The sequence below is a fragment of the Haplochromis burtoni genome, unplaced genomic scaffold (genome assembly GCF_018398535.1).
Source record: "Haplochromis burtoni strain Fernald_Lab_line unplaced genomic scaffold, NCSU_Asbu1 Contig_129, whole genome shotgun sequence".
In the NCBI taxonomy this organism is placed as follows: domain Eukaryota; kingdom Metazoa; phylum Chordata; class Actinopteri; order Cichliformes; family Cichlidae; genus Haplochromis; species Haplochromis burtoni.
Window position 1 is genome coordinate 166,986 of NW_024582490.1, and position 72,089 is coordinate 239,074.

A 72,089-nucleotide genomic window follows, 5' to 3' on the forward strand; every position below is an offset into this window, starting at 1 on the left:
CGCTTATTCTGTCACTTGTTCCTTTGTATTACCTTAGATATCTTTATTTGTCCCATAAGGCTTTGTGTAGGTGTGCAGTCTTAAAAACAGACTGTACACAGTCATTTTACATGGTATGTGTCTTATCTATAACTTTGCGTTTCCGGGTGCATTTGAAATTTCTAGCAGGGTCTGGAGTAGGGGTGGGTATTGATAAGATTCCAATTCCATTTTCGATTCTGTTTAACGATTCGATTCTTTATCGATTCTCTTATCGATTCTTTTTAAAAAAGGAGAACACTAAGGTCGATTAGCTTAGAACTTTGTTTTATATCTTCTCTTTGAACAAGATAGAAATTTAGGAGTAACATGGCCTTACAAACCCAGCAGTGAGATCTTAAGAGATCCAGCCTACGGCTCTTCAATGGGGTGTCACAGGGTCCCCAGGAAAAAAAATTGTAAATGTAAAATAACAAAATAAATATTCTTCTGTAGCAAAAACAAAGTATAACATAAATTAATCTGTAGCAATTACACAAGAAGATCCAGTAATGTCCCTGCCTACAATTAAACACATTCACTTGCCGAAAATCGGGGGCATTTGCTGTGGCAAATGGGTGCAAACCTTTTACCACAAACTTAGTCACTGCTTCGGTGACATTCGTCTATCCTGGCCTGAAAGGAGACGCTACCGGTAGACTGCAGTGACAACTGCCAGCATCTGAGCCAGCCAGACTCTGTCTGTCTCTCTCATGATGGTCACCTAAATGCACAGTAATGGCAGGTTTTGTAATAAGACAGATCGCGCTAACATGATATGCACTGTTAGTTGATTATTTACCTGCCGCATTAACGGGAGAGGACGTGCAAACGTTACCGCTGCTGCTGGGTTGAGATTCACGAGTCCGGAGCGGAATTAAAAACACGACATTCATTTAAGGTCATCGCATGTTTTGTGAGCAAATGCTTTTGCATATTCGTAGTGTTTCCTCCCTTAAATGAAATATCCACTTTGCAAGTATTGCAAGTTGGCCTGTTGTCATCCGTTCTCGTAAAGTATAATCAAACTTTTGAGCGTTTGAGCCGCTTAGGCGCCGTGTTTCCTGCCAGGTAAATGACGCTCCGCAATGTGGTGACGTCATTCGGGGCGACTGGAATCGATAAGGGAATCGTTTGCAAAAATGGCAAACAATTCCAAGGAATTGAAACAGTGGGAACTGGTTCTCAACAAGAACCGGTTTTCGATACCCATCCCTAGTCTGGAGGTATTTTAGCAATCATTCATTAAATTGTTTTAAAGCCAACATAAAAATGAAACTTTTCACGGTAGTCTATGCAAATACATGACACGATTTAGCAGCTTGTAGAACCCCTTTAGCAGAAATAACTTGAAGTAACTTATATCTGTATCACTATCATTCTGCTGTAGATTACCAACACTTCGTGACTGCCATGATTGACAGCCAGTATGAGGTGTTGGTCCTATGTTTGGTTTTCACTAATTATGATGCCATGTTCTATGGACAAACATCTCCCCTCTGTCCGAAGGACAATGATCCAGATGTTTTGAGGTTTGTTTGGGCCCAACATTTCAACCCTAAGCTGTGCTGCTATGTTCTTAGAGAAGAAGAGGTTTTCTCCTGACAACCCTTCAAAACAAATTATCCTTGTTTAGTCTTTTTTCTAATTGTACTGTTATGAACTTTAACATTGAATGTGAATTTGCTGGAACATCCACTCCTGCAAATACAAATCTTGAATATTCCAGACCAGCAAAATGCCAAAAAGTTTTTAAACAAACAGAATTACATTTGCTGATGATCTATTAATCAAGGGCATGAGGTTAGCAGCAACTGGCTGCTGCTTACCTTTTTAATTTCTGTGAAAGCAGCAAGGTTGTATTCAGGTTTTTCCACAGGAACAGTACACAATGCTGTGTACTGTGTATCCTTCAGGAGGTTGGTTACAATAATGAAATCAAAAATGGAGCATACATCATTTTGCTTTCACGATATATTAACATTCATATTAAAAATGAGATTGATGCTTGATGCTTACTTTTTACATTTTGAATTGCCTTTAAGATTATTGGATGGGGTGGAGTGGGGGGGGGGGTCGTAAGTTTGTCTGTTTATAGCTTCTGCCATATGCCTTGTTTAAAAAACAAAACAAAAACATAAATATTATTGTATTTAATGGGTTTCAGCTGAGTATATCTTGCACAAGTATAACTTTTGAGCATCCGCAGCATCACAGAGGATTGGGGTTTTGTGCTGTTTGCATGAGAAATATCAAGTAACTGTACTTATTGTCATCTTTGTCAAAGTGCTTTTGTCCTCCTGATGATGTACTTTGTCAAGGACTGAAAATGAATAAAATTGTGCCTGAACTGAATTCCGGAAACCATGCTGTGTTCTCTCTACTGTATTAAGAAGCCGGTTCATCTCCTTCAATTTTCTTTCCTACAGAGATGTATTAAAAAAACATTAAAGAGCCCGTGCCAGATTGTATTTCTGTGTAGAATTTGATGAGTTTTCTTGGGAAGAAAGTTCTCCATCCTCCAAACTTCTCTCAATCCAACATCGCCTCTCTTCACATATCGCTGCCTGTGTGTTTGTGTGTGTGTTCTCTATACATTTTGTGACCTGTGAATCTGAGCACGACACATCTGTCAAAGCTCCCCACCGCAGCACCTCTGTTTCAGCACAATTTATCTAAACAAAATCGCTTCTGTGTGTGTAGACAGACAAAAATGCTCTGTTTCTTGCTGCAAAAGCCTCTGCAATGCAGCAACAGATGCTTCACAGAAGGGTGAAGGTTACCCACAGCTGAAGTACATTCAGGTATTCAGACTATTCTCTGTGTACGTGTGTGTGTGCGTGTGTACTGGCTGCTCAGAGGGGGAATTAACAAATTGATTAAGTGTCTTCTACTAAATTTTTAAAAGAGGAAGCGCTTTCCCTTTAAATACTTTTCTAAGAAGTCTTTTTAAGAATGGGCCTTCTGTTGTATTTTGTACATTTCTTCTTCATATTTGTTTGTCCTTGATATATGATTTTATAATTTTCTTTACTTATTTTTTGCTTTCTTCTTTTTTCTCCCTTTCTTTTTTCTGTCTGTCATAACAACTACCCGATTGTAAAGACTGATTTACCTCTTTATGAATGCCTTTGCGGTCAAAAAGATGTGACTGCATCCATACTAGCAGCCCAGTAAGGTCATAATTACCCCAGTATGCATTGGACAAAAATTCTATCTAGAATTTTGCATCACCACATTGTATCTTTGGAGCCAGAAGCAACCTTATTAAGACCAGAGGTTGGCCTGCTAGGTTAGCAAGCCTGATTAGATGATGTATCTCACAGACTCAAACATCTGCTAATCAGTGACAGGATGGGCTAAAGTTAACAACAGAACAACATATAATTTGTTTGATTATTATTTTCACAATACATTAAAAGCCACCAACAGCTGCTGAGGAAAAGCCTAGTAAAAGGCAGGGTTCACCTTCGACAGGTCTCCAGTTCTTTGCAATGTTGCACAGAGAGGCAGACAACAACACGCTCTCAGAGCCACGTCTGTTTAGACAGTTTTAGAAACACTAGTTAATGCACAGGGAGAACACACAAGCTCCACACAGAGGCGCAAACAAGGAGGTATGAACTAAGAACGTTCTTTGCAGGAAGCTGATTCTGTTCATCTGGAGCTAGCGTTTTCATTGGGAAAAATGTTTCATCACTCATCCATGTGACTCGTTCAGTTTCAGTTATGTGAAGGTTTCCTATCCTTTTAAACGATACAGTTGCATAGATAGCACCATGCCTAATGAAGAGGCCTGTGATCAGTTTCATGAGTGTTAATATGAAAATTGCGTCTCACCATTGATCAGTGGCCATGAGTACTAATCATAGAAAAGGGCGGAATGACACAGCATTGAAAATTGTGTTAGCACTGTGTCTACTCTTAGGCCCCATGTAGGTTTAGAGAAGGTCATTTCCTTTTTACATAAATGCCCTCCTTCACTACCCACTCAAACTGTTGTTCCTCTCTGTCCAGGATGTGCACCTCCTCATCATTTAAAGAGTGGCCACTGACTGTAAGAGTAAATAAACTGCAGTGTCCTGGCTTGACAAGGTAGTGTTTCTGTGTCGTGCCATCTGCTTAGCTTATGAGTGTTTGCTTTCCCTTCTGTGTAATTCACTGCAGTCCTCTTGGCACTCAACCATGTACATTTTATTGCTCTTTTTATGCTGTGGGATCCAATCCTTGGGATGGACCAATTTTTGGCATTTACGCAACTGTACTGTTTATAAGATTGGGGAAGCCTGGAGTCACCCGAGACTGAAAAAGTCACATAATAATTTATTTTATTCGTAATAAAATAAATTATTCAACTTTATTGAATTCCTACAAACCGCAGTTAAGTTACAGGATCTTTTCTCACTTACCCAACTCTTGAAATAAAGTGCTCTGCTACTAAGAAAGAGGTACAAATAAAATGAGATGCTATTCATCCACCTTTACCTGACTTTTTTTTTTAACCTTACTAAACAAAAGCAAGTGGAATGGATTTATGTAACAGTCCGTAGATGGTGTGTCCCATCTCCGGCCCACTGTCAACCATTATATGCTATAGCTCCTCAACAATCATGGCATGGTTTTTGCATTTTGCTGTTGGCTTTGACTTTATGGCCCAGAGGTTAATACTTGACTAAATAAATTGTATGACCAAATATGATTTTAAAAAATATTTGGGTTTTTTTTTTTTTTATAGTTTTGACATATTTTGGAATGCTACTTAACCCAGGGTGTTTGTTTGTTTGTTTTGGTTGGTTGGTTGGCTGGTTGATTGGTTTTAAGATAACCCAAACACTGGCTAAATTTGTGAGCATTATGGTGGTGAAAAAAATTAGCAATCTCCTAAGTTGTCACATGTTCATCCATTTATTGAAACATTTCATGCCAGAAGTGCAAATGTCAACCTCATGGTGGCACTAGAGGTAAAAGTCAGGAGATCACTCAGTCATATAGATATATTGTCTGAGTGCCTTCAAATGTCTGTAAGAAATTAAGGCTACGTTCACACTGCAGGTGAAAGCACATCAAATCTGACTTTTTTGACCCTATGCGACCCATCATGGTATGACAGTATGAACAGCACAAAGCCTATATTTTCAAATCCGACCTGGGTCACTTTCGTATGTGGTACTGAATCCGATACATATCTGATGTTTTAGAAAGCGACTGCTGTTTGAATGGTCATGTCACATTAAATCCGTCACTGATACAAGACAGACTCCAATTATCAGCGCTGGAGAAGCGGCCGAGAAGACATCGCGAGCGCTTCCTGGCCATCCAGCGTAGATGTTAGTGAAACTGTTGGGAAGACAGCATTGGAGAAACATGAACATTTTATTTGTACTGTATAATCTGCAGATTCTGACAGAAATCTGCAACTATCCTTTGAAGCACTGCTCCTCTCTAAAAAAGCAATAAGGATAATTATTAGGCCATATGTAAATAACAAAATAACTTTATAACTTAAAGCAAAATTGGGAAACGTAAAGTCCGAAACAAGTCTTTATATTAAGGGCCGTCAGTCAAACAATATTGTTTGCTCTGGGTCTAAACACAGCGCGTTGTGTGTGACGTCTTCTTTTGCACATGCGGGCCGCTTTGAGGGTTCACACTAGAGCGCGTTTGCTGTCACATTTTATTTGTAGTGTGAACAAGCAGACAAAAAAAATCAGATTTGATCAAAAAATCTGAATTGAGCATTAAGACCTGTAGTGTGAACATAGCCTTAGTTGCATTCCATGAGGTGTGTGTTACAACAGTTGGACCTGCAGGTAGAAATAGCAGAAAGGTGATTAAAACTGGTCCTGTGGGCACCATGGGTATCTGTTCCACACTTAATGGCAGCTCATCAGGCCCACCACTTTGAACTTTCTGACAGAAAAGCATTGCCCCGCAATGCCGCCAGCATGGGCGAAAACAGTTGCATCCAATGTGCTTTCCACATTTCTCCAGATGTTCATATGTTCCTGTGCATAGAGGGGAGCATTGTGCAGCAATGTGTGAGGCTGCGTCAGAGGTGAGTTGGTCACTCATTCATCATTCCACCGATTGCTGCCTGCTACGATCTATACACAGTATAAGACAAAGCTATCCACCGAGCCATCTGAATCTCTTGCTGCAGTTGGATTTAGATCCTACACTCAACAATATAACACAAAAGTGCCCTGTATATTGCTTAGACATTTGTTTTGACATAATTAATCATTAAAGTGCTTAAATAGTTTACACACCCCCGACCCCCAGCTGCGATTCAAGTTCAACCAGAAATGATTTGCATTTTGGTCGGTGCAGGCTGACATGTTTTTGTTATCGATGTAGAGCTGTGGAAGGAAACAGCTTCACATGGCGCCGATTTCCTCAGGCTTCAGCGCAGACAGATCAGTGATCTGAGAGAGAGGGCCAAACAAAATCGCAGCTAAAGTAAAGGGAGATAGAAGGAGAAAGATAGAAGGAGATAATGAGAAAAGTTGGAGAAGGCCTGTAGATACTGGGAGAGGGGGGGGGGGGGGGATAAACAGAAAGAAGAGAATGAAGCACAGATAACAGTACAGGGGAACAAAGGAGTGATAAAAAAAAAGGAGCAGGAGATAGAATGGGCAAAACAGATAGAAATAAATGGCTTGGTTATTTAGAACTGTTCCGAGAACCATCACTGTTTTGCTTTAATCACATCAGTTTCATTAGAAATGTTTTCATTTCACTTCAGAAGACAGCAAACACTCTGACAAGACTACAAATACAGATCTATAAATATGAAGTATATTCACTAAAGCTCCTGTCAATAATGGATTTTTTGTACTCCACAGAAACTTCACCTTGGATGGTTTGGGTAGATATCAGACATTGCTGGTTAGTTAATATCTGCTACAGAATAAAGTAGTCTACAGCCATGCTAACAGCTGAAATGTGTCATAAATAGTGTGCTCACAAGACAATGTGCACCCATAACTTAAAGTACACCTAAAAAAGCTCAAGTGTAAGCCTTACTAAATATTCAAATGGTAAGGTAAATATTCACTGCTCATACAGCTGTTAGGAAAGTGGAGTTTAGTTTTCTAGCAGTCTGGAATCGAACACTTTATAGCCTTATTTTTGGAGCAAGCCTCAAGTGTCCATTTAAGGAACTGCCCAGTTAAGAAGGTACCGTGGAAACTTGCTATATGTGGCGCATCAATAGAAGTCCCTGCTGACAGAGCAGGGACAAAAGTGGAACAAATGTCATGCAAAAGTTTGGAAACAGTAAGACACAAGACAAACGAGCACAAAGAAGTAGACTCAGTACTGAAGTGGGTTGAGTAATAAAACTGGAGAGCAATTTAGAGCCTGCCAAGGTAAGTCCTTGGACAATAAAACACACAAACGTACATTGCAGGTTGGAAAATGAAATGCTGAAGTCCTTTAAACCTGCATTTTATCTGATGGCCACCAGATGTCAATAGCTGTTGTTGCAAAATGACTATAGAAGTCGATGGTAAAATGGCTTTCTGTTCAGGCCACTGTAAACCCCTGCCCATTGAGTTTATGGGCCCAGTCTCTCATTTTGGGACATACTCAAAAAATAACGTGTATTTTGAAAATCCTGCACATATTATATTTCAAGATGATTATCTGTGAAAGATTATCCTTAGGATGATTCCTCGTGGTTGATTAGGTTTGTTGTTACAAACATTTTTGTAGTGGTTCCCCCACTACAAAAATGTGTCTTCCTCACTCACAGGGAAAAACTTGCTAACACTCTAACAGCGGCAGCTACATGCTAATGATGTGTGGCTGTGAGTGCGCAAGCAACTATTCGCCTGAATTGTGATGCATTAGTTGTGCACACATTAAACAGACGGGCCGGAAATGCGCACGCTGAGCTGAGTTATGCCCCCCTTCCATTCTTTTTAAATATATATTTGTCACACTTACTGTCATGGTCCCGTGCTTGACCGACTGGCCCAGTATGGCTACATGTGTTTTGTTTGTGTTTTCTCTCCCGCCTCCCTCTCACTGCCTGGGCAGAGTTCATTGCAGGCTCCGCCTCTGCCCCTCGCACCTGCAACTGATCATTCTTCATTCAAGCTCACTACTTAAGGCAGCAAGTGGATGCACCTCATTGCTGGATTACTGTGTAACCGTCAGTGTCAGTGTTACTTCAGTTTTACACCCCTCTTCAAGTTTCTCCTGACATTGATTCTCCTGTCCTTGTGCTAGATTCTGCATGCCAGCCAAAGGATTTGTTGCTGTGGCCCTGTTGTGAGTGTGGTGACTCGGTGCGGCATCAGCATGGAAAACAATCCTTGGGAGGACAAGGTTAGCTGTGTGAAGTTCCCCTGTGTTTTCCAGACCCCTTCGTGAACCCTGGTGACCTCGGACCGCTCTTCCCTCACTTATGTATATCACACAGAGTAGAATGGAGAGTAAAATAAAGGAACTAATCTTTGTGACTTCAGTCTGAGTCCTTCGTGCAGCTCATGACATTTACATGTTACTCTTGTTTGCAGAATTGTTGGAATTCAGCCATATTTCAAGTTTTTCAGCATGAATGGCCTGTTTAAGAACACGCCAAAGCATCTCAAGCTGTTCCAAAACCTTTATTTTTTTTTTTAGCCATTCAGAGGGGAACAGATCGATTTCTGATCAGTGTCCTGTTGCATAACCTGAGTGTGACATTCCTGGTTTGATTCCTGATTCCCAGTTATGACAAGTCATCTAGTTTCTGAAGCAGCCTCATACTACCACCACCATGCTTCACTGATGGTATGACATTCTTTTTTTTAAATGCTGTGTTAGTTTTATGCCAGACGCAATGAGACGCAGACCTTGACTCACTGAAAACGGACCTTAACTGAGACAAGTCAGGCCTGCAATTCTGCAGATGTTGTTTTTTGTGGTCTTATCTGACCTCCCGGATGGGTTCTCGGTGTACTCTCGGAGTGATTTTTGGTAGGTAAGTCAATCCTGTCAAACCATTGTTCGAATTTTTCGCCAGTAAGAAAACTCTGTACTGTTTATGGAAAAGACTGCAACCAGAGAAGCCAACTTTGGATACCTTTACAAATCAGATGGCTGAAAAGGTGATTTTTGAGGTAAGACAGCTCCCTAGACACAGCTACTGGACAGTTGGGGAATAACATAAATGGAAATGACAGAAATAAAATAGAAGCTGAAGTCAGGAAGAAGGATTTTGACTTGCACATTTCTATGTGCACTCCTGACTGCTGTTTTGATGTTGTCAGATTTAAAGAGGCTGTTTTTGCTGTAGGATATTGACACTCAAAACAACCTCCAGTGGTTTTATTTCTAAACAAACTTTGGACAGTTTCATTTTTCAAGAAAGGCAACATTTTATGGCTGAATAGGCAACAAAAGACGTTAAAGAGAGACATGTGTAGTCAACATTTGCAGGCAAAAAAATAAAGCAGTCCCTTGAATGCTAGGATCTGTTTGGATATGGTTGAAATGGTTTTCACTGTTTTGTCTGCAAGTCTCATGAGGCAACACCTCCTCCATATCTCAAACTGCCAAAAGTGCATAAAATCATTCTGGAGAGACATTGACAGGTTAGAGCTGTGTTTGTGAGTCGACAGCCTGCCGCAAGCATTTTGTATGAGGTAAATAATTGGGCTTCGTCTCTGGGAATTTGAATGTCATTATATCTTTTGAATTCTTTAAATGTGTATGTGTCTGTTTAAAAGCATGCCTTTGTTACTGTTGTTGCTCTTTGGCAATCTGTGTCTGTGTGTGTGCATTTGTGCTTTTGGGCTGTGTATATCCACCCGTCATCTTAAAATACAGCCAATGCTTGTACATATAATCTCCTCCCTGTCGTGAACATGATGACACTTTTACTTCTTTGTTCACCCATCACTTACTTTTCCTTACACAGACGTGTATGTATGCATTGGCATACTTTTGTATAGTGTGAGAATTTGTAGCCTTGTTTGTGCATCATTGTGAGTCCGTGTCCTTGTTTAAAAGATGTTCTATGCTTTGGTGCAGTTTCGATTTTTCATTTGCCCAATTCCTGTGTTTGCGTGTGTCTTTCAATTCAATTCAATTTTATTTATATAGCGCCAAATCACAACAAAAGTCGCCTCAAGGCGCTTCATAGATACAGAGAAAAACCCAACAATCATATGACCCCCTATGAGCAAGCACTTTGGCGACAGTGGGAAGGAAAAACTCCCTTTTAACAGGAAGAAACCTCCAGCAGAACCAGGCTCAGGGAGGGGCGGGGCCATCTGCTGCGACCGGTTGGGGTGAGAGAAGGAAGACAGGATAAAGACATGCTGTGGAAGAGAGACAGAGGTTAATAACAGATATGATTCAATGCAGAGAGGTCTATTAACACATAGTGAGTGAGAAAGGTGACTGGAAAGGAAAAACTCAATGCATCATGGGAATCCCCGGCAGCCTACGTCTATTGCAGCATAACTAAGGGAGGATTCAGGGTCACCTGGTCCAGCCCTAACTATATGCTTTAGCAAAAAGGAAAGTTTCAAGAATAATCTTGAAAGTAGAGATAGTGTCTGTCTCCCGAATCCAAACTGGAAGCTGGTTCCACAGAAGAGGGGCCTGAAAACTGAAGGCTCTGCCTCCCATTCTACTTTTAAATACTCTAGGAACAACAAGTAGGCCTGCAGTGCAAGAGCGAAGTGCTCTAATAGGGTGATCTGGTACTACAAGGTCATTAAGATAAGATGGGGCCTGATTATTTAAGACCTTGTATGTGAGGAGCAGGATTTTGAATTCAAATCTGGATTTAACAGGAATTAAACAGTCTTGACTCCTACAGTGCTTCTTGCCCTGTGCGCTTTGTCTGTTTTGTGTCAAATAGATGTGGTGATTGGTGTCTTTCATGTAACTTTTTTTTTCTCTCATTCTCCCCCCATCATTACATTCAACTACGGTGACAAATTCGTCACATTCTTTCGAGCCATGCGCTGACGTGTTTGGCGCTGGCAAAAAATGCTTTCTTACAGTTTTGCCGAGAAGGGTTCTGTTATGACAATTCTGACAGTCTGACTGAGCATGTGAGTGGTTTGCCAACTATTTGTCTGTCATTTGATTGGGTGAGTGACTGATTTGTGGACAGCTGAATCACTGGCTAGTTTTCAGACTTGGTGACTGAATGATTGACTCTGTTTCTTGACAGGATGATTGACTGGACGCAATCTGACTGCGTGGCTGTGTAAGTGTTTGTGTAGTAGAGCCTTGTTAGAAAGAGTTCTACTTTTCTGGCCAGCTGGAAGTGTGACCCAACTGGTTTGGGGATTATTACTGCCTGTAGCTGTCCTTTGCACTTGATTCGGATGCATAAAGCTCTTGACCACAAAACCAAAGGGTAGCTACTGCACACTTTCATATATCACTTTTACATGCCAAACTGCTTTCCAGCATTCTCATTCAACTTGGGGTTAGCATCTTTGCCACAGATACTTCATGATGTAGACTGGAAGACTCAGGGATCAGTCCACACAGCTTCTAATTGGCAGGCAACAGCTCCACCATCTGAGCCACAGGTTTCTGCCAACAAAGCTTAACTTTACTGTTGTTTATGTGGGAAACAAAGTTAAGTTTAATGATCCCAGGTGATGGCTCAGCTTTTTATACACTGAATCATAAAATCTCATATTTAAGCTCCTATTTAAGCTCCTTTAGCCTGCTCTCAGTTGCTGAATATCTGTAAGCTTCTTTGCAACCCATCTTCTCCCCAGCTTCTTCTTCCATAACATATATAAATGAATCAATGTCATGTCTGGTGTCCTTGAAGCCTACTCTGTTTTGATAATACAGGGACAGTTCTGTTTCACGTTTCACTAGCAGAAGTGGTGGCCTTTTTTCTAGTACAATCTAGCCACATGAAAACTGTGAGAAGAAGACAGTAAAAACCAGTAATGCGCTGTCAAGCAAACATATATTTTCTTTCTTCATGGTAACATCTTTACTGACTGATGAGGTACAAAAACAGCATAAAATTAGATCAAATTTCAGAGAGGAATCACCATCATCATCTCTTCACAACTGTACTATCAAAGCCAAAGTGCTATGCTCCCTGTGCTCCCTTTATCCTTCCTTCCCTTTCTATCTTCATGTGCTTTTATTCTCTTGAGCTTGTTTATTTTTTTACATTCTCTTTTTTTTAAAATCCAGTTCAATCTTTTATTCATGGATCAGTCACTCCCATTGTCTATTTTTATCTTCCTACTCTCTCCAGTTTACAGACTTATTTTTCAGCAAAATTCTGTATGCTGTCTTTTTCTCACATGCAGACTGTTGCTTTTAATGGAGGAGTAGGAGAGGCAGAGAAGGTCACTGTCGAGATAAGTGGAGCTTGTATCAGTCTGGCATCTTATTTCCTTCGGATTGGTTTCCTCCATGCCCTCCATTCACACCAATACATAATTCATCTCTACCTCCATCCCTCTCTTTAATTGTTGTTGGGTTTTTTGGGGTGTTTTTTGAGTAGTGTATTCACTTTCTTTCACTAACCACCTTCAATCGCATGTAAGGAGTACATACAGGTTGCCAGTTCATAAGTAGATAACAGTGATACAATAATTTCTGATCATTTTCGATCTAGAAATTTTCTCCACTCATGGCACCCAGAGGTACACATTTAATGTGTTGAATATTTTAAACAAAATAAAAATCATGATATTTGTAAATAGTAACAGACAGAACATTTATATTCTCTTCCACTAGAGGGCAGTACAACTACCTGCTCTAATTAAATGGGTTGCCAACTGCCAGTAAAACAGAAGAAGTCTGCAGTCATGCTGTGAGTGAGAAAACATAGTGCGTAATAGCAATAGATAAACATTTGAAAAGAAAAAGTAGTCAATCTGACCCAGATGAAGACCCTAGCATGTGTAAGGATGGGCGGACATGTCTCAGCCTCCACCACTCTCAGCACTGGAGCCCCCCAGGGGTGTGTTCTGAGCCCCCTGCTGTACTCTTTGTACACATATGACTGTGTGGCCACTACCAGCTCCACCACCATCATCAAGTTTGCTGACGACACCGTCGTGGTGGGCCTGATCTCTGATAACAACGAGACGGCCTACCTGAAGGAGATTAGGAATCTGGAGAACTGGTGCCAGAGGAACAACCTCCTTCTAAACGTCAGTAAGACAAAGGAGCTGATAGTGGACTTCAGCACTAAGCAGGAGAGGAACTACCAGACCCCTGTCATCAACGAGTGCCCAGTGGAGAGAGTGGACAGCTTCAAATACCTCGGAGTTCACATCACGCAGGACCTGTCATGGTCCTGTCACATCAACACCGTGGTGAAAAAGGCCCGTCAGCGTCTCTACCACCTCAGACGCTTGAGAGACTTCCAACTGCCCTCCAAGGTGCTCAGGAACTTTTACTCCTGCACCATAGAGAGCATCCTGACGGGAAACATCTTAACCTGGTTCGGGAACAGCACCATGCAGGACAGACGAGCTCTACAGAGGGTTGTGCGGTCAGCTGAGCGCACCATCCGCTCCGAGCTCCCTGACCTGCACTCAATCTACAGCAGGCGGTGCTGGACCAAGGCCAGGAAGATCGTGAAGGACCTCAGCCATCCCAACAACAGACTGTTCTCTCTGTTGAGGTCAGGAAAGCGATTCCGCTCCCTGAAGACCAACACAGAGAGACTGAGGAGGAGCTTCTTCCCGCAGGCGATACGGTCTCTCAATCACACCACCACACAGTACTGACCCACACATACAGTTCTTACACACACTGGACATTCTGGACATTGTTTTCACTTCATTACTTAAATCACGCTGCTGTTATTGTGTATATGCTGCTGTTATTGTGTATATATTTATTTATATTTCTTCATACATTCTTATATAGTTCTATATTGTGTATTTTGTTGTACAGTTATTTTATTTTCAACTTTAATTTATATATTTTATCTTATTCTCCCAGTTAAATTTACCCTTCATTCTAATTTGTGTTGTACAGTTATTTCATTTTTAACCTTAATTTATATTTTATTCCTTCCTAGTTAAATTTACCCTTTTTAATTTTTCATATTTATTTCCTATCTTATTCATAGCCTTTTCCTTTTTTGTTTTCTTTAGGTCACGAGCAGTTGTCCAAGCATTTCACTACATATCGTACTGTGTATGACTGTGTACATGACAAATAAAATTTGAATTTGAATTTTTGTAGTGGTCAGAAGAAAGCAAAACTGGTATACTGGGGACAAATCGAACCAATTCCACTATCTGCTGCGCTTTTTAAAAATTATCAATATCCTTTTTGTGAAATTTTTGATTGGTGGTGTGCTAATGTTAAACATGCTTTCAAAAGGTTGGGAAACGCTGTTGTAGCATAACTGGGAAATAGAGAACATTCACGTTCAAAGAAAAAGTTGCAACTTAGTCCTTAAGCCAACATGTTTTACAGGTTTTACTGACGTTTTGCTAGTAGCTAGAAAGTATTTAAGATAAGATAAAATAAGATAACCTTTATTAGTCCCACTCGTGGGAAATTGGTTTTGTTACAGGAGAAAGTGAACAGTGCAAAGTTAGAAAAATGAGAAAAACACTAGAATAGGATAAGAATAACATACTGTACAAAATAGAATAAAATATGCTATATACAATAAAATAGAATATAAATACTATATACAACTGAGTAAAATACAATGTTGTCAGAAAAAGAGTATTGCACTTAGTGTTATTGCTATTGCACATGTGGATGTGTGTGTTTGGTCAGTTGCAAAGTCTTTGTTGTGGAGTCTGACAGCAGTGGGGAGGAAAGAGCTGCAAAATCTCTCCGTCCCACATCGTGGGTGCTGTAGCCTGCCACTGAAGGAGCTGCTCAGGGCTGTCAGAGTCTCCTGCATGGGGTGGGAGACGTTGTCCAACAGGGATGACAGCTTAGCCACCATTCTCCTGTTACTCACGACCTCCACTGGGTCCAGAGGGCATCCTAGAACAGAGCTGGCCCTTCTGATCAGCCTGTTCAGTCTCTTCCTGTCCCCAGCAGAGATGCTGCCACCCAAGCAGATCACACCTTAAAAGATGGCCGAGGCCACCACAGAGTCATAGAAGGTCTTCAGGAGTGGGCTCTTCACTCCAAAAGCAGGTACAGCCTGCTCTGCCCTTTTCTGCAGAGGGTGTCTGAATTATGAGTCCAGTCCAAGGTACCTGTAGCTATCCACAGCCTCAATGTCCACACCTTGGATGTTTATTGGTTGCAGTGGAGGATGTTTGTGCCTGCGGAAGTCTACCACCAGCTCCTGGGTTTTACTAGTGTTGAACTGGAGCTAGTTCTGCTGGCACCAGTCCACAAAGCCTTGGGTCAGTTCTCTGTACTCTCTGTACTGTCGTCCCCATCAGTGATGAGGCCGACTATTGCCGAGTCGTCAGAGAACTTCTGCAGAAAGCACTGGGTGGAGTCGTGGGAGAAGTCTGCAGTGTAGATGGTGAAGAGAATGCCAGAACCACTCCCTGTGGGGGGGCCCGTATACTGCAGACGACCCAGTCCGACACAGAGCCCTGAGTTCTCACATACTGGTCTCAGTCAGTGAGGTAGTCCAATATCCATGAATTAAGGGGGTTGCTGGACTCCTGTGCTCTCCAGCTTGTCCTTGAGGACTGTGGATAGAACAGTGTTGAAGGCACTTGCAGCCAAACCTGAAAAACTGTGGCAATCAAAGAAACCAAAACAATCACTAGGAGGTTTTTGGTGCAGCACCTTCTTTGCAATTCATCAGTTCATTGTAGTCACCACAGTTTCAAACCTTAAGAAAGCATGTTGACATCTTCTGATGGCTGCTTCCAGAAGGGCAAGTCAGTGCACGAGTAGTAGCACTGAGAATTAATTAAATACCACTTGATCAGATTATTATCAAAACAATTAAAATGAAGAAAAAAAAAACCTTTAACACTGAAGAAGTCACTTGGATGAGTGACGAAACGTTTCTCCCACTGAAAACACTACAAAAATCTACCTTTTGGGATTTACTTATCTGGATGAGCTTCACATCATGCAGTAAAAAACATTTTAACCTATAATTCTTTTTAACAAACCCCTGTGTTTGTTTTTAATTTAAAACAATTATTAATAGAAATTTCTTATAGGGCCACAGCACTATATAGATAAATGAGACCTAAAAAATTGAAACTGCATCGCCAAGATGATGTCCTCAGTAAGAAATTGCCAACACTCACATTATTTAATAATATGTGTATGCCCTCCAGGTCCTCCTTGTGCACCTTGTGTAACCATACCTGTCACTACCAATGCGCTCAAAACAGAGGGTGTAAGTATGGAAGTATCCCATTTCAGACACAAGATTGATCTTGTTTTTTTTCGGTTTGTGGTCTGTTTTCAGATTTAGCCTCCATTGCAACACCCTCATAACTCCCAAACACTTAGTAAACTAATTTTGAGCTGTACTCAGTTTATTGCAACCCTAATGTTGGCTCTTGCCATAAAAAATGAGGCAGAGGCACTTTCTCTTTGGCAGAAGCTGTAGTTGTACAGTACACACACATTACACACACTGCGTCTTGAAATATTTCACCTCCTGAATTGCTTCTAACAAATGAGGGTAAATAAGGCTGTTTAGGTGTAAGTGTGGTACTTCGTCATTTTTCCTTCACAATAATTATTAGCCTCCATTTCTTTTTTTTTAACTCATTCACAATCAGTGCAGAACGCCTGGCTGGCTGAATTATGCATGTTTGTTTGTTGGTTTCATTATAGAAACAGATGCCTCAAACAGAATAATAGGGGATTTTCTTTTTTTTTTTTGAGTGTTATTATGTTTTCTCTTTCTCTCTCTTGCTCTTGTGCACTCTGCTTAGAGGGACGATGGGTCCTTCGGGCCTTTAGGTTCAGTATGAATGAAATCTGCAGACACTGCTGCATATGTTGATTACAGATCTCAAATCTAAGAAGTAGTGAAGTAGTCAGGGATTGGTTTGTTGCTGTGCTCGCAATATGAACCCAGCCCTTTTTCTATATCCCCGCTCACTGTTGCTCGGGCATAAAATCTATTAGCTTTCAGCCATAAGGTTATTTAATCCAGACTTTATTATACACACTGTAGTTCACATTTCTCTACCCTAACATGCAATTTTCCAATGTTAAATAGTCAGGGGAAAAAATGGATGAAACACAATTACTGTACATCATACGCATCTAATTCCAACACACCGTTTGATGTCACATAAGAGCTTTGCAAAAGCAAACTCCTATCATACACATAAATAATACATATCTCCGTATTCAGCAGCAGAAATGAACACCAGAACAGTCTTTTTTAGTGAGCAGCTTTGGCAGTTGTAAACTACTATGCTCCAAAAAGGTAATCTACATGATAGTTTACAATCCCTGTGGGCTATTTTGCACTCACTTTCCTCAAACTGATGCAGTAAGGCTTTGGTGACCTTTTAAACCTCACTCTTACTCCAAACAACTGTGTTTTTGCCATTTGGAGACCTGGGGATATTTGTACACTGCAGTACAAATAAATAGCCCCTACTGAGAATGTATAGAATAACTCCAAAATTCAAGTAGATCAAAATATCCTGCCGTAACATGTCTGCTTCTATTATCTCAGTTTGCGCTGTGGTGAGTTCCACCTCATTCTCTAAGTTGCCTCGAGCTTTAAAAGACTTTCTTCTTCTTGAGTCTTCTTCATCAGTCTTCTTCATCATTCCCCTGAGGCTATGTCAATGCCCCAAAATCTGTGAGTTTTGCATCATGCATAAACTTGTAAACATTTTGAAGTTTGCTCCAGTAGATAATAATTTGCTTTAGGCAGCAGCGCTGCAGATACCTGATTGAAGTCAAATATCTGATTTTGAAAGATATCTAAAATAGGTTAGAAGTTGAACATAAGAACAAATGATACTCTTAACTTGAAACCCTTAAGGGATGAGTTACTAAAGAAAAATCTGACATTTGCTTTGCTGCAATTCTCAACACAGCTGCAATCTGCTAGTCTGTAAAACAAAATGATGCATATATTCAATTTAACTCAACATTTGCCTCAAGGCACTTCATACTGCAAGGAAAAAAACATACAGTATTCAGGAGAAAACCCCAACAATCAAGGAACCCCCTATGAGCATGCACTTTGCAACAATGGGAAGGAAAAACACCCTTTTAACAGGAAGAAACCTCCAGCAGAGCCAGGCTCAGGCAGGCATAACTAGCAGCATAATTAAGGGATGGTTCAGGGGTCACCTGATCCAGCCTTTACTGAAATAAATGTGGTGTAATTAAAAAACATTTGCGCTCTTCTTGATTTCATATTTTTTGCATATTTGTCACACTTAAATGTTTCAAATCAAATTCTTATATAATTTAGAGACTTTAGAAAGCTGAGTTCAGTTTCACTAACTACACCCACAACTCATTACTGGCAGATCTGCTGAATCAAGAAATTAATTAAATAGAACCTGTCTGACAAAAGGAAGTAGGCTAAAAGGCCTTAAAAAGCAACACATCAAACTAAATTAACTGAAGTCACTGACATCTGCCAGTCTGGAAAGGGTTACAAAGCCCTTTCTGAGGCTTTGAGACTCCAGTGAACCACAGAGAGAGCCATTATCCACAAATAGAGAAAACCGGGAGCAGTGATAAACCTTCCCAGAATCAGCCACCATACCAAAATTCCATTAAGAGTGCATCGATGACGTATCCAGAAGGCCATAAAGGAAGCCAGAACAACATCTAAAGAACTGCAGGCCTCACTTACCTTGGTTAAAGTCAGATTGCAGTTTTTGCTGCCAAGACTGGCACAGCCAGTTATTGTGATTAAAGAGGTAAACTATTTTTTCACACATGGCCAACCTAATTTGGATAGTTTTGTTCAAACTCCAGAAAGCACAGAGAACTGCTGATCAAGACCACTATAAAAATGAGAAGAAAGTCTGGCTCCTTGGACGTTACAACACAAGCATTTGCTGCTAACTGTTACACACTGAAAACCTATTAATAGCTTTAATTCATTAAACCTTAAATGTAGGCATTATATAACTATCACTTAAAGCCAATTTAAACACAAAGAGTGGCAGAACTGCAGAATCAGCTTTTTAAGGCTGTCAGCAAGTGGACACTGTGCCCAGCGGGACCTGGACAGAGTCAGCCTCGCTATCCCAGAGTCTTCCTTCATGTTTGGGTCACAGAGTTCTCCTTCTCCTCACTAGTTCGAGGCCACAGGACTCCCTGGTGGTCTGTAATGAGCTGTAGAGTCAGCACCTAGTACACACAGAATGACACACAGACGTGTGCATACACAATGACATGCCCATGTCAGAGTATGAACAAACACGTACAGACACATACAGAGATGGTTACCAGCAGCACAGCATGTTGGTGTGCTGTAAACACACGTGCGTGATGAAGAGCAGCCCTTTGGAAGCAAGATTAATGAAGCACCAAACAAGGCTACACTGAGCCGCTGTCTCCTCCAGGTCTTTTCTACTGTCCTTTCTCCTTTCTCTTATTCTGTCTTTTCTTTTCCTTTTTTTGACTCCACGTTTTTTACGTTTTACTGCCACACAATAGTAAGAGATTCTTAAGGACAACTGATATTGCTGTGATGGAATAGCCTTGCAGCTTAGGAGAAACCCCCCCCCCCCCAAAAAAAATATTACTACTGGACCATGGTTGTTTGTACTCTCCTTCCTCAATTATGTGAACCTTAACAATGTCTCAATGTTAAGATTTCTTGCCTGTCCATTAAATTTAGGTAAAATTGTGACCACAGACTTTTTATGGCTGTAATATTCAAATAAATAAAAACATGAATAAAGTACCAAGGTATATCCAGATGCAAAGTCCTGAAAAACAGCAATGATTTCATAACACTGATTAATCAGCTGCAGTGAGGGTCCTGCCACAAAATCAGCAGAGCAGAATCAGATTATCAGATACACCCTGTTGCAGTTTAGAAAGAGGAATTGTATAGGGTTTATTACGCTTCAGCATCTAATATTAGGCTTCTTTTCTTTTTGTTTTTTTACACATGCACACTGAGTGGGACCCCCAACTGTTACCCCATCAAAATTAATTTTTAATTTGCACAGCTAGGCGGCTTGATAACTAACTATAAGGAAACAGTAGATAAGTAGGACAAGATGGATATACAGTACAAGTGGATAAGTCTCCCCCTTTTCCACCATGCACAGTACAGTGTCTCAGAATGAGTATGGTGCTTATTAGCAGATCCCCTAAGGCCAAGCAATATTACGTTTCTTTCCACCAAGCCGAATACTGGTAATGATGAAACTATAGGGAACACACACACACACATACAGAAGCACACACACACACAGACGCCTACATGCATACAGTCATTAGAGTGAGATGATGAAAATGAACACACAGAAAGGAGCCAGATTTGAAATACACACACACAGAGACACTTGTATTCAACAGCCTGTAAAGAGCTGTGGCAAATGTGGAACTTATTTCACTTAATACACCATAACATCATGTAACACCTCACTGATTTTGCCTGCAGTCAGGACTGCACTTTCTGTCCCCAGCAAGGAAGAGCAGTAAAATGGGTTGTTGGCATGACGTGACAGTTTTTCCATCTTGCAAGAAAATGGATTTAGTTGAATGAAAATGTATTTGATTTACATGAACCTGTTGTTACTTTGACTTGACTTCTTTTATTGAAACTAGTGATGGGATTTCTGGCTCTTTTTAGAGAACCGGCTCTTTCAGCTCCGAACCGGCTCCTCAGGTTGTTTTGTTGCTTTAATTAATTTATTATTAACAATAATATAAAATTATGCACAAAAGGAATTACTAATCTAAAAAAAAAGTGGTTTTATTTTTATATGTTTATATATAAATATATGCGGTGGCCCCTAGAGACAAAGCGCGTACAAACTCCAAAAAGCACATACAAACTCCAAAACACATTTCTAGCTTTAACTGAACTTCCAAAACAGAGCTACCTAGATCACTTAAATGACACAGTTGAAAGCATATGTGTATTATTTGTGTATTTATACACAAGCACTCATATATATATTCAAATAATTTTTAAAAAAATGTTCATTTACCTGTTACTACCACACACCAAATCCGGTCTTGATACTTGCTGGCTTGTGTAGCCACTAGGTAACAAAAGCTCAACACTGCCCCTAGCATCCTGGAGCACTTCTGTTGTGTTTTGTACGTGTTTTGAGTTTTTATGTGCTTCTGAGTTTTTACGTGTTTTAGAGTTTGTACGTGAGAGGGTGAGAGAAAGAAAGAAAAAAAAACCACGGCTTGCGATAAGGAGCCGGCTCGCGTCGTTTACGTTTTTGTCTTTGTTTTGTTCCAAAAACATTTTGTTTATGCTTCGTAGTAAAAAAAAAAACTTTATTGAAGTTTCATGAAATACTTCACATACTCCGACTTTAATAATTTAACTACTATTTGTGTCATTTAGTGTGAGTTGTAAAAGAAATAGTGAATTAATTGGCAAAGTTAGGAACCATTATTATTTTCTCAAATGTCAGTTTTCATCTACTTAATGCATGCATCTCTTCCAAAGATGTGTTTTAAGGAAAAGTGTTTTCACTGCATATTTGTCATCTATCTAAATGTAGCAGTAATGTTCTGTTATATTGGGGAAAACAATATTGTATACATTACTGAGCAGAAGTCTTGAGCCACACTACTTTTTTTAAAAATTTTGCCTCCAGGGAGCCAGAGTTTCTTGCTATTTTTCAATTTGTTTTGAGCAATAATTCTCTAAGATTTCTAAAGGCCTTTCCAAAGTTTTTCTTTTGGCTCTGATTGTTTTTTGTCTCATTTTCAATCCAGTCCTTGTCCTTGACCCCATTCAGAGGAAATTTTATTTGTTTGTTAAACATTTTTAACATTGATCTTTGAATCATTCAAGCATTAAAAAGGCACCTCGGGGATGAACCAGTCTTGTTCTTGCACAGACCTGACAAATTAGCAAAAGAACCATTTTTATAATAGATTAATTTTATCTTTAGGCAGTCTGTTTCTATCAGACTGTCACAAAATGGTATCTGAAAGTCATCTCCTTTAGAAATAGGAAAAGAATCCAGCAAAGACCTGAAGCAGGATCTGAGAGGTGCATCTGTAGCTTTAGCAATTCCATCTATTGTTTGTTGAAGCAGGGAGAAAAGAAATGGACTGAAAATCAGTGGTAACAGGTCATATTGAGTGAGGAATCCAAATTTTAACATTGTTCTTCTAGTTATCCATATATATGAAGCAGGTCAGAAGACAAGTACAACACTGAGTGTCTACAGCCATCTATAAAACACGGTGGAGGCTCTATCATGGACTTCATATCAGCCAGTGATATTGCTGATCTCGTCAAAATGGTAGATTTATGAATGGGGAGAAAGACCTATCAGATGTCAGTCCACCAGTACAATCTGGAAAGCATCTGATTGGCAACAGCTTCATTTTTCAGCATAACCATGATTCCAAACACACTGCTACAATAAAAATATAAAGGGATAGAAAAACACATAATGGAATAAAATCAATCATGGATTGGCTTCCCCAGAGTCTGGACCTCAACATTCCTGATGAGGCATACAACTCCAAACAAGTGTCAGGGCTCTGTATGCAGGCAGGTAGAGATGAGGATCCAAACACAGGACTCGTGGAGCCAAAATTACAACTGAAAACCACAGCTTTATTGCTGGCAGTGAACAGAACAATGAACGCTGAGACCGGAAACACACAGGCACAATCTGAGGGTACGATGCAACATTAACACAAAGAAACACGGAGCTTAAATACACTGAGGAAGTCATCAAGGAATTAGAGGCAGAAGGGGAACACCTGGCAGAAATGAGACCTAACGAGACAGAGGAAGTGAAACTAGAAACACTGATGTGAGACATAAACCTTCAAAATAAAGTGAGAACAATTCACAAAGACGCAGACTTGACACTGAACTAAACCTACACCAAACATGAGACTCAAAACCTAAGAACTAATCCCGTAACAAGAATAAACTGAAACATAGATTTATAATAATAATCAACAAAGCACAACATCAGAAAACAATCCATAATGCAAAATTAAACCAAAACATAAGAACTCAAAATGCTGGGTCAAAATGACACAGAACCATGACAACAAGAGTTTTAAATGTACTCCAAGAACCCTGGAGAACAATTCCTGAAGACTACTTAAAGAAATTACAAGAAAGCTTGCCTAGGAGAGTTCAGGGTTTGTTGAAGAATAAAGGTGGTCATACCAAATATGAACTTTGAGGACTCTCAGAACTATACAAAGGTTTTTGACCTGTATACTCTATTTCCATGTATGTTTCAATCGCTGCACCCGTTTCCCATGTAACTAGGTGAATATGCAGAAATGAAGGGTGGCTTAAAGACTTGTCAGTACCTTCATCGTACACAATCTCAGTACACCCATTGTGATTCGTTATAGTTTTGAAACAATTATGCAGAAAACAGATGATCAGTCTTTCACAATCACTCCCTCATCTTCTGTCATTGCTTTTCTTTCTGTAGCACAGTGACATCTGCTGAGCAGGCGTGAAACAACACATTGAGGAAAATATCAAAATTTGCACCTTTCATGTAGCTGGACACATAAAGCAACTTTGCTTTCTTCAGTGCCAGGCGGACCAGCAGGTGACAGAGCAGGAAGGATGGCGAGAGGAAGAAGAGCACCAGGTGTGTGGCATGGTGACCTGAGCCACATGAAAGATCACCTCTGAAAAACATGAATAATGAGAAAAATACAGGAATTCAAAGCATGACTGAACTGTGAAGGAAAAGACACTGGCTGCATGTGCACACACATATTTGCAGGACACAAGGGAATGCACCAGTCTTTCAGTGAAACCTCTCATTTCATACTGCAATTTTGGCTCCAAAAGGGCATTAAGGAGAGGTGGCGATGGGGACACTGATTATGGCTACATTAGATTATATGACATATAAGACAGCAAACTGTACCCAAGTAATAAAGGCAGGGACATGTGAGATGAATAAGAATTTCACTTTCAATTTGGTTTCAATTTGAATTCTAATTTCCGAAGAATCACATTCAGATGCACTCGCGGACAGCAAAAGTGAAGTTTAAACTTAAGACGTGGTTTCTTCATTACCAAAGAAAAGATCAGTTTAGATATTTTTTACATTATTTTAGCATTTATCCCCCAGCAAACTGAATTAAAAACAACAACAACAACAACAAAACAATTGCTCTATCACATCACTGCTAAATCAAAACACAACAAATAGGTTAAGTGTCTGCTTTAAAATGCTGCTGGAAAATGTGGGAATGCATTTAACGCTTTAAAGTCTAAATCATGAAATAACTGCCAAAAAATTCCTTTTTTATAACTGGACTGCTCTTTGAACCTTCTGACACACACACACACACACGTATATGTGTGTGTGTATATGTATATGACATTATCTGTGTGATTTTTTTTTCACCCCATGAGTTGCAAAAAAAAGAAAAAGCCATAAGTAGAAAATATAATGCAAATTAAAATTAATATGCAAATTAAATTAAAATGGTATATATTTGCATATCAATTTTAATTTGCATTATATTTTCTACATATGTCTTTTTCTTTCCTTTTTTTTTTTGCAACTCATGGGGGTGCAAAAGTTTGTATAAATCATATATGAAAGTGAATGAAGTTATATGGCTCATTATATATGGCATGCATGTATGGGAAAAGTGGTTTAAAAAACATGGTCTAATTTTTTCCTTTGTGAAAATATGTCTGTACTTCCCATATGTGTTTGTTTGTTTTTTTTTAAAGATAGAATAGATTATAACTTAATTCTTATAACAAATCATAATTATATGAGTAGTTTGGCTCCAACATCACTGCAAAGCATATGCAGGGATAATACTACTGTGTAAATTTAAAGACATGTACAAAAGAGAGAGGACTGATGAAGATGACTGCAAAACCAACTTATCATCTAATTGATAGCGGTTTTGAGCATAATTCAACCACCTGTCACTAAACTCCCGCAAACCCTCCAGCGTATCCACAGGAGAACAACCAAGACACAAATGATGTAGTGGCTTGCCTTCTGCATTCGCTTATACAACTGTTAGACACTCCTCATAACAAACCACTTATCATTGATTTCTGCTTTGCTTTCAGTGCCATCAGGTGATTAAACTCCTTAAAGCACTTTAAGAATCTCAGAGGTTTTCTTCAGCAAACCTCAAGCACTAAATGTTGATAACATGTTGTCAACCACCAAAGCCGATGTCATTACCTCTTGTGGATTGTGTGCATAGCCCATTTCTTCATGCCCTCTATACAATATCCTCTGACAGTCCATATATCACTGCCTGAAATGTAATAACGCCTGTCAACAGTTGATACCTCACTTCAATAAAGATTTCATTTTCCTTTTCTAGTGTTTCAAGTATATTCTTGTTGAGCCAGGCCGTCTGTACTTGATAACAAAACTTCACCTGGACTCACATCACCAAAAAAGCCTGGCTCTAGCAACCCTGACTCTGACCATAGAGGAACCAGCTCCTAAAGAACACACTCCTTATTAATCCAACTGCAGCTTCAATTTCCATGACATGAAGTGGTGTTACTGCAAGAGTTTTCTACTTGCAAACCAGTCAACGGAGGCATTCTTTGAAAGAAGCATGTTTTAATGGTTCGAGATCAGAGCTGTTTTGCCCCCTCAGCTTTTACATTTTACACTTGTTTTTTGCAACCTGAGAAGTTGCCCCCTGCTGGCTATTAAACAAAATGCATGCACAAGGATTCACTTAACTGAAGTTATTTCGATCCTTTGATTACAGTCTATGGTCTACTATATCTACAAAGCTGCATTTAGTAAATCTTGTTTTACTGTTTATTTAACACACAGCAGCCTTAAGAAACACATTTTGGTTTCATGATCAGTTTTTGAGCAACATGCATAAAAATTGTGAACATGTCATGTGTGTCAATTGTAGGTTGGAAGAATTGATTGCTGGACTTGATAATGATGTGGTAGAGTGAAACCACAAGGGGTCTAAAGTGTCATTATGACACAGTGAAAGCTGAAAATGAAATTCATTTCATCTCTTACTGGAAAAAAACATGCAGCAAGCAACAGGCATTTCTAAAAGACGCGGTTTCTACAACTTCAAATCAAATCATTGACAAAATAAAAAGAAATCTCTCGTATTTAGTGTCTAAAATGATTTCATGAATTTATTATGCAACCCTTCTCTAGAAAGTCATCGTCAATGGGGTGTTAGTTAATTAAATATTAGGTTCAAGAAGTCAATTGCTGCATCTTGCCTCCCTGTGAGGCTCATTCATCTACTTCCAGCGTATTAGGTACAGTACCAGTAAGAAGAGACAATTTACTGTAATTGTATCTCGGTATGGGGTCATTTACTGCAATCATATAGCAGAGTGTTTAGTTAATGTAGCCTGCAAACAATGGATATCCTGCAGCTACTGTGCTGCGAGAGGAACTTTTTGCTTTTTTTGCAGCTTGTGGCCTTATGTTTAAATGTTTGTGTGTAAATGGATGTGAAAGCACACTGGTTTATGTGGATAAAGTCTGAAGTTCTTTTTTTTTGATCCATCTGTTTTATCAAGATGCATTCAAAACTCATCCATATAAAAAAATTTCTCACTCTTTTGCTCTTTTTCCACAATGAAATAATCACTATGAATGCTTTATAAGATCACATTTCCACCTAATGGAGTCATAATGGAGTCAATTGTGTTCTCGGTCAGAAATAGAGGGAGAACGTGAGACTAATCACAAAGGTGAAAGAAAGAATGGAGTGAACTTTAGTCCCAGGTAAAAAGAAAAACATTAAGATGAAATTATGAAAATGACTTGAGATACGCTAGGGTAATTTGTCTGCTCCTGCATTAGAAAGAGCAACTCTTGGATAAAAAGAAGAGGAAGACACGGCAAAAGAAGAAGTAAAAGAGACTCTGTCAAAAAATGAGGACAAAAGAATATTGAAAGAGGGAAATGAGAGAATGAAAGAAAGCAGGCAAAATTAAATATAGCAGGGCAGGGAGAGGAAATGAGATGAACTCTGAACACCAAAAGAAAAGGCACTCACACACACTAAGGCTGTTTTCACACATGAAAATGTAAGGTTGTCCTTTCTCACATGTAGCACACAGCAGGAGTCCCTGTCAGGTGCATTCTCACGACTGGAAAAACCAATTTCTGGCACAGGTGAGGGTGGAATGTGCGTGAGGCAAGATGCAAGATGAAAACAAACAAGAAGAACGAGTTTCAGCTATGAGCTCTCACCCATGCCAGTCATCATAGCTGAAATGTGTTTGTCTCGCCCAGCTCATGAGATTTTACTCACATAACCACCAATCCATTTTATCCCCAGAGCAATGGCCTCACAGAGAAATCTGCACAGGCCGCCACAACACTGATGGAAAAGAAACCCTACCTGAGTCTCAAGCCAGCTTCAGATCACCAACTCAGCTGCTCATAAGTTGTCGATTGCACACAGTCATATCCTGCGCTCACTGGCAACTGAACTGAACTGAGCAGAAAGTGGCCAGTCACAGAGATGTTTACTCTAGGAGCATTTATCAGGTCTCCAAGAGCAAGGCTACTGGAAACCAGCTGAACTCATCAAATAAGCTGAAACTGACCAATCTTACTACATACAACTGCAGAACTGCAAGAATACTGAAGAAACAGAAATCATCTTCCTTTTATTTTAGTCTAAAACAACACAATTTACTTATTTACCTGCTTGGCAGAGAAAAAGGAGTGCCAGAGACGTGCTGATAAAAGTTCTGATGATTACACACAACATCACACTACTCTTCAAAGAAGACAAATAGGTCTCTTTTACCCCTCCTTAAAAGACAAGAGCAAGATGAGATGTTGAGTCTAGAGATATCTTGTAAGACCATGTAAAAAGGTGTAAATAAAAAAATAAATCATCACACTCAAAACATATTCATTCCCAAAATTCTAACATTAAAATAATTTGATTGCGAGTCAAATTTGAATGTTGTTTTTTTCTTTACATAAGTACAATGTAGAGTGTTAAATTTAATATAATAATACTATAACAGTGCTTCCTGCACACAGTGGTGGCATGGTGGTTAGCACTGTTACCTCACAGCAACAGTGTTCTGGGTTGAATCCACCAACTGTCTGGGTTCTTTCCAGGTACTCTGGCTTCCTCCCCGAGTCAAAAGAAACAAGGTTAGTGGGGTTTATATATTCAGACGTATTGCTTCATATTTATGAAGGCGGAGACGTTTTCTTTTGTTTTTTTGGGTTTTTTTTAGTGCATTTCTGGATCTGATTGCAATACTGTCATTTACCTGATGATGGACCTGCCTCTCCATCCCTGCCTGTAAGCAAGCTACACTCCGGCTAAGTGGATAAGAGACTCCACAGAAATAGCACATCAGTATGCTTGGTGGGTTGTTTTTTGTTTTTTTTTAAATATATAGTACAAAACAAGAGAAAAATGATCTAAAGAACGTATTTACCAGTTACCTGTGTTTCTGCAATTCTGTTTAACACCACTAGATGGCAGCATTAAGCTATACATTAACACGTGCTGAGGGCCTCTTAGTTTATCATGATTACAGCCTGGCAGAAATCCTCACTAAGAGCATCCTGATGATGCGATGACACAATGAGAAGCTAATGTTATTCATCAGAATGAGACTAAGCTTAAAGCACAATAATGACTTTAGTGAAAAGCTCTCGAAACAACAGCCTATCGAGTTATGCTCTAATCAGCATGATAAAAGCCTTACCTTGCTCAAGAGCAAATCACGATTCAGAGGAGCAGAAACATAAGTATGCAAAGTCAAATGTTGTTAAAAAGCAATTTCCTTGAATGGCACTCCACCCTCCTACAGCTTGAGTTCATAAAGATAATTTCACAGCAGTGTGGTTTTACATATTAAAGCTAAAGACTTCTAGCCTAATAAAGTCTTCCAACATCTTACTGACTCACTGAGCTGCTCATTTAGAACAATGGCTCTTCCAAAGTGCTCTACACAGAAGTGGAGGTGTAACTTATTCAGATTAGTATGTAAGTATGGAACCTGTTTACACCCTCTGGACCCTCCTTCACTCTAATCAAACCAAATCAAACTAAATGTTTCTATAATTCATTGGAGGTTCAATGCACTGTGGGATTTGTCCATGTGTTCTACTTTTTACATTTGTATGTGAGTGGATTTTGTAATTAACTCCATGAAATCTTCATGGCCCTCGCATGTTCTTCTGACTGACTTCATGCCCTACTAAACTCCAGACTCCCCTCTGTGCATGAGTGCATGGCTCCCGCTGCTAATGTGCGCACTGAAGCCTTCATTTGTATTTCATGTGTGTACAGGCACGCTGTGTGCCCTTTAATGTCCCTCTGCGTCTGAACCATTGATCGTTTCCATGCATGACTACATCTGTGAGAGAACCTCTCGTCTTTATCTCCACCCACACACGGCATCTTGCGGAGTCTCCATGGACCACATGCACAGCAGATATGAAGCGTTGCTTTCCAGCTTATTAAAATAGTTGTGGTGTTCTCAAGGTCGCGCACACTGCTTAATTTGAAGTATTTAACTCGTGAAGCCTGACAGATGCTGAGCATTTACTGTGTTATTAACTTTGTGCACATTTTAACTGAAAACGCTTCAATTAATCCTAATAAACCCATGTGTTAAAAAGCGAATAAGAAATCCTGTCCTCCTCTTCACTGCATGTCTTTGAGCAAACAGCATTACTCCCAGCTGATTTAATACGGTATCATATTTGACTCACTTTTGCTACACGGATTATTAAACAACCAAAACTTTTTTTTTAATAAATCCAACTCAATGTCAAATGAGGACTCTGGCATCAGCAACTCAAGTGATCAATCCTGAGCATTCTACCCCCCGAGTGAAACTTGGACGAGTGTGCGATTATGTGTGCGTGCATGCTCCCCTGGATGGAATTGGCTCCACTCACCTATTTGATGTAGAAGGTCACCTGCTAGAGTCCGCTGTGTTTGCCAATTTGCTTTCCACTCTCTCAGATCCTCTCAAAAACAACATATGTTTTTTGGGGAAAACACAAACAGAGAGTAAGCATGACTGTAGATATGTAAATATTCAGAACCATATGCTTGTTTGGGAACTGGACAACACCGGCTCCGAAAAAAGTTGGGAAGCTGTGTAAAATGTAAATAAAAAACAGGATGCAATGATTTGCAAACCTCATCAATCCATATTTTATTCACAATAGAAAGGAGAAAACATATCGAAGGAAAAAGGGAAAAATAAGGCCAAATTAGTTGGGACTGCAATCACTGTATTGTGTTTTTATTTTAATTTTACACACCATCTTAACTTTTTGGGGGGGATAGTACATTTGCATACACTTTCTTATCTAAAATCTCTAAATGTGCCATTTATTTCCATGCTTACATATGTGCGTGTACTCATATGTGAGCATTCTTAAGTTTGCCCATGTGTTCTGCATCTTTCTCTTTTCCTACAAGGCTGCAATATGCAGTCAGTGTCTGCAGCAGGGTGAGTCCATTAACAGTACTTAGGGTACTTGAGACATAATAGGCTCATTTCATTTAGCTCTAAAGGCTCTTGAATTATTGACTGAGCTACTGGACATGCTTAATGAAAGGTCATGCTTTTGTGCATGTGTTTGTTTATGAGGGTGTATTTACTTGCCATAGCCGCATAACCCTCAATATTCTGTGACAGACATTTTTTTAAATCAGAAATTGTGATCAAACCCTGAATATAAAAGATGGACGTAGCCAGCATGACGTCACACATTGGTTTGTCAGCTCCCCTTCTGAAGCCTTAGATATGAGCCATCAGCATCTTTGAAACAAAAAGCAAGAAAAAAAAGCATGATTCTGAGTGAGAAATTAAGGAAACCATACTGTAGAAGCTAGTCATTTATCTTCTAATTAAATATGGGCGTAATTTACAACATAAACGTTATGCTGCAATAAATAAGATATGTACAGTATGTAGTGACCATGAACTCATTAGGTAAATGATTACTGAAGTAAACTTTTTTGTTTTCATTGATTTTATCCATTTAACTAGTGGAGTCGCCCCCTGTTTGCCATCAGAAAGATTCCTACTTTTGCCTTTTTTGGTTTGGTTTCAATCAACAACACTGTTATATGACCACAAACATTTCAGATTACTATAAAAACAGGTATTTTCTCGTTATCATTTGAAAGGTTTATCCATTAGCCTATTTTTAATTATTTAAACTGGGTTTCCATTACTTGCAACACCTTGCTAATTATTAGAGATGGGTGGGGGGAATTTAATTCAAATATCGTTAGTATCGATACCAGAGTTGGTATCGGTATCACATCGATACTAGTTTGATAGGTTTAATACTTTATTTCAATCCTCAAAGATCAGTATGCAGCTTACTTAACTGTGTTAAATAAACGACTTTTTGGAAATGAAAAAATATACTGCAAACAGATTTATAGCCTTTTAATAGCCATTAATATATTTACATTTATTTATAACCATTGAAACAACAGCACTGGCCCAAAGTGATTTAGAGACAGACACATTCACATTCCAACGCTCCACCAAATCAATTTCAAAATACAGGAAAAGATGAAAGGTGTGTTTTGTTGTATGACTAATTATTGCAGAAATTCAAAAGCGATTTAGTTGTCATTAAAATGTGTTCAGAATTTGCAAACTAATGATGATCCTTTGAAATCATGAGGTATTGGTATAGGACAAGTATACTAAGGGGTTTTCCCTACATTTTCTATGTATTTTCTCCCAAAAATGATGCTGCAGAAGCATACTGCAGCTCATAATACACTGATTTTGGAGTCACTGCTCTTTATACCTGTTATGGTCACAATAGCAGTTTAAGTAGTTAACTCAAAATGAAGAAATTGCTAAAGAAGACAGACATATAAGAACAGTCAAGTCGAAGTGGAATTAGAGTGCATTAACATAGCAAGTGGGCTCAAGAAATGTTCCATTAATTAACACTGCAATCCACAAGGGAAACGTTTCCTCTCGGTTAAGCCACTTCTTACAATATCCGAGTGTTTGGAGTGCTTCTTAAAGCTTCTGAGTAAAGCTTAGGGTCAGAGTCAAATATCATTTTAAAGGTATATTGAATGATTTGTAGTACAGTCGTAAAACAAGTGGCAATCAATGTTTACTGTATATACTGTCCCCAGTGATCCGTTCAGGCTTTAGATGAAAGTGAAATTTGCAGCCCGGTGCACTGAAATTGTGAAGGTTGAATCCGAATGACCCAAGGGCCAAGGTGGAGAGGTGACGATACTGACTGTGAGAGCTGCTTTTAACGGGTAGCAACTTTTACAAGTGAAATTATTTAAAGCATGAATCATTAATCTTCATGAAGTAGTCTGAAAGTGTTTCTTTTTTAACATAACTAAAAAATGCCTCGGGGAGGCTCTTCAGATAAATTGAGCTGGGCGGATCAAATCAAGATATCTTAGATGAAAGAGATTTTTCTCTAAAAGTTGCTTTTCTTCTTGAAATAAGTATAGATATTTTACCCAGCGGCAATTTGCTTCCTATTTGAGTCTAAACAAATTAGACTGGAAGGCATCTACTTAAATGCGCGTTGATATCACAGCGCCGCCTATGCGTAAAAATTAAAAACTGGGAAATATATTTATTAGCACGTCTTGTCGGGCGTGGCAGGCTTCTCTGCCGGGGGGTTGCTGTAACCGTAGCCTGCTCCGGGGCTGCTAGATGCTCCATGATGGATGGAGAGTGACAGATCGGGGTTAGCCGCCAGGGGAGTGCATTTTTCTTCCAGCGCACGGTCCTACCCAAGGAGAAAGCGAAGAAGGAAAGATTCTGGACGCAAAGGAGGAAAGGAAGAGATACAGAGAGAGAAGAGACCGATTTCTACCCCTCCTCTTTCCTTCTCTCTCTCTTCTCTACTCCCGTGCATCACAGCCTGGTGGGCTTTACCCGGACTGCACCGCATTGACGCTGCTGCTGCTGCCGACCCAACCCAATGAATTAACATCATTCACATACTCGCAGAGGATCTGGGTTTTCGCACAGCTAGAAACTGGATGCTGTGCTGATTTGTGCGTGCATATGCAACAATTCCCTCTCTCTGGATCCGGACACTGACTCGCTGTCCTGCTAATGCCAAGACTTTGAAAACGAGGAGGAGGGGGCGTTTTGGAGATTATTGCAGCTGCAGTGCAAATAGTGCAGAAGAAGACAGTGGGATACTTGCAAGTTTGCAGAGCGAATGTAACCCTGTGCTATTTATTGTACGGTTTCCAACATGGGTGTTGACTAAAAAGAAGATTATCCCCCGAGCTCCATAGAGGTGTGATGATCATGCACTCGTGAAGATTTAAACTGCGCTCAGTAATTTCCTGGATCATGCAGATTCTGCCGCCTAGGACGTTATTCGTGTTACTGGCCCATATACATGTATTGCTATCTTTGAGAAATAATGGAGGAGTTCGGATTAAAGATGAGAGCAACAGCAGCGCGTACTCTGGCAAGACTTTCCAGGGGTCTCTCCGGGAGAGTCATCAAAACAAAGCCCGGGACCGTGCGCTCTTGCCCGAGTACGCCACAGGTGCGTCTTCGGCAGAGCTGCAGGCACAGCGGGCAATTATCAGAGGGACCCTTAACTCCACTCACCCCTGGAAGAGGGTAATTGCAGAAGAAATTCGGCGAAATGGACACAGCAAACGCGACTACAATAGGACTCTGACACCCGTGGAGGATCCCAACGCCGTCTCACATTGGGACTCGACGCGCCACCATAATAGGAGGATAAAGTTGAATGGCGGGTTTAGTAGTACGGGGACGCCAGCAGGTGGACACTACAATGCGGCTAAGCCATCTTCAATGGGTTGGGGAGACGGAGGAGGGGGACCCGAGGAGGGCGAGAGGCACAAGAGAGGCACAAAAGATGAACAGAAGAAAGCGTGGAAGAGGGGGAGAAACCGGTTGAACAAAAGCTCTGTAGTTTTGGCTCAACCTCACGCGTCACCGTGGGAACCCATGCCCAAACCGGTGGCCCTCACCTCCACCGAACTGCCCTTTGACCTCTTCACCAGGAGGAGTGAGTTTTTCACTTTCCGAGAGGAGAACCCCTGGGACGCCACGCCGATCACCCCTCCCAGCTCGCAGGATTTCGAGAACGAGATCAAGAACCCCTTTTACCCAGTGACGAGTGAGACTTACGGCGCTTACGCGATCACGTGCGTCTCCGGGGTCATTTTCCTGGTGGGCATAGCGGGAAACATTGCCATCCTGTGCATCGTGTGCCAGAACTACTACATGAAGAGTATCTCCAACTCTCTGCTGGCAAATTTAGCAGTGTGGGATTTTGTGCTCATCTTCTTCTGCCTGCCCATGGTGGTGTTCCACGAACTGACGAAGTCCTGGCTGCTGGGAGAATTTGCCTGCAAAGTGGTGCCCTATGTGGAGGTAATTCTGCCCAGCTTTCATTTGTGTCTTTTTTCTGCTTTAAATTTCTCACATGCGTAGGTGAAATGTTTTGAATTGATCACTTCAGTGATATCAGATGATGAAGGGGCTCAGTCAATGTCATTTAGGTGTCATGCTCTTCGTTGCCTGCCTATATAGAGATTTAATTTAAGAGTTTGGTTTCACTTTCAAAGGACTGACAGACCTGAAAGTACACACAGTCACAGGATGACAGCTCACCCAATAACAAGGCAATCTGTTTGGCACTTGTGCATCTGCTGCAACTGGAGAGGAATCTCACTTAGCCCTGGAGGCATCAAACACACAAACAAGCACAGATACGCACCAGCATGTTTGACAGCCACTTGCTATCTGCCATTTACTTTGGCTCATAAACCACTGCTTTCATCATACATACACCTGAGGAAGGCATTGCACACACACATATACTCAGACAGCCTCTTTCCTTGCCTTTTTTGTACCCTCCCCTTCCCACGCACCAGCATTCATAAGCAGTAGTAGTATGCTGATACCTTTCCTTTGTGTTTTTACTGCAATTACACCAGTGTCAGATTCACCCACAAGCGCAATGTCTTTTGTGTAAAACAGGGGATTCCAGCTCAGGCACAGCTTAAGCTTGCTTTGAATGGCTGTTGGCATGACCCGCCTCAAGTGAACATGAAGGGGGGAGGTTACATATGTGTTTAAAGATGCTTGATTTGAAGACGGAGAAATTGTGGGCAGCCCGTCTGAGTCATGACTATGTAAGAATTATTTTGTTTGCAGCCAAAGGTAGAAAGAAAGATAAGAGTAAATGTCAGATTGTGTAACCAGGCAAGAAGCCAGAGTCAGTGATCAGAATTTAACTTCAACTCCTCCCTCCAGATGCTACAGAGGCTGCAAACAGGAAGAGCTGTTATCTAATAATAGCTTACCAGCCATACAGCAAAAACCTGTTGAGATGTTAAAGATACCTATGCCTGACGTATAATCTACACTAAGGTTTGGTTGAAAGGTCATCTGTTCAGGCCATTGAAACGGTGTCCCTTTATGTCTAAATTTGGTTTAAAAGTGAAGGTCACTCTTTTTCAACAACTCTACAAACTCCTCACATAATTGGCAGATTTAAACCTAGACCTAGTCCCCTTTGCTTCCTAAACTTTCACTTTTAAACAAAAAATAAGCCCTAAGAAGATAAATTTTCACCTTTTACATTTAAACCAAATGTATAGATAGAGGGGTCGCCTTTTTAAAGTGGTCAGATTTAGCCCAGGAAGATATGTTCATGGGCTTGTGGTGCATGTCGGGTATTGGTATTGGTGAATCTTATATTAGCTTTCTGAAGAGTTTCCGTTGCTTTCATGAAGTTTCCATGCAACTGTAATTAAGGGTGTTGAGACAGAGCTGAAGGCCAATTTCTAGGGCAATGCTCGAGTGTACAATGGGCTTCTAAATCAAAGACCAGTCGGTGCTTTTTCTTCATTTTAGCTCAATTGTCAGCTTATGGTCACATATGCTCACTGGCTATTATTTGTTCAGTGAAGTTATAAAGGTAAAGGTCCACTCACACTTTCCTAGAGTCTGACTGATGGAATTTTTAAAGCTGATACCGATATTTGGTGATTTAAAAAATCCGATATTTTGATATATCAGCTGGTATTTTGTTTTTTTATATTCAGACACACAAACATAAGCAGATTTTTTAAAAGTCCTTTATAAGATAATATGATAATGGAGTTTAAAAAAACCTGTGAGTCTGCAGAGTGCTCCTTGGTGGAAAAACTTGTAATTTCAACACTCAAAACATAATACCATATTGTAAATACTATTAGATTTTTTTTTATTTACTGTGCTAAGTGCCTTCTTTTTACTTTATATTTTATACTTTTACTACGTTTACTATGGTTATTATGTTACTGTGCTGCTTCTTGTTTTATTGCTGCTGGCCTCTGTGAACTACCAAACAAATTTCGTTGTATAACTACAATGACAATAAAGTTCTTTATCTCTATCTTATCTCATCTATAATAATAAATGCAGATACCAGTATATATCAGCAAAAGGCTAATATAGGCTGATGTATCGGTCAGGCTCTGCACTTTACCAGGCCTACATTTTTTGCAGAAGCTGCAAAAAATGATCAATAATAAGTAGAGATTATATTTAGCATTGCATACTTACTCTTTAGTGTATAATAACATCCACATATTTAGTATCAGTCCACTGTGCACCGTGTTGCAAACACCTTGTGACTGCATATGTTTTAATTATTGGGGGATCAAAGAGAAACAGGCCCCCTACCTGTGTTATTGCATATGAGCTTCCCAGGGACCACGGGATAATATTTAATAACCTGACTAACACACATCCACCGCACAGACCAAATGGTTATTTTTAATACAGAATATGTTGCTGTGAAGTAGCTGTACACACCTGTCTCCATGTGTTTATTGCTTCATTTCAAGATGTGTTTTAATATACATATGTATCAGGACATGTGCACAGGGCGCTGTCTGTGTTCCGTGTGTGTATTTGTGCATGCATGTATCAAACAGGCTGTGAGTAATGCAGCCCAGGGCTCAATCTTTCCCTGTGGAACATTCAGCGAAACACACACACTCACCCTATGGAGTGACTTCTTTCTTCACTTAACCCAAATTGAGTCACAGGGGATATTATCATTTGAAATAAGGACACAGTCTCAGTCACACTTAGCCTGCATAAATACACAACACAGACAGACACAGAACCCCATTCAGGTATGTATTCAAATCAGGAGATTCTATAGATAATGCATGAGTGTCTGTGCAAAGAGAGGAGCCTCCCGTGGAGCTGCTTTAAGTAAATCTTGTTTTATTCAGTGCTTAGTCGAGTGTGGAATTTCTAAACCTCAAAGAGAAAGCAATTTTGGTGTGAGATGTGAGCAAACACGGCGGGAAATACTGCACAAAATAAAAATGTGAGCCAGTCTGCCAGCCCGCATCATTTCAGATACAGTGCCTGTTCACACCGCACACTGCCCCTCTTGGCAGTAAGGGGACAGAGCCCCAAAAAAAGGCAAAACTAATGGACAATAATTGGGTCTTTGCACCTGGCAGTTTATTAGAATAAGACCTGAAACTAGAGTAAAATAACAAATAAATGGAGCAGTAAGCATTGTATAAGCCAGAAGGAAAAATAAGTCATTTGTCAAGGTTGATTTAAAGCTATGCTTTTGTAAAAGAGTGATTTATATACATCTTATTAACCCCAATTAAAGAAATGCTTGTAAATCATTACAGAAAAAGGGATCTGAGATATTACAATGTCACAGAAACATTGATTGAATGTCCATCTTTTTCTGATAATATTGTGTTACTTTTTAGCATTAGGCACATGGTTTGATGGACAAAATTGAACCAAAATGCAAAATCCTACTAACTGGATCTCACACAAAATTTGTACACTTATATTTAAGCAGTCATGCAAGTATTGTACAACTGAACCCATATGCAACAGCCTAATGACTTCTCCCATTAGTAGACAGATAGATGATTGGTAATCATCATCATGGGATATACATCTCCCTAAAGATGCATTGTAATTAGTGTGATACTGGCAATCTCAATACTAGTGTAGCCATATAGCATCTGCTTAGAGCCATTAGAACCTGAACTGATTATATTTGCTATGTACTTTTATTTACTATATACATTTCTAAGTGTTTTTATGTGAGAACTTTGAGTGTGACAACAGTAACAGGACTTAAGCTCATAAAAAAAAGAATCCTTTATGATCCGTCTGTTTATTGCCTGTCTCTACTGCCGTTCATCCAACCTGTTTTCAGTCTTTCATATTTTGACCAAAACTGATTCTCTGACTATCATGAATTTCCTAACTTTTGGGATACATTAAGTATGTTCTAGCTTATCTAATTCATTGAAAGTTCCTTCTTTCTAACTCTAAGCAGAGTATATAAAAATCTATAAGGCCAATATCATCCTTCAGTTTAGGCTTAGTTTAGTTTGTGCCTTGTGTATTTGGCCTTGTTGGTATTTTCTGTAGTCGGGGCTTCAACAGGCAGACATAGACCGTTGAAGAGGCTGAAGGAAAAGAGAGTGCAAGAGAAAGCTTGAGTATGAGGAGAGAGTGAACAGGGCTGCACGGACCCACCGAGGGCCACAATGCACAGTGTCGAAATTGGCGATAATGGCAGGACATACATCAGCTTGACATATACACACTCACCGTGCACAGACTGAGCCGCAGACCCTCAGGAAACTGAATTAGAATTTGGTCTGCTCTTTCTGTCTGCTGTATGAAGTACAGTAGTGGAATATAGGAAGGAATATAAAGTCAGTTGCAATTATGATTTTCTTTCTAAAGAAAGAATCCAAAATGATAGCCTTGCTAATGAAATCAAAAATATTTATCTTCATTTACCATACCGTTATGTTTCGATCTTTAGAGGTCTACCAGAGGTCATGAAATAGGAATGTCTTACTATTTATAGTTATATGTGTCCAAGCCTATGTCGGTTTAAAATCTAGGTAACCATCTAGCCTGTAGACACACACACACACACACACATTCACAAAGTCAGTAGGGTGTGGTGTTTCTCCATATGGGTGGAATGGCCTTCTCCCTACTGATCACTGCCTGCGGCTGTTCTCCCCCCTCTCCTCTTCGCATCAGCTATCTGTGATTAGAAACAAGCCTTGGGACATGCACACTCACATACACTTAGAGACAGAATGAATATTACATTAATATAAACTGAAATGCAGATGTACACTTACAACGCGTAGACACTGACAAACACAAATTAAGTACACAAACACAAACTAGATCTCGCGCCCTTTGCATTCTCAGCCTGTCAGGCATGCGAGTAATTGTTAATTGGAGTATACGTATTTGAATTATTCAGAGTATGTGATTAGAAGCTCTTCATTATGCATAATGGTGAGTCCATTCAGCCAGCTCTTTGTCCATGGATGAGTAGATTTGGTGTTTTGTATGTTCAGACAAGTTCAAATAACAGCATGAAGCAAAGATCGGGGTTGCCGTTGGACGCAGTTGCCTAAATTGGTAATTACTCATGTAAATGAAATATTCATTGGGTGATTATCATTATGAATTATGTGGAGTGAAAACAAGCAGCATATCAGCTTTACATCAACATAGAATAGGTCAGCACAAAATCAGGCTTCATAGAAGAGAATAGAACATGAAAGCTGTTCTGTTTTGTATTGCTTTCAGTGTAACACTTCCAGGCAGGAATCAATGACCTGGAACAGGACTTTTCCAGCCGCCACTGTAGAATGAGAGCATTCTTTTTTTTCTTTTTTTTTTGCGTCTAGGGTAAATCTGCCACACGTCAGGATATAATTCAATGAAAGAGAAATTTATTGTCTGGAAGAAACAGACAGAAAAAAAAAAGAAAGCAATGACATAGATCACTGTTGCTCTTAATGTAATTAAAAAAAATACAAAGCAGCCCATTAAGTACTCATTCCCGTTCTTTGTGCATGTGTAATGCACAATGTAGTGTATTGCACATACACACTTTTTATATATTTGTTTCCGAAGCTTTTGAACACGTGTTCTTTCATCACAAGAGCAAAATGGTGTAAGCCACAACTACTGAGTAACGTCATCCACAGACGAGAGCTTTGGAAACATAAATGGACCACATGTTTTTTTGTTGTTGTTGTTTTAATAAACCATTGGAAGTATGTTTTTTTATTCTGTTTTTAAAGATTACTTTATTGAAACTGAGATTACCAGTACCAGTCATACAGTCTGTAGGAAATGGCAGTAGAGGACATTGGAGGATGGGCTGCTGTCCTCCTTAATGCAGGGCCTTTTACATCAAATTAATGCCTTATTTTTCCACGCTAATGTGCTATTATTCAAAACATGTCTCTGCAACAACCTGAAATGCCATTGCAATATTCAGTGATAATTGGCAAAATGAACTGCTCCTTCTCCACCACTCTATTTTACATAAGAGTGAGATACACAGCGTAGTGTATTGAAAAAAACATAACGTGCTAATTGCTCGCTACTTTTAAAAGGATGACTTAAACACAGTACGAAATAATTATCTTTGTTAATATTTCCTCTTTTTTTCTAAATGAAGAAGTGACTAGTTACTTGTCTTTTTCAGCACAGTTAGCTTGTTTTAACATCAACTCTATAGCAGAACACCACTGAGTAGCAGCTTGAGAGCTCCAGCAGAGCCTTACTGCCTCAGCTGACTACGGCAGCCTGCAGCACCCAATGTGCCGCTGAACTCCATTTACCCAAGATGGATTTCAACATGAATAGTGGACTCCTGCAGCATTCTCAGTGCTGAATATCATGGACGATGTTTGAATTTCTGTTGATATAACTTCTACCCTTAATAAAGAATAAGTAGACGTCCAGCCTTTAGTTGCACTATATGGACAGAAGTGCTGGAACATCTGCAAGTTAAATCTACAGGAGCTACTCTATTGAAACCCATACCATAAAGTTTTCAGTGCACACATTTATCATTCCTGATGAATCCTGATGATTTATTGTCGTCACCCCACCGGGCAGCTGGGGAGTGGCGTGACAGCACAGCCACGCTGGTCCTGACAGACTAGACAGTCATTAGAACAGCTTTGTAAATAATCTACTAATATGTAGTGTGTTGAATCCTATCAAAGACAAAAGAACTCATAAAACCAATATTTTGTTTTTGCTATTATATTTATTGCATTTCCTCCTCCAAACTGTGTTACCCCTTTGGTTTGAAAGGCTAGCAACAAATTACCTGGTAACAGTAGCGTCACCGGCATCTGCCTGTGTGTTTACAATGATTTTGTCAAGTTAGGGCTAGTTAGGTTTTTTCCTATAATTCACTTCAGTTCAGTTTTATTTGTATATCGCCAGATAACAACAACAGTCAAGGCACTATAGTCCAAAGACGTGCATATTAGATGAAGTGATGATTCTACATTAGCATTACATTAGTGTGCCTGAATGATTGTCTGTCTCTTTTTATGTGCCCCGTGATAGGGTACACCCAACGCAAGTTACCAGTCTGTCTGCCAAAGTCAGCTGGGATAGCTTTCAGTCACCTATAACTTAAGAAAATGGATGGACTCACGGAAGATAACAGAAAACAAGCAATAGATATTTAACAGCAGAAGCTGTTTTTGTTTTGCTAGCATGAGCAGGTCCACAAGGTTGGATTTTGTCTGCTATTACCCTCCATATACATCAACCATATAGAAAGATAATTTCAAAAATTCTGCATAAACATGGGCATGAGCAGAGGACCTGCCTTCTAACCCTGCTCTATCCGCTGTCTCTGTTGCTCATGCAGCCCACCTGATGGATGGTTGCTGTCATTGGCAGGGTCTCTCTGGTTAGAGTTATGGTCTTCTGGAGCCTGCACTGGGTCACACACTCCTGTAAGAGAAAAGCAATGCAGGTGGAATAACCCTTTGGCTCATTACTACCAGACTGGTTGTCTATGTGTGTGGTTGTGTTTGCGCATTGTTGTGTTTCGACATTAGCCCATTCATCACTTGATAACACCCATTACCCTCTGACAGTGGCTGTAGTCACAGTATGGCCCCAAATGCTCCACCAGTCCTTGTTAAGAGCCAATTAATAACTTGAGCCTTTGTATCACCAGCTCACAAGACCTTTAATCAGCAACTTAATGGGCGGTTATTAAAAAACAGCACCAGGGGAAAATGTCTTTCTCACCTGCTGTGCAGATGGACTGCCAGAATTTTAAAAACACGTGTTGTAGATGAAAGGCCTTTTCATGGCTTTGTTTTTTTTTCTGAGCTCTTGAAGTCCAAGGTTGAGAAGCAATTCATCATATAAAGTGGAAAAACTGCATTGACCTCTTTTGCAAATCGTCTATCATCAGGTGGTAACAGGTGGTTTTGATATTATTTGATATTTGGTATTATTTGGTAGTTAGGGGTTCCAATCACAGAACTAAAGGGAATCATAAAGTCAATTTTTGTTTCTATTATTAAATACAGTTGTGGTCAGAAGTCTACATACTCCCATCATGTGCATTAAAATGCTAATTTGGGGCTTTTAATAATTTCTTTGAACTGCTCTTTTCCAGGGTGAAGATGGTTCAGCATGCATCTTTAATGACTTACACAATAAGAACCGAATGTATAAGTTTGAATTTATTTTGGATTTTCTCTTGGATTTTTCTCTAATCCGCACAGAGCAAAAGTATACAGATGTGTGGTTCATTCTCATGGGAATACCCAACTCTGTGCAAGTTTTCTAGCTGATATGAACTTGAAGAATTTGGAAGTAGTCGTCCTTTATCATTCCATCCACTTTGTGCAATGTACCAGTACCACTGGCAGCAAAACAGCGCTACCACCACCGTGCTTAACAATTTGTACAGTGTTTTGAGGACTGAACGCCTCATCTTTACTCCTCCAAACAAAGCTTTTCTCATTGTGACCAAACAGCTTGTTGTTCTCAATTGACTGTAAAGCTTTTCTCCAGACAGCATTTGGCTTGTTTGTTTGAGCAGCTGCAAATTTTTGTCGAGCTTGAAGGTATCAGTTTTGGAGTAGGGGCTTCTTTCTTGCTTGGCACCCTCTTAGTCCATGACCATGTACAACTCACTTCACTATGGACAGTGACGCTGGTGTTCCAGCAGTTTCCAGGTTATGGTTCCTGGGTTGTTCCTGATTATCCTTGTCTCATTTGAGGTCGACAGTTTGTGCAAAGTGGTTAAACATCTGTAACTTGTACTTGCTTACAATTGTTTGAACTATAATCTTGGAATCTCCAATTATTTATAAATGTATCTAAGAAACTTTTTCAACTTGTGATTTGTCCTTCTTAGATCTTTATTGAGTTCCTCTGCTTGACTGATACTCGGTATCGGAAAGAAAAGAAAAAAAATAACTATGATTCTAAAAATCTCAAGCTATTCCTTTAGAAAGAGACAGGAGGTATAAAATCAACAGGAGTGTACATATATTATTTATTTGGGGGGGGTTTATTTCAGAGCATTACTGTTGCAGGATTTCTGTCCCTGAAGCTAACAGACCTGTTGTCTTGCTTGCAGGTAAACTGAACATGACAAGGTCAATGCTGCTGGTTGGGATAAATGCCACATTAACATTGTTAATCATTCTGAGGATGTCGTGGGTTATTTCTTTCTTTCTGTCACTCAGTGAGTTAGACTCACTGACGTGTTTCTCTGCTATTGTTCAGCTCTCATTCTCTCTCTTTCCCTTTCATTCTCTGACTCCCTCTTTACTTTCCATTCCTCTTCTGCCTCTGTTTCTCATTCTCTCATTTGCATTTCCCCCTTCCACAAACACACTGACAGCTTCACCCCCCTAAACCCTCCACCCCCACCCGCCCTGACTGTTGGACTCTCTCTCTCTCTCATCCGGTACAAAGCTATGCTTGTTCATCTTGCCCTTGCTCTGCGCCCTGACATGCTGATCAAAGCTTGGTTGCCTTTAAAACCAATTTCAGGCCTGTTGTTCTATTTATGAAATATTCAGCATTTGCAACTACCTGTTCTTGTGTACGCGATGGATATTTGTGTCTGTCAGAAGTGGGTCAGACACAGAGACTAATATGATGTTTCACAATAATAAGAGATGACCAATTAGGAATATACCATCTCACAGACTTCTGAAACTGAGCATTTAGATGAGTCTGAAGTCTGAACCTTTGGCCTCTGGCTATGTTTAATATGGGCATCCACCACTGTAACCAGTATATGACAGAAAGAAAAAAGAAAAATAATCTATACAACATATTCAAATGTTAAATAGTGGATTTAAATGCAATCAGCTATTATTTGAGTGCAAGAACACCTTTTTGTTCTACAGGGTGGGCCATTTATATGGATACACCGTAATAACATGGGAATGGTTGGTGATATCAAAGTCCTGTTTGTGGCACATTAGTATATGTGAGGGGGCAAACTCCTCAAGATGGGTGGTGACCATGGTGGCCATTTAGAAGTCGGCCATCTTGGAATACAACTTTTGTTTTTTCAATATGAAGAGGGCCATGTGACACTTCAAACTTATTGGTAATGTCACAAGAAAAACAATAGTGTGCTTGGTTTCAACGTAACTTTATTCTTTCATGGGTTATTTACAAGTTTCTATTGGTTCACAGCCATTGACATGTCGAAGTGGTTAACACGTGAGGAGCGGATCGAAATTGTGTTGATATCTGGTGAACGCAGTAACCGGGTCATTGCAGCAGATTTCAATGCAAGACACCCTACGAGACCACCCATCTCCCATGCTACAGTTAGCAAACTGCTTGCTAAGTTTCGTGAAACTGGTTCAGTGTTGGATTTGCCAAAATGTGGAGCAAGAAAACTGTCACTAATGAAGAAACATCAGTGGCTGTCCTAGCTTCATTCAGCAAGAGCCCACAGCGTAGCACTCGCCGCATGTCACTGGAGAGTGGCATTAGTCGAACATCCCTTCGGCGGATATTAGCTACTCACAAATGGCACCCTTACAAACTCCAGCTACTGCAGCATCTCAACGAGGATGACCCAGATCGGCGCACAGAATTTGCAGAATGGGCAAAACAAAAATTGGAACAGGACCCTCAGTTCACGCAGAAGATTTTGTTCAGTGATGAGGCAAACTTTTATGTGAATGGTGAAGTTAACAAACAAAACCACCGCTATTGGTCTGACACTAACCCACATTGGATGGATCCCTCCAAGACTGTTGGAACAACAAAAGTGATGGTTTGGTGTGGTATATGGGGTACAACGATAGTGGGTCCATTCTTCATCAATGGAAACCTCAAGGCCACTGGATATTTGAAATTGCTACATGATGATGTGTTTCCCTCTTTATGCACTGAAGCTGGCACGTTCCCTGAGTTTTTCCAGCAAGATGGTGCACCACCACATTATGGGTGCCAGGTCCGAGCATTCCTAGATGAACAGTTTCCTGGAAAGTGGATTGGTCGTCGTGGGCCAGTTGAATGGCCCCCAAGGTCTCCCGATCTGACCCCCTTAGACTTTTATCTTTGGGGTCATCTGAAGGCAATTGTCTATGGTGTGAAGAGGTGAGTTGTACAGCACCTGAAACTACGGATACTGGATGCCTATGCTGGCATTTCTCCTGCGGTGTTGCTATCAGTGTGTGAAGAGTGGGAGAAGAGGGTTGCATTGACAATCCAACACAATGGGCAGCACATTGAACACATGTTATAAGTGGTCAGAAACTTGTAAATAACCCATGAAAGAATAAAGTTACGTTGAAACCAAGCACACCATTGTTTTTCTTGTCACATTACCAATAAGTTTGAAGTGTCACATGGCCCTCTTCCTATTGAAAAAACAAAAGTTGTATCCAAGATGGCCAACTTCTAAATGGCCACCATGATCACCACCCATCTTGAGGAGTTTGCCCCCTCACATATACTAATGTGCCACAAACAGGACTTTGATATCACCAACCATTCCCATTTTATTACGGTGTATCCATATAAATGGCCCACCCTGTACATCAAACATCGTGTTTTATGCCTAACATGCATCCCTGCATAGTATGTACACTCAAGAGTGCAGTAGGGCAATAGCAGAACGCAATTTCAGTAAGTGGCATCCACAGTGACGCATGAATCAAACGAGCAGAGTCGCTCTGTGCCTGTACTGCAGCAACATTTGAAGGGTGTGCTTTTTTTTTTTTTTTTGCATTTTGTTCATGCTGTAGATGAACAGCATGGGGCTGTCAAATCCTGCTTAAATTTCACTGCTATAACAGCTCCAGACTGACGCTCATCTCTATTACAAGAAGCAGACAGTTGTGCTGTATAAAAACTTGCAGGACTAAGTGTAAGATGACATCTGCCAAGTGTGCTCAAAATTTGACAAACCAAACCAACTAATGGATTAATCGGTTCAGAGTTTGACAAGAAATCATACACAAGATGCTCTAAAAGGAACACGTCTTTCACTACATCCTAAATACACTCAGAAACAAACCAGTGGCAGTTGCAATATTTTGGCACAACAAGTAATAAAACCCCCAGCTCCCAAATGCAGTCACATTCATCACAGCTACTGTTCAGAAAGCATACACCTCCCTCATGGTTATGACCCTTTATGAGCCTGCTTAGACCTCCATGTGTATCAGGGTCAGCGTGTGTGCGTGTTCCTGTTTGAACATCTATATCTATCCAGGAAATATGTGTTTAGAACATTAAAGTCAGCTCAAAGGGGCCATCTGGGAAGCTGGCTGTTATAATTAAATTGGATATGAAGGGGCAGGAGTGGAAGCAGTGTTGTATGAGGAAGGACAGAGGGTCAGGGGATGTTAAGGCTGCACATGCTCCAGCTGCAGAGGACCATTTTGCAGGGTCCACACTGTGCCAAAACGATGGCTAATCCAACAGATGCTTTCAGGTGTTGGCAAAATTTGACAATTCTCATATCTAAAAGGCAGACGTAGTGCCAAATAATTAGCTGTTGTGTGCAGATTTTGAATGAGAAATGAACAGGAAAGCATAATATTTTTGGAAGTTTGCTAATTAGATTGTTATTAAACACTAGGTGTAAAGATTCTTTTGAACGAGTGACTCCAGCAACAACAGCTTTTTTCGAAATCCTCCCTTGATATGTAGGTGTGGTGTCTAACTGTCTGCTTTCAGTTCACACACACACACGCATCAAGGGATACTACAGTGTTAATCACAGCTTAGAGCCTTCCACTGTGCCTCTGCTGCCCCACTGCATGTAATTGTGCCACTGTCAGGTGTACCTAACAGCCGGTATCATTACACTTTGTCCTGCTGTCTTTCTATTGGTGGCGGCTGATTTTTCAGCTGGTGAAAGTTGATGTGTTTGTGTGCGATGCAGAGAAACACATTTGTTTACTCTACACGAAGCAGCCCTTCTTCAAGATTCTGAAATATAATTTCTCCATTTAAGATAATTTAGTATCTTTTCTTTGTTATGCTCGATAGCCTGGCAGCCGTGACTATAACTTTGCAGAGTGTCACAGGCGAATCAGAATTGAAAACAGATAAGCCCATCCGCCTGTTGAAATGACTTTAGATAATCACTTGTGTAAGGCCAGTGTTAGCACAACCTCTTTTATCCTAATTTCCCCCTCATGCATTCTGTGCTGATGCACAATTTCAAGATATGAGGAACGCTCTTGAGGCAATGCATTTTAGTCAGCTAAGGCCTCTGGATATACGCAGTGTTACGTGTCATGTTAATTTCTGAATAATGTTTAAAGGGCTTCTCTTTGTCTGTTTGCTCAGGTGGCCTCCCTGGGTGTGACCACCTTCACCCTGTGTGCTCTGTGCATCGACCGCTTCCGTGCAGCCACCAATGTCCAGATGTACTACGAGATGATAGAGAACTGCACATCTACTACTGCCAAGCTAGCCGTCATCTGGATCGGCGCCCTCCTCTTGGCACTCCCGGAACTCCTCATTCGACAGCTCGTGGCAGAGGACACGGGAATCCCAGATGAGCCCCCTGTGGAACGCTGCATTATCAGGATATCCACTTCACTGCCTGACATGCTCTATGTGCTGGGCCTGACGTACGAGGGTGCTCGGCTGTGGTGGTGCTTTGGCTGCTACTTTTGTCTCCCCACTCTCTTTACAATCGGGTGCTCATTAGTGACGGCGCGCAAGATTCGGCATGCAGAACAGGCCAGCGTGCGCAGCAACAAGAAGCAGATCCGGTTAGAGAGCCAGATGAACTGCACAGTCGTCGCGTTGGCGATCGTCTACGGCGCATGCGTGGTGCCTGAGAACATCTGCAACATAGTTTCTGCCTACATGGCGGCCGGAGTTCCTGAGCATACCATGTCCGTGCTCCATCTCCTCTCCCAGCTGCTGCTCTTTTGTCGGGCCGCCGTGACGCCGGCACTGCTGCTCCTCTTGTGTCGTCCGCTAGGCAGGGCATTCCTGGACTGCTGCTGTTGCTGCTGCTGCTGTAACCACGCCCCCTCCTCAGCCACAGCGAGTGACGACAATGAACACGAGTGCACTACTGAGCTGGAGCTGTCGCCGTTCAGCACCATCCGCAGGGAGCTGAGTAACTACACACCTGCTGGGTCCAACTGCTAGACTGACATTACCATCAGGGAAGGTGATGTCACTAGCCTGATATCTGCCTGTGGCTAGTATTTCTCAAGACTTGGCTAGGAGAGATTTGCCTTACCTAGTCCACTTACATCTCTAAATGGGTGCATGAAAGAAGTTGGGTGCTCTAAATATGTTCATCCTGTTATTCAAGATCATCAACTTTACAATATTTGTATAACTGTTTTTCCAGGACATTTAAGAAAAGGCAAAATTGTCTTTCCACTCTTGCCATGGGGTGCTTCTAAAACTTGGTCAGTACTTATTTTTAGCAGTCCTGCCTGAAACCTTTAAGACTTACTCACTTCCCTTTTGTAGGCCTTGTTTAGCTAAATGTTTTGGGACAGTTGTAATGACCTCCTAACCAGTTGAGGCCTGGTTCTTCACAAGTTAAAGAAATAATCTAATTTGGAGTATTTACACTGTAAATACGTCACAACAAGTAGGGTCTTTCAGTTGTTTGTGATAACAAATGTGGATTTGGCAACCACGAAACAAAAACACGTCCAAGAAAATAATCAATGCTAATCACCTCCCAAATATGTCATAGTTGAAATTATAGAGAATTAGCTAATTACTCATAAAGTGCACCTTGTATAGTAACTCAGACACAACATCTAAGCAGTATCACCTAAACATGTAGGCTCACACTGCCCATAAGAAGTACAGCTAAGTTTACAACCTACATCAGGTGTCAGTTTATGCTTCGTGTAATGGTGCACATATGGGAACAAGGCTTATGATAATTAAACTACCAAAGGCCATCTCAGCAGTAATGGTAGTTTGCGAAAGGAAAACACAGGGAGGAGGTTTCACTGGAGAATCCAAATGTACACAGACACACTTACATTGTATATTGAAAAATATCCGCTTGACTCGAGCGAAGCTGGGCTGGTCTCAGAGTACAACAAACACGGACGTGTGGGAGTGGACTAATTGAAATCAAATTAGCGTTGCATGAAGTGGAATGGGATTGAATGAAACAATGCAGACTGAATTGAATACGAATAGACCGGAAATTAATGGAACGTAACACCGTGAAATGTAACTGAAAGGGACGGACTCGGCACGAAGTGGACTGAGATAGAAGTATCTGCACTACACTGTTGTATGATGTTACGCCTTACACGTTGGGCTGTATATATACTGTACACTTTCTTTGGTGCTCTTATGATGAATGCGCTGTAAACAACAGATCCATAGGTTCGACTTAAAATCACAAGAAATTTAGCTGCATACTTTGTTTCAGGTCAAGAAGATGGATTACAGTTACCTGGGACTTTTGAATAATGTAAAAGATGAACAAAATCAACAAAGAGTATCACCGAGCTGCTACATTCAGTTACTACCTTTATTCAGAGTGACACAACTAAGAATATAGTGGCACTTTCTTTTACAGTGTAGCACTTACTGGTGTTTACAGATGAATCAAAATATTAGTTACTTAACACTGTACAGTTCGGTAGATACAATAAATAACTAGTGCACACATTTTATCATTGTTGTTTTATTAAAAAAGGCAATAATTTTCTGTCAATAATTCAATACTTAAACCATATAACACTGTATTATTAAAAATAAATAAATAAGTGAAACATTGTAAATACTAGGGAACTGTTGTTGAAGCAAGTATACATTTGCACCAACAACTACAAAGGTCATAGTAAATACAAAGCAGCTCTTGTTTTTGTTATTTATTTATCCATCCATGCATCTTCATCCGCTTTATCCGGGGCCGGGTCGCGGGGGCAGCAGCCTAAGCAGAGAAGCCCAGACCTCCCTCTCCCCAGCCATCTCCTCCAGCTTATCCGGGGGAACACCAAGGAGTTCCCAGGCCAGATATAATCTCTCCAGCGTGTCCTGGGTCTGCCCCGGGGCCTTTTGTTATTTCTTTATAGGTTATTTATTTACTATTTCTGAACTGTAAAACAAAGTGCTACTATTAACCCTATGGCAGGACCAGGACCACTGGCTAAACCCCCTACCCTGACTGGTAATTGTCCACTCATACTTCTGCATCTGTAAATAGACACATTTTGAGCTTTGGCAACAGATAAAAGATGCGTGTAGCTACTGTAGTATCACCTGTTGGTTTCTGAATGTTTCTGCCATCGTTACCTTGGTTGCAAAAATCCAGATGTGACAAAGAGGGCAGAAGGCTCACTGGGCTAATTACTTGTAATTGGCAGCTCATTAGCTAATGGTTGTGCAGTTTCATACCACGGATAACCCATTTTTAAACATAGTATGACCAAGATAAAGAAAAATATAGGGTTAATTTTTCACTCAGTATCACACAGAATGAGTGACTGAGCCCATAAATTCAACAGGAAAGTGTTACAGAGGTCAAGGCACACAGCTCTTTTCCCCCACACTTTTGTAGGACTGTAAATTTTCTTTTTTGTTTTCACAGATTTATCCTTCTGATGGCCTTCAGACAGGGTTTCAGCCATTTACGTATTAGCTTAATTGTTCTGATATGGAAGTTACGTCCATGTTTTATACTATTTATAGTCATGCTCATTATTTAATCAGAATCAGAATCAGAAAAGCAGGAGCGACTGTAACAGGCTGCACGCTGGTTGGCGCATGCGCACAGAAATGCACTTAAGATAATAAAAAAAAGATTTATTTGCCTGCAGTGTGTGTTTTTGGGTTTAGTCTTTTAGCAAGAGCAAGATCAGCTAATAGTTAGGACAGCAGTTTTTCATTAAAATGATCAGGAAGGAAGCTGAAGACAGCATTTTCAACCAATTAGTGCTACTTACAATAACATCTTAGTTAAACTAGCTGAGCTAGCTAGCTGCACCAGTTTTAATCTGCTAATTACAGTAGCAGTTGTAAATGGTGAGCCCTGTTACCGTTTCTAACTTGTGATCCATTTGGTGTGACATTTTGTCACACTGGCTACCGTTTAGCAGTAGTATACAACGAAAGATTGTAAAGAGACATATTTGAATCCAAACCATGAAATTTTCCTAAATTAGGGATGTTTGTGGCTAATTGACAGGTTGCTTAAACATATTATTAATATCTTTTTAATGAACAACGACAATTATATTAATAAAATGATGCACTTTGAGTGGAAGCTGTAAAGGAGGAAAGGGGAAAGTAAATAAATGACAGCCATGCTAACCTGCGCTGTCCTGCAACACTGCAAAAAGGTGCGGGGAGATAGTTGCATGTAAACCTTGTCAGAATAAACTGAAACTATAATCAAGCAACTGAAGCCAGATGTATCCATATGGAAGAAACCAAGTCTACTACTGCTAGCGCTGCTAAGGTTAGCCAAACTCAGCAAAGTAATCTGAGTGTGCATGCTGCACAGTTTAGGAACATTCAAAACATGATTTGATTAACTAGGAACGTCATTTTTATATATGATTTCTAAAACACACAAATTTTTTGTTTTTGGCTCACGTTCAACTTCATGTGCTCAGTTTAAATGTTTTTAAACATTAGTTGAATAGTCTAATAGGTAGCAAGTCAGTCACTAGAAATATCCCTATCCCAAACCTAAACTAACATATATACAAGACACAAACCACAGTGTCCTGGATGGCTTGTAATGTGTTTTTATAGTTCAGACACACAGTGACATTTGCTCTCTGCCACTTTGTACAATCTCAGAGACGCCAGCAACTTTGACAAAAAGTTAGTATTTATTGCCAGTAGAAGGTGAAAGCTTGGTAGCAGCTGGTTAAAGAAAATATGAGAAGCATGTTTATCTCTACCTCTGAAATCAAGAACTCAGTAATCATTTTGATGGTAAATGCCAGTATTGTTGCAAATGTAATGGGAACCACCAGTAACGTCACAACCGTAAGGAGGGCGGGGCCTAGCAACCAGTCAAATAAAGTGTCATGACCTCGAATACATTTTGCAGTTTCATTACTTGAGCTTTTAAGGAGAACCAATGAAATGTTTTTCACAGTGTGTAATTTCAAGTGTATTGTACTGTATATCCGTTTTCTTAATCCTACTAATCAGACCTGGGTCAAAACAAGGTTCGAACATCAATCTCATTTATTACTCCTGTCAAATTTATGAATGACTTAATACATAAAACCCTAAATATATCCTATATTATTGAAAGTGTATGCTTTAGAAGTTTAGAAGTTGGAATGGCATCCAGAGGGTGGGAGATGACCAAATAATGTTTGTATCTGTAAAACATCAAAAGTTCCATTTATTTAAATACTGAAAACTAACATTAACCTATGTGACCTGTGTGATGACCCAGGTGTGATGGTCATTGGTATACTGTATATTGCGATGACTTTTTTGCATACGACTGCACTGCCAAACACCTTCTCTTTCTCTCTGTCTGTCTTTTGTGCTCTTGTGGTAGTAGCACTCTATCTCTGGATGTCTCTTTCAGCATGGGGGCCAGTTTACTTTAAGCGCCATCACTACAGGAAGATGAATATTACTAGAAAATTGAAATCAGTTCAGGCCCTTTGTCTGTAATGAACAGTTTATGAGTTCCTAGGGATGCTGCCTGCAAATCAACACCCTACAGCCTGTTTGAGAGTTTTTATTATTACATATCTATTATGTATTGTAGGTCAGTGTGTGACCCTTTTTTACAGCTTTCCACCATCCAGTTTTTCCCTTTCAAATCAATTTAAAAGCAAGTTGGAGCATGACTGAAAGTTCCCATTTATCTCCTGCTATCTGATGGCACTTAGATTTAAACTGGCTCCTAAACCTGACTCTCTTTTTTCTGCATATTTCTGGAAGTATAGCTCATAAGTGGCTCAGTGTGTAGTGATGTGGTTGAAACTTGATGAAGTAAGTCTTGTAAATCAGTCAGTGAGACGTTTATTCCGAAGTTTGTGAGTATCCTCTTCACTCTGAGCAAAACGTGTCTGTATTTGATACCTGAAAATGTAAGCACACAACCACTTTTGTCTCAAAGTCTAGTCACTCGTTTCTAATAGCTTTTTATATAGCCAAAAAAAAACCTGTCCCTTTGTTTATCAAAGAACTTTATCTTGAGAACTATATTAAATTGCTAAATGTACTATTACAGTGGTGTTGATGTATTTTGTTTGTTTTTACAATAGCTGGGAGTGCTGGGAGAGATGTGAAAGCTATAACAAAGCAACAAAGGCTGAAAGGTCCTGTCATTTAATGCGTATAAGATCAAAACACTGAATCCCCATAAAGCAACCTAATACATTCAGGATAAGTAGTATTATAAATTCCCCAGGGGCTTCAAGAGAGCCTTTTTTTGACAGCTGAATTAACATTCTGTAATAATGCGTTCCCTTTAAAGTACATATTCTGACTCAGAGTATTAACCAGCCAAAAGAAAAGCTTTTGAGTAAAATAAACTTATTTTCTTCCCCCAAGTTGCTCAGAAAATATACATGAATGATATGAGTTTTTAAAAATAAAGCTCAAATAATAATTTGCTTTTGATTAATTTCTTGAATGTTTCAGTTCCAGTGTGCAAAATTTTGTATGTGCAGTTTGACACTGGGTGTATATGTTTTCACATGCATTTTAAACTTCAGTTTATGCTGTGTACATTCAAGTGGCACACTTTTGTAGCGTTTAGCTTGGAACACATGGTCCAGTGCAGGACTGTCAAACATAAGGCCAGAGTTATCCCACCAAGGACCACCAGAAGATGTTAGAAAATGTAAGGAGGACATAAATTTCGGTCTCTTAACTGTATTTTCATAAATTTTATCTTTCTTATCTCCTAAGCCGTAAAATGACTGACACCCCGGTCTGGCATGCAACTTGCCCAGATGACATTATGAAAATCACGGAAATCATGTCCAGCATTTAAGACATTAAAAGTTCTTCATCGAGTTAGCAAGACCAAAAGTTATTTTTTTTATTATGTTGTAATAAATAGCTGTTCGCAATGTTAAAACTGCATTCTTTTTTAAAGGTATACAAAAGTTTGGTTGTTATATCACTGTTAATGACATGAAGAGAAAGAGCTGAACGTGTGCTTAAGCCTCAGAACTTCAAATTTACAAAAGCTTGAGTTGCTGGAGTTTTATACATTTAAAGTAGAAATAGTCTAAAGCTGTAATCATACACACTCATTGCAGTTGTTGCGATAGCTGCAGACACAAAACATAAATAGTTATTCTATTTTAGCATCAAAAATTGGAAGTTACACATACATCTCTATAGAGCATTGCATTCACAGTCTGATAAAATTCACTTGGACTCACATAGTCATGCATGCAGGTTCACCTCTATCAGACTTATATACCTGGATCTATCCTCCTTTGTATCAACAGTTTAGGCCAGTGTTGGTGGTGGTGTAGTGAAGTGGAGGATATTTTCTTGCGAGACTTTGGGCACCTTGCTACAACTCAGCATTGCTGAAACACCACAGCCTACCTGAATATTGCTGTTGGCCATGCCCATCTTCTTGTGGCTGCTTCCAATAGGATAATATGGCGTGTCACAAAGCTCAAATCATCTCAAACCAGCTTCTTGAACATAACAATGAGTTCAGTGTAACACTTTGGGATGTAGAGGAACAGGGAGTTTGCATTACGTATGTGTGTAGCTGACAAATCTGCATCAACTGCGTGATGCTGTCACATCTATGTTTCCAGCACTTTGTCATTCTATCTTTTGGCTCAGCAGTGGCAGAAGATGGACAATCCCTCGACTTAATCAGCTCTTCCCTTGCAAATGCACTGCTTCATCTCAGAGAGTTTTGGCTTCGGGCATGAATGGGCCCGGAGCCAACAGCTTAAATTGATATGGCAAAGGAGAGCCAAGGTCCTCCACCACCCTAATGTCCGCTTCAGGGAATTCTTGAAGGGGAAAGTCTTTTACCTCAAATGAGCCCACTGTGCCACAGGTGCATTGGTATTCTGTGTTGCTCTCTATTTATCTGTGGCCTACAACAACTCCTTCTCAGTCAGCCACTCACCTTATTTTTAGCACTGTTTGAAATTTTGCGATGGATGGAGTTGGGCACACAGCTTGAAGTGTAGGAATACACTATTAGGAAATAGGGAAATAATTACTCCAAACTCTCCCGCTACTTTGTGTACCCATGTTCTGATTTCTGTAAGATCCTCCTACTACTGCTGTACTCTAGCAAAAGCTGTCTTCATTTTTCTTCCTCTTCACATAACAGGGGACCATTTAAAATATTCATCAGTGATGTATCACTGTGCTGCAACACATCCTACACACCCTCTCTCCCTCTCTTCTCTCTGTTGCCTTTTCTTTGTCTGTTGCATCCAAAGTGTTATACAACGCTGACGATAGCAGCCGACGTCCCGGGTCTGTGTTTGCGATAAGAACAGAACTGTTTATGCCTCCTGTAACAGAATTAGCTGTCGTGTTGGAACACACGGCGATGCCAGAAAGCTTCCAGAACCACCAACCAAGACGTCTTTGCTCAGTCCCCAAGAGGACGTGGATCACTCCCACTGTTGTGAGGAGGTGGTCGCTTTCATTTTTGCTCTTTATGTAACGCAGTCTCATGTCAAAACAAAGCTAGGGGCTGGAGAGATGTAGGGAAGGTAGATGTCTTTCAGTTTGCTAAAAACAGCAGGTTGTTGTGACATTGAACAGGAAGAGAGAAAGGAGAACACAACTCACCTATTCAAATCTGATCTAAATAAATCACTCTAACAGAGCTTTGATGGTGCACAGACAAATTATTAAAATGTCTCAAGCAGTTGAAACATTATTTTAAGTAATTAAAATGCATTTAGAAGATCTCATTTGAAATCCATTATTATGAAATCAGCAGCTCATTTTGCACTTTGAATCAAATCCACTAAATATCTGTCATTTATCTCTCAAGGCAGACAACAAGAAATTAAATGTCTGGTAAAAAGCAAGAGGATTTGTTCACTTTGAGATGGCTTTTATGTATTGTCCTCCCACCACTATCTATCTCCTCCCTCATCTCACAGAAGAAGCTCTGCAATGCATGATCATGCGGGTGTGTGTGTGTCTGTCTACATTACGGGAGGGTTTCTCATCCCAGAAAAGCTGACGGGCGATGTGCCACTCAGCTTGGTAATTTTCCCCCCAAAACAGTTGGCCTCCTGCCAGTGCACTTGCTCAGGCTCAATCAGCCTCAATCAGCAACATACTTTCTAAAGTGTCTGCAGTCCTGGCTGACTGTGAGAGTCACTCTGTCTGTGTGTGTGTTTGATGTGTGTGAATGCCTTTATCTGTCTTTTTGTTGTCTCATTATGTCACTGTCTTCAAATGCTTTTCCCCTTCAGTTTCTTGCTGTAGCAAAGCCTTTTCATGATCACGCAGAAGGTCTGATCCAGTTTTTACAGACTGTTTTTAATCTCTTTTCAGTTTTTTTTTTTAAGTTCTATTTCAGGCTCTAATGGACCCATTCGGGGCTTGATTATGCAACACAATGAGGTAAAGAAGTATAGTTACACTGTTTACATTGATAGGACAGTTATGCAACACAGAAATGTTTAATGAATAACTGATTATTTTGTGACTTGGAAAATTTTAGTTATTTTTCTTTTGATTGTTGGTTTGCCTCTCTTTTTTGCAACTAAATATAATACACTGTATCATTTTAACCACGTGGTAAGTCAGCGCATAATGTTTCAGTCTACTGACATCACTTAAGGGTGACATTATAAGTAGGTTTACATTACAGATTTGTAAGGTTTCTACAGTTTTCTTCCAGTAAGGGAAATTCTCAGTTTACCTCTGGCTGTGGCTGACATCAGACATCAGGATCATTTGATATTACTTGTCAATCCATCCACATATACAACATGGTATATAGCTTTATATTATTGCTTCAGATATAGCTAAATCTTCCCTACAAAAAGATAGCAGGAGATCACTTAGTTTGCAATGTTGCATTAAATGTAAAATTAACTTTAGCTCAGAGAGAAATGCACACTGACAATAGAGTAAGATTGTTACCAGTGTTTGTGATGGGTTGCTTGTATCTAAGTTCATTATTAGTTTTTAGTTTTGGTTTTGTTTCAAAGTAACAACTGTGTTTCTTAAGATGGCAACACTGTAATTTACAGTTGGTGTAAATCAATGTGTATATATCTTCATATATCTTTATGGAGAAAACACATGGCTTTCAAATGATATTCTCACCTTGTCTTGGGTTGTAAAAGGTCTTTTCTTTACAGCAGCACATTTCACCAAGATCTCATTTCCTACCAGATTGCCTTGTATTTAGTTTGGTCAGTGTTTAAAGTTCACCTGAATCTTTTAGTGTGTATTCCAGACACACCCCTACATTTTCCTTTTTATTTCCTTTAGTGTAACTGGGCATCAATTAAAAGAAAGAAAAGGAGGTGTGGGAGGGGAGGTGATTTTCAGCCAAGCAATCTGGTCAGAGTAAGGTTGCTTTTCTGGTTGTGCTTTATGAATGGTTGCTATGGCAACCATGGATTCAAGTTACCATCTTTTCTAAATTTCCCCCATTTCCTTTTTTTTTTCTATCAAGGCAATAAAATCAGTTCATGAAGGTGACGCTATCTTTGACTATATTTGGAGACAGCCCAAAGGTATTCTTTCTTTGCTGTGATTTTCTAGCATAATGATGAATTATCTTCAATTTAAAATACAGGCTACATTGGTTATGCAGATCTCTTAGATTTCAAGGTTTCTCTTTTTTTGTTTGGATACTGTTTTAACTCAAAGAAAAATAAAAGAAACAATTTGCAAGGGCTAAATAGCAGGCAGACAAAAGTTAGAAACATATTCACACATTTAGCTGCTGTTTGTTTCCAGATGTGTTGGAGACCAAAATATAGCCAAAATGAAAAACTCTTAGGTAACAGTAAGACTTCATATAACATTTTTCCATCTACTTGTTAGTAAACATGCTATGATGAATAGTTTGGTGTTTAGAGGACAACAGAAATGAAATAGAAATTCAGAAATATATATAACCACAGGATAATCATAGGCAGTGAAAACAATGGATGTAGCTTCCACATCACAAAAATAAATGCATAAGTAGACTCAGGTTGTATCTGAAAGCCATGAGAAAGTAATAGCTGTGGTTACAAAAAGATGTCCAGTCCTGTTGAAGTCTCTGCTAAAATGGTTTTCTGTCTCGTCCTCGTTAAACACATTCCTGCAAAGTTCATGGGCTCATTCACTTGTCTTGGATCATAGTCTGTTTTGAAAATCTTGTTAATATTATATTTCAAAAAACAGTAGATTGTCTGTGATCATTGGCACATCATTGGCTAACTTCAGTAACCAATAGATATGATGATTTTGCAGCCAGACCTGTCTTGTCTTTGTCACATACCTTTTTTCTTGCAAGATGGTGATGGCAAAACAGGTCTTAAGGAACCAATTTGTGTCATCACAGTAGCTATATTTATCTTTTATATTGTACATGGAAATAATCCAGAAAACACCCCCAAAAAATCCAGAAGAAAAAAAAATATAACAAGCACAACGATAAATATTAACAAACAGAGGGTTGCAGGACTATTTATACACACTGGGCCCATTAGGGAGAGAGACATAGATGAAGACAATCAACAGTTACGAAAGAGAAAGTAGAATTGGTGTAAGGCATGAAATAAAAGTAACTTTCAATGTAGAAGCTGAAATAAATAAAAGAAAAATACTAAACAGAGTCAAGAAGAATAACACCAGACATCACAGAAGCTAGCAAAAAGACGAGAGAGAGGAACAGATTGGGAACACTGAGGGAAGTTGCACTGCTAAACATTAAGATACAAACCAACACACTGGATTGCAAAGCTGCTAGAATAACAGAGTGAACAGAGGACAGAAGAATCTAAACTTACACAGAGGAATAACAGGAGAGCCTCAACAGAAGGCCAAACCTGAACATAAAACTTTGAATTCAATACAGACATTAAAGATGAAAACTAGGGACCATGACACATGCTCAACTGATATTGTGTAGAGTTCTATTTGTGGAGTGAAATAAATTTGGTTAAATTCCCTGCAACACCAACCTTAAATATTTGAGTTTCTAGTTTGCAAGCTTAACCTTTTGTGTATATTAGTAAGCTTAACATATATTTGAAATTGACCTGAAAAATTAGTCAGATGCATAATTTTCTTTACCAAAACTGCAGGTTGCCAAATAAATAAGAAAAATGATGTTATTTTTATGATAGCTTTTCTCATTACAATTGTAAGTGGGCTTGTACAGACATCAGCAGATTTTGTCAGTCAGCCATACGATGCACTGATGTTTGTACCCTGCACACATCCACACACACACACATACACAAAGGAATTGGAGCTTTAAACCAATATGGCATTTGACAACTTTCTAAATTAGATTTTGGAATTTGATTGCAAGGATATATTGAGTTTATCCAACTCCACAGTATCTACATCTATCTAGGAATTCCTTCACTTTCTATACCTTTCTGCCTTCTGCCTCCATATCCATTCTTTCTCATCTTCCCTGAGCACCCTGGCTTCTCATACATTTTAATGGCAGCAGTTTGATCCGAGTGGTCAAAAAAAAACAAAAAAAAAACATTCAAATGTGTCAGCTCATGTTGAATAAATACATAATTTAGCAACACAAGTCAACTACTGTTCAGCGTTGTGGAAAAGACAAGATAAATATTTCACTCTCTGAAGAATGGGGAGGACAGGATTTAGTAAGAGAAGAAACGGTGAGTTGAGTGCGGTCACCAACTCTAATTTAAGAAGGTTCACTGCTCGTCAGTCATTTTTATTCACTGGAGAAATAGTTGGATGGCTATTCATCACAGGTCACATTTTCTTAGCTGGCAAGCAAGCAAATGGAAGCTGCTTGAAAAAACATTGGGTATTCAGAGGATTAAAATGATGCTGTTCATTCAGTAACCACACAATAAATATGAAAAAAGGATGAACCTTAGGAACAAAAAAAGAGCCGATTAGCTTAATGCTGATAGAAGGGAATTGCAGACATCTTTTAATCTTGTCCACACTCATGTCCTTCACCTGATGCTGGGGGATTCCCATGGCACTCCCATGCCAGATGGGATACAGTCAAATTATAATAAAAAAATTTAAAAAAAGCATGCTATGACTTCCTAAGAGGGGCAAGGAGGTATAGACTTTCTGGTCATTATGACATTTTAGTTCTTTTCCTTTTCAGCCATTCTGTTGCAGATTTGCTGGGGATCATTGTTGCATGACCCAGTTTCAGTCAAGCTTTAACAGCCTCAAATCAGAAAAGTTTATAAAGAGCAGTTCATGGTTGACTCAGTGACTGCAAGGTGCCCAGATCCTGTGGCCCAAATCATCACCCCATAAAAACACCTGCTGGACAGTTGGTATGAGGTGTTTCTGTTGATATGCGGATTTTGTCACCTTTACAGCCATGCATATATCTTGGCCATCCATTGACCATCCACATGATCTTTGGCCATAATGCACAGCGGCATGCTGTGCATTATGGTAAATGGTAAATGGCCTGTATTTGTATAGCGCTTTACTAGTCCCTAAGGACCCCAAAGCACTTTACACATCCAGTCATCCACTCATTCACACACACATTCACACACTGACACATTATGGCCAAAGATCCCCATTTGTGTTCTAGAAGTCTTGATGTGGTTTGTTTACATGTAACTTTGGAAATCTAAGTCGTGCTGCTGTATTCTTTCAGCAGCTTTCTCCTGGCAAGACTTCCAAACAAGCCATAGTTGTTCAGTCTGATTACCTCAAAGCAGAGGTGCTCACACTTGCTGATGATCAGCTAATCAGTTGCATTGGATTAGCAGCACCTGGTTGCTACTTATCATCCTAATTGCAAATTAACAAATATTATTAGCATGATGAGATGCTTGATGTGTGATATAATTGTTAATATAGGCACAGGGGCAAGATTGCATTAGCTTTTAACTCAAAGGACATGTTTAGATTTCTAAAGAGAGCAAAGCTTAATCTTTTCACCACGTAAGTGTGATGACACTTACTTGCAATGTCATACGTTTGTTCATTTGAAACCGAGTTACATATGAATAGGAAAAGTCATTTCTCTTGGTGAGGGAGTCAACAAGAAGGAAAGAAGCAGCCGATTCTCATTACCTGAGTCCTTTGGCACCTGTGCCTTGATGCACAGAGTGGTGGTTTCTCATTCCCAAATCGTCACGTATATGGACGCACTTGATGTGAATTTTTCAGCATGCAAGGTTAATGTGGAGGGCTGGATTTAAATCCCCCAAAATTATTTTCCTAAACCAAATCCAGTTAAAGCATCATTAGAAAAGCAGGGGCATAAGAAAGTCATCAGTGAGGAAAAGTAACGAAAGTGGATTGCTGATGAGCTGCAGTTTCCTGGCTGGCAAACTTATTTTTAATAAATATGCTAATAGTAAAGATTAGTCAGTACCAAGGCGATGTGCTGAAGATAAAGTTATTACTTTATTATCACTACAATCTCTAAAAATGTGAGTAAAAAGTACAGTGATGCTATATGATGATGTGTCAGATCTAATAGACTGACATTTTAATCAGTGATGAGAGAGAAAATGAGGTTTTCATTCTTCTTTCTATTCTTTTAGGTAAGTGCTGCATAGTTTTCTCTTAAAGAAAAATGTCACATTGCAAAGTGAAAATATAAACTATCACATTTTGAAAAAGAAAACCCCCCTTTCTATGTCACAGAAAGCATTTAATATGCTCATGAAAAACCAAGGCCCTCCCTCAGACGATCACACACAAAGTCAGATTAGATCACACACATACTTGTGGTTGATCATGTTTATGCATAAGACAGAACCAGTCAAGATGTGACTCAGTGGGTCGAAACCTCATCTCCGAGCCATTTCCAGTCTCTGTGACTCGACACGTCAACCGGATGTAAGTTAACACGGGTGAGAGGCAGGGCATGCTATGTCGCTCTGTTTCTCTGACTTTTGATCGTCTTCTTTGCTCAGCTAAAGATATTTTTTTCTGGGTCTGACTGAGAACAGTTTTTAAAAGACTCACTTTTAAAAAAGTCTCAGTCATTTGTTTTGTAAATGTTATAAAATTGTAATTAAGATTGTGTTGTCCACTATATAATGTTTGCAAAATGATCAAAGAGGTTGTAAACAAATTAAAAAAAAATGGTTATAGTATAATTACCATATGAATTATTTTTTTTTATATAGTTCAGTGTTTATTCTTAATATAGTATCATCTTTGGTGTTTTCATGTATAATAAAAAGTGTAGGTGTGATAAACTTAAGCTTCAACTTGCACCTTTTAGGTAAAAAGTTTGTATTTTTTCCATTGAATTTAATTATTGATTGTCAGCATTTATTAATTTGTTCATAAAGGTATGAAAAAGGAAGGTTGGTGAAAACAGTTTGTCTTCGGCTCATTAGTACAACATGCAGGACGGCACAAATGTTTGCAGAAGACAACGTGCTAACAAGACTGCACCTTCATCCATCATTCTGTAGCTGATTTTTGTCTGTCTCATTCATAGGTAACCCACTTGTATATTTCCCTTTAATCACTAAAACCTTAGATTTGTTCAACACATACACATAGATTTCTCTTTTTCGCCATGTCATTGTCCCAACAGTTTCATATAACAATCTATGGCGTAGTTGCCACATGTAAAAAGCTTCATCAAGGTATACTGTGTATTTGCACTTGACTACCTCCATCAGTATTTACCCACTGACGCTACAGTCTTTGAAAAACATGTAAAGATTGCATATAAAGTTAAAAAGATGCAATATGTGTTCGTTTGATGGCTGGATGCATGACATTACGTTACAATATTTCAAGCCTACACTGAAATTTAACTGGAGTATGAATATTTGAACATGCATGCACTGGATAAATTAACTGAAATGAAGTGCAGATATTCTTTTTTGACTAAAAAGTGGACCCATGACTCATTAGAGTTTTTCAAAAAGTGCCACGGTAAGTGAGTCATTTCTGAATGTTTTCCTTAAACTTCAAATACCTGTTTCTTATCGTTACACACTTTCTGACCGATGATAGAATTTATAAACCTGGTGAGGTGGCTTTTGTTTGTCTTGCCATTCATTTCTAGGTCACTGGGAGAAGTGAATGCTTGGCTGAGCTTGAGACGTGCTCATTGAAGGATCTCTGCATCACTGTTTCCCATGTGTGTGTGAGGTATGTGTGCATGCATGCGTGTGCATTGAAGCAATGAACCTTTGCCCCAAAACTCAAAAGAGACACACATTCGCGCACATATGCACGGAAATTTCTGCACTACTCGTTCAGCTTTTTCAGTTTCCACGTCTCAAGCTCAGCACATACCGAGAAATAAAAGGCAGCCTTTCTTTACCTGTTCAAAACTCAAAGCTTTTGACCTGCAACAAATGCTTTGTTTAAGCTCTGCAGCTGACCGGCATCTTTTTTACTTCAAACATTTCTCTCTTTTCACCTCCTGAGTCTGAACTGTTGGTCAGCACATTAACCCTTTAATGCCTGAATCATAAAATCATTGCCAGAAAATTTAATTTTTTAAAAACTGGAGTGTTTATTGAACCTTCTGACAAATTTAAAAAAAAGAAAAAGAAATAAAACATCAATTTGCGTGTATGAATTTAAATTTTTATAAGTTTTGCTACATCTGGCATTTTTGTGCAATTTATTCCTCACCGTAGCACTGCATGTGTCTAACTGTACATACCAGATTTTACACATTTAGCAAAGCTATCCAGTTTTTGCTGGGCTGATTCAGGACCCTGGGCTTTATATTTGGCATGCCTGATGCAGAGGTCTCAAAAAGTCATGTATCAAATATGATACACTACAGGGTTCAGAAGGGTTCTGTGTGTTTAGGCACTGAATTTCCTAATAGCTTATTCACAGCAACTCCCGACATTCAATTTCAGCATTCAGCATATCGTAGTGCTTGAGAAAAAGATCTCATCTCTGTGTCACCATATGACTCTGCACACATCACACGTGCCATGAGTCAAATGATCAAGCAACATATAGAGAGCTGTGGTTACGGCAACAACCTATCATTGAGCTGTCATTGTCTGGCCATTTGCCATAAGCGCAACTTGATGCATTAAGAGTGACAATTCTGAAATGATAGCTAGGATTTTGTTTCACTTCACTGTAAGTGCAGGGCAATCACATTTCAGTTAGAGCTGGAAGTGAATCACAGTATGGAAACAACATCAAGAAATGTTAACATCTAGTGGGAATATGGGCCAATTTCAGCTGTCTGAAGTGGCATCAATTTATTTAGCCAAAGATAGATGGTGTGTCTTAGCAACAAGCCAGCTTCTACCAAATTTCTGTTTCGAATAATTAATTGCAATAGCACAATGCTGTATGTGCCATTACACATACAGCATTGTGCCTAAACATAATATCTGCTTATAGATAAAAAAAAAAGCAAATGTTTGAGGTGTTGGTTTTCATACTAAATGTAGGAGAAATGGATGGGTGTAAAGCTTTCAGCAGCAGCAACATTTGATTTAGTCAAAAGGATCTCCAAAAGTGCAAGGGTTGTTTCTTGTTGGCTGTGGTCCAAGGAGGAAGAAACTATAAAGCAGTAAAGGTAAAGTCTGATCTATGGTCGCTACAGGCCTTAAATGATCTGCTGCTAATGCAGCTAACACCTGACTGTTGCATGATCTGGTATTACAGAGTCTAAGCTTTTGATGTGGCACACAAAGGACCGATATCCTAAGTACATATTTTTTTGGGGGGGGGGACAAAATAAAGAACTTAACTCTTAATGAAGAGTTAAAACCAAATAGTGATGTGTTGCCTTACATTACTTGTGTGATGAACATTTGCTTAATGCAGTTTAAAATGTTTAATTGTGCCTCAGTGCTCCATCAAAGCAAAGCTGTTAAATCATGTTAAATCAGCAGTTTATAATGGCTTGGCTCACAGCAAACAATGAGATACCTGAATTTGTACTCCGATCCAAGATTTGATGGATTGTTACAGAGTCGTTTCAAACCATGAAAGCCTCAGTTCAAAATTTGGTATTTACTGAAAAATAATAAACTATTTCAAAGTGACTGTCACTACAAAATATAAACCAAATCAAGGCAAATCATCTCATGTCATCATTTGATAAGAAAAAAAAAAAGTCACTCCAAAATCACAAAACAAGGAGAGTCAATTATGACTTCACATCTTGTGCAAAACAAAACAATTTAAAACATGCTATTCCTGCTCTTGCGGGAAATGTTTCCTCTGCAGTGCTCATAAAATTCATCCAGTTGTAGAAAGTGGAGATACAACTATGAAACCAAATGTGGTGCTGCGTGTGCATCAGAGATGCTCACAGGTGATAAAAAAAAATGTAATATTTGTGATATTTGATTATCAGTGATTAGAAAATAAGACAACTGATTGTCACTTCAGACTCAGGTTAGAGTGGGGGAGAGCATAGTAAGTGTATTTTCTCTTGAGTCAGTTCCCAGTCTACATGACGGTCTAACACTGTGCTCTAAACTCCTTATCTAGTCTCTAATGTTCTTCTGTGGGGAAAACTCATTTTGACCACTTGTATTTACCTCATCAGTCTTTTGGACATAACTCAATCCATGAATTTGGGTAAAGTTAACCACAACGGCCCACCTTAGTGCTGATGTCTGTCAGTCTCATGCTATATAAACAAAAGCCCAAGATCCTCAAACTTTGGGGGTGTTTTTGTTACTTAGGCCAGACAGAGTGACTTGAGCTTGAAGGTGCTCATCAAATCATTTTACTCTGGACTACAAACAGCTGTTGAGCAGGGTGAAATTTCTCCAAGCTGGACTAAAGTAAATTACCTTGAAATGTTCATTCCTTTGGCACATTATCTTTAGTTAGTTCAGAGGGGCAGGCACTATGGGAGCTTTGTCTGGGTTTAGCGCCAATTAGGCTGTCCTATTCAAGATTAAGAGATCAGAGGCAAAACTCCTCCAATATCCCCCAGGTTTATGTCAGAGACTCCAGGTTGTACATTAAGTGTCTCAAGACAAAAAGAGAAGATTCTGGAAATCCTCTTAGAAGTAAGTGACAGTCGAGGGGTTTTCTGCCTGGAGAAACGCTGAAGTAATAAATGTTTATCTGGTGGCCTCAATAGACCATTTTTAGAAGAACTGCGAGTTCTACAAACTGAAGTGCTTGATTTGTTTTTCCAGTTTCATGCTTATTAATGTCATGAATTATACCTGCGATGACTCACAGTGCTGTGAGAGATGCCTTTTGGCAGCATGACTCCACCTGGTGAGTCGACAGCACGCCAGCTGCCACTGTTTGATAATCTAGTTACTCGCAGGCTGGTAACCACTTAATCGATGTAGTAAAAAGAATGAGTGCCCTTTAAGTAATTGCAGGGAGTGCTTCCTGCCAGAACAATCAGTTATTTAAAAGTTTGTTGTTTTTTTGCTTACTTTTCCACAAAGTTAACTGACCCAGTACTAATCTAAAGCCAGGGTTTTTGCCAGTATACTACCAGTCTGGTGGCCTTAACTGACCTCCTCCCACAGGTCTTAGGTGGTAGGTTAGTTTATTAACTAATGTAAACTGTTAAACTTGTGAATATTTACAGTTCTTTGCTAAAGTTGTTGTTTTGTTTGTTTTCCATCTTTGCTATACTAACATGTTTCAAATTATTAAACAAATTAACAGTGAAAGACAACCAAAGTAAATACAACATGCAGTTTTGTATTTGAATCATGAATTAACAACATTTTTTGGAAATCTGCATTCAGTTTTCTTATCCACACCCAGGCTTAATTACTGCCAGACCAAGAGATCACTTAAACAGACTTGACTCACAAAATCAAGTAGACTACAAGATCTCAAAGAATCTAAAGAAACTCACAGAAAGATAAGAAACAAAGTCTTTGACATCTATCAGCATGGAAAGAGTTACAAAACAATTCCAAAGGCTTTGAGACTTCAGGAAACCAGAGTGAGATCCACTGTCCACAAACGAAACGGCGTTGACCCTTCCCAGGAGTTTCTTACCTATCAAAATTACTCCAAGAGTCGATCAATGACTCAAAGAACACCAGAACAACATCTAAAGAACTGCAGGCCTCACTTGCCTCAGTTAAGGTCAGTTTTTATGATTCAGGAATAAGAAAGGGCCTGGGCAAAAATGGCATCAATGGGAGATTTCTGAGGTAAAACCCACTGCTGACCAAAAATAACATTTAGGGTCATCTCATATTTGCTAAAACACAAATCTTGATGATCCAAAAAATATTTAAGAAATATTCTGTGGACGTTGTTGAGAATAGATTCCTTAATATACATCAGAGTTAACAAGAATATACTTTGCGATTGCTTGCAACATTATAATATTGCGGTTAATGGGTGTAAGTATACAAAATAGAAAATAGGCCTGGAATGGGAACAAAGAACTGGGGTGCAGGGCAGAAGGACAATCAACCGCCACCCCCAGGGCAGGGAACAGGAGTTACTGAGGGTGAGGGGCAGACAAAGGGCAAACGGACACTGCCTTAAAAGGAGATGGGGGTCAGGGTGTCAGCACCCTTGGCCACTGTACTAGTGTATTTCCATTGTGGGGGTGTTTCCTATAGAGGGAAGGAGACCATAGGTTATAACTGTAACTGTTGTATGGAGTTCTTTAGATCAGCCTTTAGCATGGGACTGCATAGGAATGCAGTGTGCTGATCTCCAGATGCATCTGTAAGAATAATGGGCAATAAAAGGATTGTGTAAAACATGGAAACATCTCAGCGTGATCTCTAACAGGACCAAAAGAATCGCAGAGACCGGCGTTGTCTCAACAACGTACAAGACAAAAATGCAACGTTTTGGAAGCTTTGCATCTAATTACCGGTATATCTGGTGTAAAGGATCTGGATGACTTGCCACAACTCATGGAACCTCTGAGGGTTTTAGAAAGGCCTAGTAGAGTCTGGCAATGTAAATTAGGTTTTTACCCTTAATACGTTCAATCATCATTGTGTAGCAAATGCTACTATATTTGGAAAAACAGAATTCTAAAAAAGTTAAAAATAAAAATGCAATAAATGCCAAATCTTATGATTTAGTACTGTTCAGCTAATATCCATCCACATATTCCCACGAGTAATGGTAGGCTGAAGTCTTCACTGTTTGTTATTAATGTCAGCTATGATTCAGTGCTCTCCAGGCCTACATGCACGAGTTACTTTCTCTTGATGCTGAAATGTAAAAAAATGAAAATAAACTCTTTCTCCTCCCTTGTTGCTCCTCTGTCCTCCTGTGTACAGAACGGCACACACCCAGGCAAGCTTACTAATTAGCAATTAGCATAACTGCCAGGTGAATAGCGCTAAGTGAATTGAATACCGCGTCAAATTGTACTGAATCACCACAGCATTAAAAACCAACCTCCACCGAGGCGAGAGCTGAGATGGAATCATTAGCAGTTAGCTGTTGGCAGAACGATGCCAGCTGACAGGACAAAAAAAGTTGCACTCTCTGCTTTGTAACTTCTGATCAAGTTTTAATGAGCCATCTCAACCTAGCAATGTGAGCCTACCACAGTGAGATACAGCGGGCGTTCAGCAAAAGATGTAAATTGGTTAAAAGACCAAAATTACTGCTCAAAAAAACATGCCCCATAAGCAAAAGATGCCAGTGTCGTTACAAAAGTTAAGTGTTTACCTCATTATCTTTTGTCACAGTCATAATATGCTGCTTTCAGAAGCCGTCAGACTCCTTGTTTGATTCACAGTTAGACTTCTCGGGGGAAATCACTGAATGTATTAACCAGACTTAAACATAAATCGAGGCTTGCATACAATAGGTAGAAGGGATGCTGTATTAAAATTGTCAGTACATCAAACACGGACTCTATCCACATTGCCGCATCATTGGGTTGCACTGAATTGAAAACATTTGGAGGGGAAAAAAAGCACTTTCTCACACAAGGCCCACAGGATTAGGTTTTACTGGCTTCACTACCTCTTAAGCAGCAGGTATACACACAGCTCTGTCTTCGCTGACTTAGCAGTTTTCACAGTGTCTTATAATCAGTACTGATGTCTTCTTCTGTCCAGCTGTCTTATGGCATGCCTATGTTTGGTTCCCTTCTGCAGCATCCACTGTGCCTCTAAAAAGTAAGGATTCTCACAGGCATGAACACCTAAAGCAGACATTCATGCATGAAAGAACACTGAGATTGCAAAGCGCAAATCCGAAATACGTGCAGCTATAATTACCACCATTGTTTAGAAAGCACACTCATTTCTCTGAAAGGTAATTACTTTGTTTTCTTCAGTCATCTTACCCTTTGATCCCTAATATAAATCTTCACACTAAGACAAACTGCTGCATTTATTGTTTGAGGCACACCATCTTAGTCCTTCAGTATGGAGCTCTGGAACTGGAATATACGGCTTGAAATTACACTCAAGTAGTGGGAATCATATTGTGTTGTAGAAAATCAACTCCTTGTAGATACTTTATCATCCCTAAAGACATGCGTTTACGGCATTCGGCTGTTCTCTCACCACTGCATCGGCACAGCAGTACAGTGTTATTGTTGTTACTAGTCTTGAAAAATCATCCTTCCGCTCTATACTTAGAAGGTACAGAAACAACAAAGAAGCTGTGTTCTTTCCTGTGTTCACTGTTCTCTGATTGGAAGAAGCATTTGTAGTTTTGTGTGGAACATGGCAAGAACAGCTACTGCTGTTTACTGGACCGAATGTGTTGTATGAACTGAAGATAGAGCTTGTTAGTTTCTTTGGGTGCTGTGCAAGTAGCGTTTATGAGTCTAATACAGTATAATGTAATATTTGGAGCATCTTTAATTGCACTTGTAGTGTACACAACTACATTATATATTAAAATAGATATATGAACTGCATTTACTCTAGTTTTTTAACAAGTTTCACCAGATATTCAGTGTTGTTCGAGGTCTTTTCTAAGAATATGATTTCTTAAAGCACGGCTTCACAAAGACTAAGGTAGGGAAACGGGCTGCTTCAAATAGCAGCACAAAAGCACTTATTTTAATAGAGTCGACAACTCACTGCAAAATAACATGTTTGGGATTTCTTGTTTGTTATACTACTGAGCTGGATCAAATAACAAGGCCGCCCTAATCTCGTTTGAAAGGGGGCAGTTCAGACTATAACTAGTCCACCCACTCAGGAACTGCCAAGATAATAGGACATGGTTGTAAGAAGAAATGGGTATTCTTGTGTCAATCTGCATTTGTCTCTTTTTTTTTTTCCCTTTTTTGTCCTTGTTTCAAATCAAGTTGGGCAATGTGGATTGCATACAAATTCACAAGAATCCCCCTGCTGTTAAAGACAGAGAAGCTGAAGACATGATGGCACGTTAAATGTTACATTTTTGTCCGTTTTAATGTGGCAGAGTCCTCAAAAGTGAATCATATTTGGAATGTTCTCGGCATTGACAAATATTGTGCTCTTGGCAAAGACTTTTGTATTGTGTAAGTTCTGGAGTGTTTGTTTAGTGGAACGGAAGCCAGACCGAAGCTGGCATTACGCTCAACACGACTTCAAATTTGGACTGCTGGCATTTGTCAAAATGAGCATTAAAACAAAAAAATAAATAAATAAATACTTCTATTAAACGTTTCTTTGCTTTTGTCACAGTCAATGGCGAAGAGAGGACTCAAATACAGAGTGTGAAAAGAAAAAGACTGAAATGAAAGGGAGCACTGGAGGACGACGGCATGAACACAGAAAAATGACATAGGAGGGAAAAGCCTGGGAAATACACAGGGAATTAAACACTATTGAAATAACCAACTCAAAATGTAAGATAAAGCTAAATATGGACCAAAAACTCAAAGCTAGAGTTATTAAACCCTAGAATATTAAACCCTCTAAACTGCATAAATACTAAATAGTACCAAGAACTCATGCAGTGCAGTTCAAGTTCGGTATAAATTCAAGCGACTGTGTGTAAAATAAAAGAAATTAATAAATTAAATAAAAAATAAAAAAAACGCTGACAACAGGAAGTGGGTGGGACACAAAATTAACTTTTCTCAACTTTCAGACAAGCATTTGAAGCGACTGCCAATGAGAGTGATTGGCATATGATCTGGTAGTAAATACATTAGACGGTCACCTAGGCAACCGGAGCCTGGAACGTTGCAAACAAGCCGGCAAAGTGATGTGCAATGAGCAAATCACTTGCAATATGTACGCCGCTAAAATCTCAGCATTATGAGACTGAAAGAAGCGGCTTTGGCTCCGGAGCTAAAGTGGATTGTCTGCAATTCTGAAGGTTGGTGGTCTGGTGGCTTCTCCAGTCTGCATGTCAAAGTATCTTTGGGCAAGGTTAAATCCTTAGTTGCCCATGATGTGCATGTAAGTGCTTGTATAAATGCTTTTATCTATGATCGGATGAATGAGGCTTGTAGTAAAAAAGCACTCAGTCATTCTCAGTCAGAGTAGAAAAGCGCTATAGTAATACCTCAAGGCAAGAATCAACACTCAGTCTACAAATCTTTCAAATCAAAACTTCAAACACTAGAAAGCAGAAAAGTCAAAAATAATATATATTAAGAAAGTAAAAAAACAAAAACAAAGATCCAATCTAGGAATCATGACACTCTTATAGT

General features: G+C 39.6%; 1 protein-coding gene across 1 annotated transcript; it reads left to right on the plus strand.

Moving 5' to 3' along the window:
- The first annotated feature begins 32,680 nt into the window (after positions 1-32,680).
- On the plus strand, positions 32,681-50,364 carry gpr37b (G protein-coupled receptor 37b). Its single transcript, XM_005930389.2, has 2 exons — positions 32,681-34,477; positions 47,750-50,364. The coding sequence occupies exons 1-2, from the start codon at positions 33,416-33,418 to the stop codon at positions 48,566-48,568; spliced, it is 1,881 nt and encodes a 626-aa protein (XP_005930451.1). The 5' UTR covers positions 32,681-33,415; the 3' UTR covers positions 48,569-50,364.
- Positions 50,365-72,089: the final 21,725 nt, after the last annotated feature.

Excerpts from the sequence above, each read along its gene's own strand:
- gpr37b (XM_005930389.2), top strand. The coding sequence starts at position 33,416 with ATGCAGATTCTGCCGCCTAGGACGTTATTCGTGTTACTGGCCCATATA. Across the intron at positions 34,478-47,749 it reads AAGTGGTGCCCTATGTGGAG|GTGGCCTCCCTGGGTGTGAC; the intron begins GTAATTCTGCCC and ends CTGTTTGCTCAG.